This window comes from Lygodium microphyllum, chromosome 17 (genome assembly GCF_053477565.2).
Source record: "Lygodium microphyllum isolate KBCC chromosome 17, Lygodium_microphyllum_v1.1.10, whole genome shotgun sequence".
Classification (NCBI taxonomy): Eukaryota; Viridiplantae; Streptophyta; class Polypodiopsida; order Schizaeales; family Lygodiaceae; genus Lygodium; species Lygodium microphyllum.
In genome coordinates, this window is record NC_141151.1 from 81,107,875 (window position 1) to 81,179,963 (window position 72,089).

Consider the following 72,089-nt stretch of genomic DNA (forward strand, 5'->3'; position numbering starts at 1 on the left):
TGACATTCAATTAGGCATCTTGAATTAATGCACAAGATTACCAAATAGTGAAATAATAGCTTATTCAAGTGCACAAACCAAAGAGACAATCAATCATATGGCCCAATCCACAATGGACTCTTTGGATAAGCTAACAGCTCAAATCTCACAACTTATGATAGTGCAAATGTCTGATAAAGAGAGTAGGGATAAAATTGAAGCAAGATAGTCATTTCAGCCTTTAAATTTGAATTTTCAACCAAGTATGATGAGGGATAGTCATATCTTTAAATGTCACTAGAGATATTACTTATAGTGAGATTGGAGCTTCAACATAATACAAAATTAATCTAGCCTTTTTCTAGCTCTCACCTTGCTCTCCTTTCTTTTTTAGAAGCCATCTTCACTTTTTATTTATAGCAAGTTTTATTTTTTGTAACTACTACTTTTGGTAGTTATTATTTAACATTTAGATATGTGATTAGTTAAAGATTAAGATATATGGTTTTGAAAATTTTCTAGTTTAGACTTGACTGAGAGTGATGTTAAAAACAAATTGTAAGTATGAAAATGCATAGCCCAATTTGCTAGCACATTGACCTATTGATCCATGTTCAATTCATAGCTTTTATTGTCTTACATGATTATGTAGAGAGTAGGGGTTAAATGCTAGAGACCTTTTGGTCTTCATCTTTAATATCAATTATAATTCAAGTCATTCTCAAAATTTGATAAAAATCAACTATGTGACTCATGATGACATAGAAATGATTTAGAAAGGATATCATGACAAGTGCTATGATGGGTATTAGATGTCACTTGTAATTGAAGATTGACTTAAGAGCTAACATACATCCACATGCCATGCACTCGATAGGATTCCAAGCAATTTTCACAGAAAACACTAAGATGATATAAGTGTCATCAACATTAACAATATTCTAGTTATAAGTAAGCCCATAACTTAACATATAAAGCCTTCTCTCAAAATAATTCAATGTTGTTTTTCAACTTATAACAATTCTTATGACACTGAATCTCAATTTTTAGTGAACTCTAATTTCAAGGCACTCTTCCTAAAGAATCAAATTCCATCAATACAAGATGAGGTTGCCCTTTCCTTCATGGCCCATCCAAATTGTGCGCATACCATTTAAAGGTCATATAAGTTACATTGTAGGAACTAATAGCCAACAAGACATCATCTTTTCCTAATGGAAATTAGAATTCTATTCCCATCTTATCCCATGTATAAATTTGTAAAGCAATGGAAAAGTCTATTTCCTTGTACTTGATTTTTATTAAAGACTCTAACAAAGAGTCTAGAATTGAAGAGTCCATCTCAGATATGATTGAGGGAAGAATGAGTTTTTTAAAGGAGTATGAAGATTATTTTATAGACACTTTACGTGACAAGTTACCACTAGAGAGGAAAAAATATCATCACATTGATCTCATTCATAGGAGCTCACATCCAAATAGGACACCCTATCGTGTGAGTCCAACACAACAAGAGGAGATCATGAAGTAAGTGAATGAGCTCTAAGAGAAGGGTCTAATAAGACCCAGTTCCTCACCTTTTTGCTCGCCAGTCCTCTTAGTGCAGAAGAAAGATGGATCTTGGAACGTGTGTGGACTATAGCGCCCTTAACAAAATTACAATTCGGAATAGGTTTCCCATTCCAAGAATTGATGATATCTTAAATAGATTGGATGGATCCAAAGTATTCAGCCAGATTGACTTGAAGAGTGTCTACCATGAGATAAGGATTGCTTCTCAAGATATTCATAAAATAACATTCACGACAACTTTTGGTTTGTATGAGTTTCTTGTGCTACCATTTGGTCTCACTTATTCTCTTGCAACCTTTAATAGAATGATGGAAAGAATCTTTAGTGGACATCGGAAGTTTACAAGTACTTTCTTTGATGATATATTGGTCCATTCAAAAGGTGAAGAAGAGTATAAGAAGCACTTGAAAATAGTGTTTCAAAAACTCCGCAAACGCAGACTTTATGTTAATGGCAAAAAGAGTGAATTTTTCCTAGAAGAGATTTGCTACTTCGGCCATATTGTATCTAAAGATGGAATCCGAATGGATCCAAAAAAAGTCAAGGCTATTGTGGAATGGCCAAAATTGACTAGTATTCATGAAGTTCGAAGTTTCTTGGGATTATTCTTTTATTTCAGGAGATTCATTAAATGTTTTGTAGTGGTTGTTGGACCATTGCATGATTTAACCAAGAAATCTATAGCATTCCAATGGACCAAACTAGAGAAGAAAGCTTTTGAAGCTCTATAGTTCTATATCAGCAAAGGACCTATTTTGATTATACCTAATTTGTCAAGACCTTTCTTTTTGGAATGTGATGCTTCAGGAGACTACATTGGTGTAGTCTTAAACCAAGAAGGATATGCGGTTACTTATGCAAGCAGAAGGTTGCAAAATGCAGAAAGAAATGCTACTACTTATGAAAATGAATTAATGGCCATCATTCAAGCTTTAAAAGATTGGAGATACTATCTTTTACGTGGAGATATTCTCATCAAGACAGACCATGACGATTTGAGACATTTTCTCAACCAACCAAAGATTTGTGAAAAGCATATTTGATGGGCCAATTATTTAGCTCAATTTAACTTTCAAATACTGCATATTCCTGGAAAGCAAAACAAGGTAGCTGATGCCCTGTCAAGAAAACCTCAAATTCATCTAGTATCCATGATTCATCATAGAAATTTCACTAGTATGAGGAAAATGTATGCTTTTGATAAAGATTATAAAATCATCTGGAAGAATTTACAACTTGGTAAAAGGTTAAACTCTTATGTTATTCAAGATGGGTTTCTTATGATGGAGAATAAATTATATACTGAAGATTTCAGGCCTAAAGTAATGGAATAATGTCATGTAGCATCTTACATGGCTTATTGTGGTATTTTGGCCAGCCAAGTTACTTGAAATATATATTTTTTGGCCAAGTCTTCAAGGAGACATTGAGCAATTTATCAAAGAATGTCTTGTGTGCCAAACGATTAAGTTTGATCGCCAAAAGCTTGCAGGGCTTTTGCAATCATTACTAATTCTAAGCCAACCTTGGAAAAGCATTGCTATGGATTTTATTTTTGGCTTGCCAAAATCAATGAATGGCAATGATGGCATATGGACTATTATTGATGTGTCTAGAAAAACATGCTCATTTTGTTCCAGTCAAGAAGACTATCAAGTCTCAACATATGGCAAGAATATTTATTCAATAAATCTTGAAGTATCATGGGTTACCACATTTCATTGTGGATAATAGAGATCCACAAACTACTAGTCTCTTTTGGCAAGCTCTTTTTGAAAATTTGGGTTCAAAGCTCACATTTTCTTTTTCTTATCATCCTCAAATAGATAGTCAAAGTGAGATAGCCAATGTCACAATATTGGATATGTTGAACTGCTATTGCTATGAAGCCAACCAACAATGGAAAAAGTATTTGCCTTTGGTAGAATATGCATATAATAACACAGTTCGTACTTCTACAAGTAAATCACTATTTGAGATCATATATGGAAAACCACTCTTATTACCTATTCTCGAAACCAAGGAAGAGATATTTCATGCTGATGAGTTCTGCATGATATGGATACAACATTTGCCCAAGTTAGATAAAGTATCCAAAGATCTCAAATTTAAAAAAAACAGTAAATAAGTATCAAAGGCAATTGATTTTACAAAAAGGAGATTGGATATGGCATTTGACAAAGCTTGTTTGAAAAGCTCTAACAAGCCTTCATCCCAAGTTATTAAGCTCACAGTAAGAAATAATGGGCCATTTCAAATTACTAAAAATATTAATGATGTTTGTTACATGTTACAACTTCCAAAGCCTTATGAAGGGCCTCCACCACTGGAACCCGTAATAGAGGATTCATCTAAAGTAGATGAACAAGAGGAGATACTTCAACGAGAGCAAATAGTATTTCATATAATCAGAAAATGAGGAAGAAATATTTCTAGAAACTTTCTTTTGAAATTTAAAATTTTCTCTCATTTAGTTTCTAAATGGATACCAAAATATTATTTTAAAGACTATCCAAAAATACTTGCAGCGTATGAAGAAGCTGTAGGATCAAAAATACTTCAAGAAATGTATTGGGGACAAGACAGTTTTCAAGAGGGAGAGATGTAATAAACATTTTGTATATAGTTCAGGCACTTGGTGCATGGTTTTGTTTCAATAAATTCCTCAAAAGGGGGAGGTCTCAACGTCGTATCGACTCTTCTCTCTCTCTCTCTCTCTCTCTCTCATATATATATATATATATATATATAGTAATTTTTCATAATAATAATTGATCAAGGTGGCTAAGTTCAAAGTATTATCATTCTCATGTCCTTCCCTACACTTACAAATGTAATTTGTGCCACTAACTCACTATCTTGTGTTCTCTAATATCACTTTTATTTTTCTAAGATCACTTGTCAAAAGAACCTTTGAATCTTTTATTTACAAGTTTTTATCACTACTTTTTTTATTATTGGAATGCACACTCAATGATTTCATGCTATCAATGAATGGTGTGTTGGATTTAAAAATTACATTGGATGTATTGTCTTTAGCAATGGGAGTAATCAAACGTAAACTTAAAGAGTAGTGTATGCATGTTAATCCCTTTCTTCATGTTTCCTTTTAACTACGTGTTTGACTTAGAAATAGAATTCTTCTATAAAATTGTATTATGGCATGGATCTTTTATGATGTTGGATAATGACATGCACTTTGATCCCTTACATATGTTATTGGTAAATGAATTTGATTAATTATCACAAAATAAAACCATAAAATTCATGATATTGTACGTATATATTTCTCCCTTACATAAAGGGGAGGAATGCATTTGTGAGCTATGGAGGAAATGTCTTTATGCATGCTTTTCAATTAGAAACTTAGGCATGCATTCACAATGAATTAACACAATTGAATTGAATGTACTCTAGATCATTAGGTTGTTTGCATTCTAACTTTGATTTCATGTGTCATCAATAATTTTTAAGCCATATTAATTTAAACAACATATATCTTTCTTTTGCATAAAGCATCTAGAACAACCTACTAATACTTCATTGTATTGAATCAAGAAACATCTAGAACAACCTTATAAGCACTTCATAGTATTGAATCAAGGAAAAAACTTTTACCCACTCCCCAACTTGTGTACCAAATAGGCTTGAGAACAACCATTCCATTAGCAAACATGTTATTCATCATCTTATTCTATGTACATTTATTGGTTGTGAGCCTAAGTCTGAGGCAAATTAAGACATTGGAAACTCTATCACTATCATAGTCTATCGGTTTATCTGGTGTGTCAATCTTGTCCATTTTAAGCACATTAGGTGGAGATTAGTGTTTCTTCACCATTTCATTTAGCATGTTTACACTATACAACAATCACTTTAGTGGAGTGCATTTGTCAATTTTCTATGTAGATAGCTAGGTGGTCATTTTCAGTGGAGTGCCATTCTTTTTTTCATCACATTGGCCTTTTCATGGTCTTGTTCCTATTTATAGGTGGCCCTAATCCATGACTCCACACATCCATCACATAATCCATCCATCATCATTCTCACTCACCTACCTCAGTCAAATTCCCATATTTTGTCATCAATCTTGTGCCCTCACTAACGCACCTCCAAAGCTTGCAAGGGTTGATTGTGTCTAGTCTTGTATCATTCTTTGGATACGTGTCATTATTTATTTATTTTGTGTTTTCATCTGCTTATTTCCTAACATAGTGTCAAAATCCCATTTACTGCAGTGTACTCTCCAAGAATAATAGATCATTTTGATCCTTTATCATGTCTTTTCAACTTGCAAATTGTCATAGCATTCCTAGGAGAAACATTTCATCAATCTACCAAGTCTCATTTATCCAATAGGGAAAGCTAATATCAAAGCACAAATAGGGCACAAATATTGGAGCAGGAAACATGTCATTTTTACTCTCTAGAGGCAATTGACATGAAAACATAGTAATGGTTGGATACATTGCCATCCATTCCATGAGATAACACCCATAAAAAACGCATCACCTTCTTACTTTTTTGTAGGTTTTTTTATGGATACACATGGCCAAAGCCAATACAATTGGAAAGATCAAGTGGAAAAGGACTCTAACTAGGCCCATGAGATCATCCATATAATGATTGAAACAATGAAAAGCCTGGCTTTGCCTACCATGATTGTGAGGATCATCACAAAATAATTGCTAAGAAGGGAAGGATTTATGTAAGGACCATGTCATCTAGATCGTGAGGATCATTGTGAAGACCCAAAAGATCATGATGGGGATTGAGATATAGGCCACAATTAGCCTCCCTCTCATCTATCATCCCTTCATCTTTCCCATATCTCTTTATCATCTACATGCTACTCTACAAATAGTAATCATGTCACCACATATTCAAGTGCATGTCCTGCCCCAACTTCTACAATAAATTGGGCCCTATGGTCATGCAAGTTCAAGTGTATTTTAGATTTGTGGGATTACCCTCCCTACTCCATTTCCTTAGTGGATCTACGTAAATGAGACTATATTGGATTCAGCAACCTTATGGGATTTTCTGAACTCTTGAGCATTCATTTCTCTTCATGAGCTACCGTGATTTAGTTCTTGTTCACATGTGATGCATTTGTAATGCTTTAGAGATCTAAAACCAATTGTCCTCTCTTTATCAAGTCAAGACTTTGAGATGAAGTGGTTATCCTCTCTTTATCTAGTCAAGACCAACAAGCTAACCCTCAAGATGAAACTACAATAGATTTCTATTGAAAATTCCCTAACCATGAAGGACCACATCATAGAGGTGGAGGAGATTCAATATAATCTTGTACTCCTCAATAAGTATCTTGCATTGGATGGCATGGTTGTGACTCTTTTGTGAGATCTACCATCTCCAAAGTATGATATCCTTTACACCAATATTCTCATATCTTGCATTTAGGCACAGCATCACATGGAAGGAGTGAGCCCCTATGGTACTTTAGCAAGATGGCTGACATGAGGGAACGGGATCAATACCAATAGAGTACATTAGTTGTGTGTTTGTGGCTGGCACACCTTGAGAAAAGGACAAAAGAAGAAAGGGAAGAAAGCTAAATTGGAAGGCTTCTTTTGACTCTTATTTTTTTGACAAAGAGGATAAACACAAAGGATCTTTCAAGTATTCACACTAAGGGAAGACCTTGCATCCCTAGGAGAAGTGTTGTAAGTGTTAAGAAATGAGAAATGATGTATGCTCTAGGAAGAGCTGTCCTGAATCCCATATGCACAGTGAGTGTGGAACAACCCAACTTCTATAAAGCATTATACTTGACTATCACTTTCATAATGATGAATACAATATCATGATGCTTTCCTCTTTCAATTTGTGTCATTGTCATTGTCATTCCAATACACATGATTATCTTTATGAGTCCAAGCTTCCAACTTGGAACCTAATTCACTTGTGTAATAGTTGTCTACTCATTGTCCATGTCAACATGAATTTAGTCTTTACCTTCCAACCTCCATAGCTCCTGCCATACTCTAGATCTGACTTTTTCACATGGTATCAAAGCTCAGCTGGGCCCAGCTCAATCTAGCTCTCCTCTCTACTCTCTCAAGATTTCTTAACCTATGCCTAGCTCACATCCATCTCATGACTCCATTTTCAACTTCATCTTCATCTTGACCTTGCGTTTGCCATAGCTAGAACAGTACCTACCCTACTTTGAGCAACTAGATCTCTCTCTACATGCCATATCTTCCAGTGCTTCCTTCTGGGAAAGTGTTTCTTGACTCCCAAAGCTTCTCTATGGCACATCAAACACCAACATTATTGCATTACGTGTTTTGTCAGTCGCTGCCCAATCAATGCTTGCATCTGTTCATACAATCTGTACCATGCATACAGACCATGATGTTGACGATGATCATGAGACATTTGAAGACCCCAAGTGGGAAATCCTAGGTGAAAAGGGCTCCCCAAAATTCTCTCTCTATCTCTCACAATCTGTGAAACCCTAATTATCATCTCTATAGGCAGCCATAGACAAAGCTTCAAAGCTTGGCATTTTCACTGTTTCTTCTCACTAAAGCTATCAACAATTATTTTAATCACTGAGCTACACTCTCTAAAGTTCACTGCGAATTTGGAAGTGCCCGAGAAAGCTCAGAAGTCATCCACAAAGTTTGTGAGAGAAAGCAGATCAAGCACCCGACTAGTATCCATTAACACTCAACTGTTAATTTGACATTGATCTTCTTGTGTCTCTTGACACATTGAACTACAACTCTTTTGCTGGTTATTTGAAGCTTATCAACATGGAAGAACTTGAGAAAATGGCAAAGTTCAATGGAGACGGCTTCCATGCCTAGAAGGAAAAGACCATATACCACCTCATGAGGAAAGACCTCTAGGATCTCTTTGAAGATGATGAAGGTGATGCAGATGATGGGAAATAAGATTCAAAAAGCAGGATCCTTGCAGTAGCTCCACAAAAAACTAAAGCATGAAAGAATATGAATAGCAAGGCACTAGGAATCATTGCCTGGGGACTAAATGATGATGTGCTACATCATATCTCTAGCATCAAAGATACTAGAACTACTTGGGAGGAACTTGATAGGATATTTGATACCCAAACAAAGAATTCGAATGTAAAATTACTCATGCAAATTTATAAACTAGATATAAAAGATAGTGCTTCTATGACCATATACATTAACAAGTTCAAGAGCCTAAAAACCTAGCTTGTAACTCTTAAGAAGAATATTAATGAAGATGAAGCAATAGTCGTACTGCTTGCAAGTGTAAATAAGGATCCATATGAGAATCTTGTGTCCACCCTAAGTAATGTTCCAAGTCTCTCACTTAAAGATATTGAGCCCTCACTACTTGATGGAGAAAGCATAATTAAAAGCAAGGATGCAAAGGAACACACCACCAACAATAGTCTCTTGTACACCAAGGGCACTTATGGAGCAAGAGGCCGTGGTTGAGGACTTAGCATCAACAACAACAATGATTGGATTATATGTTATTATTATGGCAAGACTAGCCATATAGCCAGTGAATGTTTCCACAAGAAAAGAGCACAGTAGATGCATAGTGCTCACCACCAGAACTAGTTCATGAATGAAGAAGAAGAAGATGCTTCCACTGCCATCAACAACTTTGACAATTTGTTCTAAAGGAATTTTCATTGTATCTTTCATATGTCTTTCCCATAGTGTATTTCTATTTTTCCCTTAGTGGATTTACTTTGTAAAAACCCTTGTCAAAGATGTAACGTTTCAAGCTTTAACTTCACTAGGCTAACTTGACTAGGCTGCGTATGAGCTAGTCTCCTGGGCCATTCACCATGTGGGGGGGCAAAAGCCACAAGTGTAGGGACTCATCATTTGAGAGGGGGTGTTGAGAAATAACAAATGATGTATGCTCTTGAAAGGGCTGTCCTGAATCCCATATGCACAGTGAGGAGTGTGGAGCAACCCAACTTCTATAAAGCATTGTACTTCACTATCACTTTCATAATGATGAATACAATATCATGATGGTTTCCTCTTTCAGTTAGTGTCATTGTCATTGTTAGTCCAATACACAAGATTGTCTTTATGAGTCCAAGCTTTCATCTTGGAACCTAATTCACTTGTGTACTAGTTGTCTACTCATTGTCCATGTCAACATGAATTTAGTCTTCACCTTCCAACCTCCATAGCTCCTGCCATGCTCTAGATCTGACTTTTTCACAGTAAGAAGTACCCTCACCTTCATCCTAGTGCCAAGGATCCTACCACTCAATCCACATCTACTCTTGCATTACACATAGTTTCCTTCACATCTATTAGATGGAGGATTATCCTTTGGTTGTCTTGTCTTCAAAGAGGCCCTAGACTATGGATAGTGGTTGAGTCACATGACTTTTGAGTGTGATTGGCTACAAGATCTCCATTCCCAAGAGGGTACCGTCATTTTAGGTGGCATCTCATGAGTGCCTATCCATGGTGTTGGCATCATGTGAATTCTACCCAACCATCCTTCTTAGAGTTTCACAACAGAGGTCCTCGTGCTACTGTTATGGGCTTTCTTCTCCTCTTTGTCTATGGCCTTACTAGCTCCACTCCCCTTCTCTTGTGCAAGGTCCTCCTTGAGATCTCCTAATTGATGCATCCATTAAGCGCCATCCATTTATCTCATGCACTAACTTCTTTATCTCTTCCAATCTAGTCTTCCTTGTTATTGGCATATTCATTCTGCATCCTTTGGTCCATGATGCCTATCTTTAGTAATAGTTCTTTTTGGCACCTTCAATAACTCGAAGACTCAGCTCATCCATTCTCAACTAATAGATTTGTGTGACTCATTTGAGGCTTCTCAACACCCATTTGCATCTTCTTACCACCTATTTCAATGGGTTCTCATCTCAAGAGGGGTCATGTTACTCGCCTAGACATCTTAATTGACAAACTTTATCCACATGTACATGGTTCAATCTTCCATCAAACTTTTTGCTAATCTCACCTTTAGTAATAGCTAAGAGGGGATGTTGATAGACATGCTATTCATTGTCTTCTTTTCTATAATCGCTTGCTTATGAGCATCAATTTGAATTAGATAAGGACATTAGAAGCTTTTTCATTGTCCTAGTTTGCTAGTATATGTTGGGTGTCAATCTTCTCCATTTTAGGCACATTAGGCCAAGATTGGAGGTTTGTTTCAATTTCATCCACTTGTTCATTTAGCCTATTTACATTGCATTAAAATTACTTCTATAAAATGCATCATTTTTGTCATGTGGGCAAGTGGGTGGCCATTTTTAATAGGCAACATCCTTTTTGGCATCTATTTAGCTTGCCCTTGGTCATATGCCCATTAGAGGTAGCCCCAGTCCCTCAATGCCTCCACACATTCATCACTTCATTCCACCATCACCCTTCTCACTCATCTTCCTTAGTCTAATTATTACCTTTTGCCATCAGTACATTTCCCTCACTAAGGCACCTCTATAGCTTGAAGGGATTAATTGTGTGTAGCCTTGTATTAGTGTTCAAATTAGAGTTTGCCTTCTATTTCTTTGTATTGTCATTTGATCTCCTCTTTTCTTTGTGTTTTTTCTTGCATTGCATATGTTGTTACACCTTAACTCTTTCTTTTTGCCCTCCAACTTATGACTAAACTCACCCACATATCCCTCTTTAAGCAAAAGTCATTACACTAATACAAATTAATCTTCATATACTAACACAACACCACTCGATTGAATAGGAGGTAAAAACTAAGGATTGTGAAAACTTGCATTTTCTAAATCAACAATGTGGATATAAATTATCTTTTTACTTTTTTTGTTTTAAATCACTTATTTCATTTGGTGCTTGTCTTACATGTTGTTCTTTGTTTTATGTTTTGGAAGGACCTATTCAAAAGTGCATTTTCTCGTGTTTTTCTCATTTTACTTCCCTCTTTGTATAAAGGTATATTCACATATAGCTTTGAGTTTTTCTCCAATCATTTCTCCCTCCTCTATGGTGTAAGGTTAGCACCTAAGTAGGGGGTTATACTTAACCCTTGCCCTAACAACAAGATGTACTTAAAGACTCTTGATGGTCCTAATATTCTTACCAAATCCAACCCAAGTGCTAAGCCCATGGGAGGAATATCTATGTCAACGATCTTGGAAGTAGAGAATGTGATTCTAACAAACTTGCTTGCCGAAGTGCTTGCATGTTTGGCAAAGCTAAAGGAAAATTTGGCAACATAGGTAGTTATAGCTAATAAGACGATTGAAAATGAAGTCAAAGGAAATGATAGCCAAAGTGCAAGAGGAGGTACAAAAGGAAATCAAAACAAGGACAAAGACTAATAAGCAAGGTATGATAAAAACTATCATCTTAGTAGTTAATGAAGTTGTATTGCAATAGAAGATTGCAATCCATACATGCGTAGGAGACCTCCCTGGTAGATGGCATGAAAAAAAAAACCAAAAATTAGATTATGAAAACCACCAAACATGTTTAGAGCTATAAGCTACAGACTAAACTAAGTCTAATATTGGAAGAACAAGGGTTTGATTGCATAGTACTTTGGTGCATCAAAAAGTAAGAAAAGAATTAGGAAACCTTGGAGTTAGGAAACATATAAGATAAAGTTGTAATATTAAAGCTATCAAAATGTTCCATGGAAACCAAAGTGTGGATCACAAATGAACTTCCATGAGCACAACTCAAATCACAACCAAGTGAAATTGTCAAGATGAAGGCAATGAGAAAACATAGAAAATGGACAATTTATCGAGGCAACAAAGCCATCAAATAGCATTGAGGTGGTTTAAATTCAATATGACTTTAGTAACTTTTATAGCTTTAGTAGTTATTTTTTCTCTTTATGCCAATATCAGCACAAATTGTAACTAGATCCAATGTGTGTACCTCTTAATACATATGCTTTGGAGACATCTATTGTGTGTGTGTGTGTGTGTGTGTGTGTGTGTGTGTGTGTGTGTGTGTGTGTGTGTGTGTGTGTGTGTGTGTGTGTGTGTGTGTGTGTGTGTGTGTGTGTGTGTGTGTGTGTGTGTGTGTGTGTGTGTGTGATACTTTTGTGAGGGAGACCCAAGAGGCCTCATTACAACCACAATCCCAACCCATGCATGAGACCCCAACACAATCCACACTAAGACAAGGGGTATTGATTGATAGAGCAATCTAGCTTGGTCGACCCAGACATTCTAAGCCCCAACACAAACATAAAATGCATCTTCATAGGTGGATACAAGAGATTATCACTTGTGCTAGAGCTAGGCCTTCTATATCCAAATGATATTGTATAAGATTATATTACCTAGAGCCCCCTTTACTAGCTACAGTTCTTTGTTTCACATATTGCTTTGGTTTTCCTTCTAGTTCATCTACTTGTACTAGTGTTTATTTTTAGGTAGTTATATCATCATATACGTGATTATAAATTAGGGTCTCATAGGTTATTTTGGACTTTTTGCAAGTGTTAATATATCATTTCATTTCTTTTGTGTGTGTGTGTGTGTGTGTGTGTGTGTGTGTGTGTGTGTGTGTGTGTGTGTGTGTGTGTTCCATTAGTGTCAGTTCATCTCTCAATAAAATCATCACCTCATCTCTCAGACCCATCATATCTTAGCTATCTCATGTCTCAAGCACTTATTTCTCAATCAAGTAGCAAGCCAACTTAACTTCACCCACTTTTTTCTCCATTTGTCAATGTTTTCTCATTCTTAGTCAGTTTCCCTGTCTTATGCTCACTTGTTTACCAATAGCCTTTTCTAGACTTGTCAATTTGGATATGCGATCGGCCATATAATGTTTTTTTCCTTTGTCCATGGCCTCAAAAAAATCAAACTCAAGAAAAAGTAATAGCCATTTGGCAATTCTTCCGGTAGCACATGGCTTGTTCATAAGATAGAGCAATGCATGATGATCATGAAGAAAGTAAAGGAAGTGGTGAGTAAGTAATGGTGAAACTTCTTGTCTGCATAGACCATTCCTAAACCTTCACCCACAATTATAGAGATTTATCTCAATTTTGTGAGTTGGTCTGCTTACACAAGCTCACAGAAAGTCCAAGTTACATTTAGCATGATGGCACGTCTCCCTTATACACTAGCTAGTAGGTAGTAGACAACCATCCTCACATATCTATCCCCTTTTCTTGCTTTCTTCATTATGTTCTTTTTTTTATTTCCTTCTTTGCTTTTATTTATTTCCTTTCCTTCTTTTCTTTTTCTTCCCCATCTACCTATCCTTCACCTTTTTACATAAAGACTAGTTCATGTGAATAGGCTAACCATTTTTACTTTTTCCATTACCTTGCCCTAGGGTGCAAGAGCAACACCTAAGTGTGTGAGGGTTAGCCTTATGCTCTTGCTATAATAATGAAATAAACCCAAAGACTCATTTAACAATCCTAGTGTCACTGCTCAAGCCAAATAGAGAGCCAAGTTGATAGGAGGAGTATTTACATCAAGAAGTTCACAACTTGAAAGCAACGAATGTGGTTTTGGATGAATCAATTGCCAAAGTCCTTATATGCTTGGTAAAAAATTAGATGAAAAGTTGGCAACAACAGAAGTGGTGACAACCAATAAAAAGATCACAGACAAAGTCAAGGAATTAATGAACAATGTATAATCAGAAGTAAAAAGGAAATAGAAATAAGAAAGGAGGCAAATCAACAAGTACAAATGGAAATAAAAACAAGGAAGGAGTCGGATCAAGGTATGGTAAGCATTGTCTTTACATTAGTTAATAACACTCTATTGCAAAAGAAGATTGTATACCATGCATGTATGGGAGGCCTTCCTAAGGGATTACATGAAGAAACACAAGAGAAACTAATTGATGAAGAGTGCCAAGAATACTCAGGGCATACAAGCTAGAGACGATACTAGAAGAAAAAGGGTTCAAGTGGTGAGTCATCAAGAAGGAAAGAATCAAGAAACTTTCTAATCTAAAAATATGTAAGATATAGTTGACATATTAAAGCAATTAAATATTTCAAGAAAATCATACTACGGATTTGCATATGAACTTACACTAGCATAACTCAAGGCACGACCAAATGAGATTGGCAAGATGAAGGCAATTGGAAAGAAAAGCAAATGGGCACTTTATCAAGGAGGCAATGTCATCATGAAGGAGTTCAAAAAGCCTAAGCATCAAGTTACTCTTAGGTCATGGTGTACTAACTAACTTAATAGCTTTAGCATTTCTCCTAGAAATAGCACATTGTCATGGGTTTTTTTTTTGTGATGATGGCTCCCTAAAGTGGATTGTAACTTAAAACTTTAACTTGTATCTTGCTTCTATATGTCTTTAAGGCATCTGAAAGGATGTTCATACAACCTCTCTCTCTCTCTCTCTCTCTCTCTCTCTCTCTCCACACACACACGCACACACACATCTCACATGCTATCATGTCAGGATAAACTTATGCATATGTATTGTTGATCACTTTATATGCTCGTGCATGCACTAGACTCAGGGAGGGGGCCAATAAAAGAGCAACCCCCAATAATAGTACATTTGCTTAAACCATACAAGGCCTAATATAGTGTGATATTAAGGATGGCCTAACGACCTATGTTGCATGATGTGTGACCTTATTACTACCTAACGGCAATTCAAAACCCGTTGTTATTTTGGCTCAAATACATTTTTGTTCTCCATTCTTCAATGCACCATTTTTGTGGGCATTTTTTATGCACATGAACTCATTTGACTACATCTCTCTCTATCTCTCAATAATGAATGAATTTGAGAAAGAATTAATTTTTGAATGCAAATTGATAATGGAAAGCACCTTATATCTCCAACTTTCATCATGTCATGCTTAATCACAAACGAAGGGGGCCAAGTTATGTGTCACTACACTAGCCTCCTTACCCTACTAGTTAAGAATAGCCAACCTTTGACTCTTATTGTCAAAACTTCAAAAACAGTAAAATAGCCCAATTTTAGAAATATTAGATATTTTAATATCTATGCATGGTGGTTTGAAGTTGAAGTGAGCATGTTATCAAGATGTGCCCACCATGGATGAGCAACGTTGTATAAAATTCCATCTTTTGAAAAATTACAAATTGCAAGCCACAACATATATACTTCAACTCTTTAGCCTTATATTGGTTTGAAAAATATCTTTTGGAAGACAAGCTCTCATGCAATTCATTGAAGTTGATACTTTAAGTCATACCCATCCAATACAAAAGCAAAAGGATAGAGCCAAGTGACCATTTAGACAATTGTGGGGAAATCAAACCATGAAGGCATATAGAGATAAAAACTTCGCAAGTTGATAGGATCAAATTCAATGAAGCCAAAAAATTAACTTAGATATTATGATAATGTCCATGGTCCCTCTTTTTTTGTGAAATGAAGCTAACAAACAATGATTAAAATGCTTTTCACACTTTCCATAGATTTTGATCAATTTTAGCCAATGATTTGATTCCCTTCAAGAGATCAAGAAGAAAAAGCTAGTACAACTCCAAACCAAAAGCGTAGTGCTTATTGTGAAATTGCATAAAAGAGTACCAAGAGTTATCCCATCATACAAACTTCATTATAGTTGGAGTAATGGCACAAGTCTTTTAAAGGGGGCTCCACAAATCAATTCTACTAGGCAAATAATATGTGAAAGATGGTCCAATGGATGTGGAAAGCATATAATTCTCAAGACACATAAAGAGTATGTTCAAATATCCACACATTTAATACACAAGAACACATAATGAGAATATTCATAAGAAATAAATATTTATTTGATATTGTACAAGCTATACATAGAATCATCTCGTTGAATATTTATTAAAAGGGTGTTCCTTTAATGAAAGTTTTGAAGGTATTCTAAGAATGATACAAGGTATCCTAGAAGTCAAACCTATCCAATAAAATGCATTAAAGATATTGTTCATAAATCCTTACCCGATTCTCCTCCCACCAAAGCCTTGCTTGAATCTCTGAGAATTTCTCTCGACTGGAACAAAGAGCATGAATGATCTTATTAGCAAAGAAGATGCTTTTCAATACATTTGACAACAAGACAAGCATCATTGTTGCGAACAAAGTTCTTCTACTTTATAATGAAATGTATACAATTGTCCCTAGGCTATTCATAATGGTCCTTGCTTAGGGAAGATGCACTCAAGTTTAAACCATCTAAAATGCAAGGACAATACCATAAGGTGTAGATATCCTTATGCAACCAATCATATGTTAGGAAGATATGACTCACTCTAAGTACATGCCCCGAAGTGTATGAGCATTGGCCTACTCATGTCAATATCTTGCAAACAAAAGTAATACAACTATGAAGCTATATAATAAGAAGCCTTAATTTTGCTTATAGTGTAGGACAATCATACCAAGTGTTACACTATGCAAAGCAAGGGCACCATTTCATGAGCATGGATGTACTTAGGCCTTGCCAACCCATAATATGAACACTCATCATCCTACTAGAGCTAGTATTATTGTAGAGCTGTTCCTCTTAGTGGTATTGGGCAAAAGTACAAGTTGCATCATCATCTTGCGTGCCTTTCCTTGGAATCAAAGGTGGTCAAGTGAGTTGAACAATACCTATTCTTTATTATGTCCACTAGCTGGTATTTCGTCAAATTACAATATCGAGCATCCAGTAGGTTGGGTTAAAAAGTAATTACAAAGCAAGAGATAGCTTGATATTGCAACAATTCACATGGAAAGTAAGATACTTGAAGCTCCTTGTATAGCATTTGCATGTTAAACTCAGAATAGTGAGAACCATCATCATGGCATATGTGTGATTCCATCTCTCTCTCTCTCTCTCAATTTGGAGAAGATATTGCTACATTTTGTCTCAAATAATTTAATAAGGAGAGACATAAAATTGATGAAGGCTAAGATAATTTTATCACCAAGTGTACATGGAAGCTTTGACCTATAGATTTCACTCTCAAGCATTGGAAAGGCAAGCAAATTTGTTCTCTTCCTTTCTTTCCTCAAATCAATCTTGGTCACTCATGTTGATGATCTTCTATACTTAGAAAAACATCTAGACAATGTAGCCAAAATTAACATTAAACCTTGCCTTGTCTTTTATTCTTGATCAGGACTCCACTTATGTTTATAAGGCTTGATAGTATACATGTATGCAAATACATCTAAAATTTAACATATGTCTATGGCAGGCAATTGTAGTTTCATTACTTGGTCAGTTTCATGTTTTCTTGTAAACAAACCAAGTAGTCCCATAATCTGAAGAATTCCTACAAGATCCCCAGTTTCCCCCAAACCCAAAAACAAAAAACCTAGAAATAATTTTATCCTGCTTGAGGAACTATAGGTTGGGTGCAGAATGGGTACCTGAATCGTACTCGCTTCAGCTCCCTTGTACCTTGGAGTGAGGATCTGAGGGTGATGTACACACCAGGTTCATCTTCTTCCACCCACTCATTGCTGCTGTTGTTATTGCTGCAGCTGCTGTTCCCATGGCTTGCATCACCCTCATCCTCTTCCTCTTGCCCATCTTCCCCATTGCCACGCCTCCCCTCACGGCCTTCCCACTCTGATGCCAAGCAGCTTATCCCCTCATTGCCTCTTGTTGTGAGCTCCTGCCTTGCCTCCACTGTGCTCATTGACTCTTGCATTCCACTCAAATGATTATCACCATTCAACATTGACCTCGGCCTCCTGTGATGATGGTGACGATGGTGGTGGTGAAGGTGGTGATGACCATGGTGCTGATGATGATGATGCTGAGGTTCTGCGTGTTGCTCTTCATTAGAGTGATGATGATGCTGGTGGCGGTGCCTCTGACTTGACTGCTTCCTGTCCCCTTCTGAGCTTTGCACATTGTCACTCTGCACTCCTCCTAGTGCATCTTTTAGCTACAACAAATACCGGTAACCAGTCATGTTCACAAACATCACAATGCACGTAAATTTGTACTGTTGCATGGTACCTACACAAACTAACTCTTCTTTTTGGATAAACCCAGAAAATCAATTAATCTCGGTCTATCTGCTAAGCGCACACATGCACATGAGCATGCGTGCTCGCGCGCACATTCATAACTACATGTGCAGGTGCACAACATGTGGAGACACATAGATCACGCAGTAGATGGCATTGATATCAGCTACACCGAGCAAACATCACAATCAGGAACAAGGAGCCATAAGGCTGCTTAAACATCAAAGCAGGTAACTATGGAATCATGTCGCCCTTAAAAGTCAACCATTCCGAATACTGACTTCAATTACTTGAGGGATGATTTCTTCAGGGTAATTATGTCTCTTTCCCTGATGAACTTCTATCCTTGGGCTACTTCATCTTATCTGTAGAACTGGGGTCTCTATCACACACACAGGCATGCATTGCCAAAACAAATAGCTGCACACCTACCGTGAATTGGGATTCTACTTGGTGCTTCATGCAATACAAATGGATAGTGTTTCTGATTCATATGGACACAGGTTAGGCCATGATGTATAAATTGGAGAAACAATGCAGAGCATCAAACATGCATGAGAAAACCACAGGTGCAGCAAGCTTGTAAAGGTCCTGTCATATCGTGCAGACAGTACAGATACGATGCAGAAATAGCATGTAAAGGTAGCTTCCAAATTGAGACAACACCATCACCATTCTAGCTGTCATAGATATCCAGAGAAAAGCAGCTCAAGGCTACCATCCTCTAAAGATAAGGTTATTTTGGGTTCTATAATAAGAGAGAGGGCTTGGAGGTGGGCCAGACACAAATTATGATTACTTAATGTGAAGAACTCAGTAGCACAATATATCGCATACAGAAGCCCCCTTTGAGAAGAATGATGTAAGCAATACCTCCTCAGACTTTATAGATGTAGGCAATGACCCTGAAAGCTTGCTGAACTTGGGCACATTGAACAGCTCATGCACTTTGTCGCAGTTTTCTGCCCACCATTGCTGTGCCTGCCACTTGTTGAACATCTCTCGGCTGCAAAAAATGGTCACTGCTAGAATACATCAGTCTAAACAGTAGTGTTCATAAACAAGCAAATGTGTGGGCGCACAACCACCATTGGCTTGAACCTGAATTTTAAATTGCTAGCCTTCTTGTTATCAACGATGTTATCAATAACTTGCATGTTAACAGTCAGTTGGTGTTCAAGTTCCCACTCATCTGATTTCACAACACAAACACCCCCACCCCCCTTTTCTCTTTTTCTTTAACAGACTTGCACTACTATGCACATGATTGATTTTGCTTATGTATGCACATAACTCCCACCCACTTCCTTCAAGAGCACAGTATCAATGTGTTCGTAATACAACTGATTGGACAAGTGAACAGACTCTGCGTATCCTAAATAACTGTCACTCTCTAGAGGAAAAGGACTGAAGTTTACTGTAATAATCATAGAATTTCACCAATGATAAATGGACATTCTAACTCCTAGGTGCAGAAAGATGATAAGCTGTGCCATTGCTTGCACTAAAAGATGAACACATCTTGCCATAATCTTCACCTCATTGGATCAGTCTTATATAAAGCCTGATGAAATGTGCATAATCAGTCATAGTGATGCTTGCTTGAAATTAAGCAAAAAAATTGACGTAGCACACATCCCTTCTGAACTGCACACATTCATACCCAATGAAAACACGAAAAAATGATCTTAACTGACCTGAATCTTATTCTTTTGAGGTCGTTTCTACCATCAGACAAGGTGACAAAGGTGATCAAAACCCCAGGCTCTACTTGGGCAACCCACTCTTTCTCTGATTCATCCTCTGTTGTTCCACCTTCATACTCTGACTTGGAGCCGTTTTGAGAGCCAGAGTCCCCCACTCTGTCTGACTCTTGGACCTTGCATGAAGGTCCCCTGCCATTGACAGAGGTGGCACCATAGCCACTGTTACTTCGATTGGCATGTCTCCCAGGAGTCTGGAAATTCTGCGGAGGGGTTGAGAAGAAAGGCCCCAAGCTGTGTGTATTAGAGCTGGAAACTTCAGAAGATGCATCTGTAATATCCATGGAATCAATACAATGGCCTTGTTGAAAGTCTGCAGAGGCACATGGCTTGCAGTGTCGATATGCTCCAGCAGAGAACTTGATGGCCATTCCTTTGAGCTACAGAGGGGAAGCAAAAGATGAAAGTTTAGCTGAAATAGGGATTGTCCTGATGTTGACCCATCTACATGCTTAGCAGAAAGGGACTATGAGCAAACTGCAAGGGCTTAGACAATTTATCATCATGATGAACAGCAAAAGATGGATGTTTAGCTGAAATGGGAATTGTCCTGATGTTAACCCATCTATAGAATTAGCAGAAAAGGACTATGAGCAAACTTCAAAGGCTTAGACGATTTATCATCAGGATGAGCAGAAAGAGGGCTATGAAAAAATAGCAAGGCTTGTTTTATCATCGTTGCATCCCTGTGAAGCAACTGTTTGTTTGTTATGATTATTATAGCAGAAAAGGGCTATGAACTCATGAAAAAGCAGCAAGGGATTGTTTTGTCATCATTGCAATAGTGTGAGACAACGATTAGTCTGCCTGAATTAACACAAGTTTACAGAAATTCCCACTATAATAACCACATTGTGAATTATGACAACGTAAATTTGAGCTTCTATGAGGGAGGAACTGCATAACTAGCTAGGTGCGGCAGGGGGTTGCCCACCCCGGGTGGGGACTGGCAGTCCCCCTGCCACCAACTGCACCTAGCTAGGTATGTGTTTCCTCCTTTGCAGAAGCTCATGATGTTGAACACTATGGGGAAAAACAAGGGGAAAAGTCCTTTTCCTTTCCATGGCAAAAACTTCTTGCGATTATAAGCAGGATAAGGACTACGAAGTCTTAAATAACCAAGCGAAGGCTTGTTTTTATCCTGATTGCAACCTTCTAAGGCAAGCATTCGTTTGCCGTCATTATCAACAAAAGAAGGGCTATGAACAGAAAGCGAGGGCTTGTTTGATCATCATTGCATCAGTGACACAATTAGACAGCAAGGCCTCGTTTTATCATCATCGCAACAATCTGAGACCATGAATTCTTTGTAATCTATGATAGCATGACCTTCCAGGAGGGCTTGCTTTATCAATCATTGGCCACACCATTTAATTAAAATCTTGGGGGCGGGGGCAAGTGGCATTACCTGATTTGTAAGAGACCTTATGGTTTCTCTGGTTGCAGGGGACTTGGGGATATCATCCTCATCTATGGAACCTTCCACGGAGCCGCCATGCTTGGAGCGGGCAATACAGCCCAGCATACTCGCGAGTTACAATGGGACAGACAGGACACCACAGTCTCTCAGATAGAATTCCAGATATGAAAGACTCTTAAAAGCGTCAAGCTTGCGTGTAACAAGAAAATTGCATGCCAGTACCGTGTGTTCTTGGTAAAGGACAGAGACCATGGAGAAATTGTGGGGAAAAGAGGGGTATCTTACTGATGGGAGAGGGAAGACTATCTAATACTGGGTTCGCGCAAATCTAATGGAATGGAACACAAGTCATCATAAGACTTTGTTTACTAAGGATGGTTGTCTTATGTAGGTGGTACACAGATACTAATGTTACAAGAAGCTGTAGACAACTTCCCACAATAATTCCTTCATTGTGAAATTGGGTAAATAATATGGGATGGGATGGGACACAAGTCATTAGAAGGCTTTGTTACTAAGGTTCGGTAGGTCTTCTATAGCTGGTACACATAGGCTGCATGCATTGAAATAGGCTTGCATCCAATGGCTTTGGTTTGCAGCTTTGTACAATATAGGACAACAAGCTTTCTAGTCATTGTTCAAGTCTTATTCAGCTGTAAAATCCTATCTAGTCATTGGTCACTTAGCTTGTCCTAGTCATTGTTCAAGTCTTATTCAACTGTAAAATCCTATCTAGTCATTGGTCAAGTCTTATTCAACTGTCCAGATTTTACAGGCAAGTAGGTGGTTATGTCTAAGAGATATCTGGACAGGCAAGTAGGTGGTTATGTCTAAGAGATGTTGCTATCTAGAGGTTACACAAAAATAGGTGGTTGTGTGAGAGAAGTTGGTATCTTAGAGGTAGGGTCGTAGACTTCTAGCCTCAGTTTTCAGGAGCAAGGGTGCAAAGAGAGAAAGTTGGCAGCATCTCATTGTTTACCTTTGTTAGCATCTCATTGTTTACCCTTGGTTATGTGGGTAATGTGTTGAGCTTCGCAATGATTCACACCGCTCAAAACGCAATAGCAATCCTGGCCGGTCACACAAGATAGTGTGTACTAAAATTTAAGGTTTATTACCAAGAGAAGAATTTAGGGAATCTTCATCTCCTTAGGTTCTAAGATGGAGCTAGCTAATTATGAGATTAAGGACAATCCAATTTAGAAAAGCACAATGCAAACAAGCAATCGTTCATTGTGTGGACAGATGGTGAGTGGTCCCTCTTTAGCCTTAGTTAGTAACCCCAGCCTCTCCTTCATTTGGCATGTTTTCTTCTGTTTAATATGCAAATGGGCTTGCAGATTTTGACTAAACCACAGAAAGGCAACCTTGTCTGAACAATGTGTACCACAGAAATGAGCCCACACCATAGATTTATCATGTAGAGAACCAAATGACAGAGAAAAGGTTTTTGTTGTGTGTGTGTGTGTTTGCTTGCTCATTTTGTCCTTGCAGAGAAGCCAAATTGTGAGCATTTATGTGGCAAAATTCACAGATGGGTGGTTAGGTAAAGGACCCAAAATAGATACAAATGTCAAAATAGAAAGGGTAAAAAAGCATCTGATGGTGCGCTCTCTCTCTCTCTCTCTCTCTCTTCTGCAGAAACCAGAGGGAGGGCAGCTGGAAGCATTTGTTTCTGCTGTTCCTCCTCTGTTTTGTAAGGATGTGCTGCTGCGCAAGAGAACAAAGGGTGGAAGAGAGAGTGAGGCAAGACGAAGGAGAAGCGGCAAGAAGCAGAGCTCATCAGTCTGGAGTCTGGACCCTCATCGTCTTTTTCTTTCTTTTCCTTTTGTGGAGGAAGGAAAGCGGGTGGGGGTGGGGGCATTATACCTTGGTGGTAGATTGCAGAGAAGAGGCATTGCTTGTCGCATGTACAAAATGCCCCATGCGCTCTGATCCGTGTCAGACACCATGAGAGAGAGAGAGAGAGAGCTCAGAGGAGGAGAAATTTGGAAAGCAGAGAGAGATGAAAAGGAAAGAGGAGAGAAGAGAGAGAAGAGGGAGCTTGAAAGAAAAGAAGAGAGAGAGAGAGAGAGAGAGAGCGGAGAACTTAGAAGAGAGAAGACAGCGTGTGATCACAAGAGAGAAGAGAGCGTGTGCTCACATGCATTCCCATGCCCCAACTCCGAGAGCCAAGATTTAGGCTCCCATGGATTGCAAACCAGAAAAGAACCCCAGATTTTCAGTAAGGGGGTTTTCCCACGGTGCGTTAGCAAATGTATTAACTGCGACTTAGTTCCTTCACACACAAGTCTAGGTGTTACATCCTATAACTACCAGGGAGATGCATGCATTATGACTAGAGCAAAAGTTTAGTGATTGCCTCGTTCATTTGAAGAAATGAACATCGGAAGCAGCTCGCAGGAAGGTAACTCCGTCTATGGGATGTTCCACGTCAAGATGTCCCAACTTTTTGGCATGCTATTGTGAAATTCATGATGAGAAGTTGCTCTAATTCACATACTATTTTGGAGGTCCCAACACCTTTCACAGGGGAGTTTGGTCTTCATAAGAAGGGTAGAGATCAATTTACCCTTCAAAAATAAGTATATGCTAAGGATAAGGAGAGTATTGTACCCTTACTCCCAAAGAGATCGGGATCTTAGTATAGTCCTTCAAATTAAAAATTAGGCTATCCTTTGAATTCTAGCACTAATGAGGTTATCAATAAATATGAGTTCATTTTGTTGAGGAGGTTGGAAAAGTTGACAACTAATCTGAACCTTCAAAAAAGCCTACAAATATTTAACTTGAAGGTTCTTTTTAACTTCATGAACAAGTTAAAGAGTCGCCCATGTCTTTAAGCCTCAATCATGCTCCCCCTTACAACACTTCTTGCAATATAGAAGTCTGTTACTTGCAATGGAATAATATCATCATGAGCAACTGCAACCACATACCTAGTGTATTGTTGTTTTTGCTAGCTTGCGAAAACAAATAATGGGGAGGAGGCTAAAAGGGAGCAACCCACCTAACCTACTAGAATGGGGGTAGGTTCATGCACAAGCCACCAGGTATGTAGTGGGGGATGAAGATCACATGGGAGTAACATGGAGTTCTTTTTGTGTCTTTGTGAGCTAACATGATACACTTTTCTAAGAGTCAATGCAAACCCTTGAACTCCAAAAGCCACATGGTATATGACATTTTCATGGCATGTTGTCATTTTATATCTCAAATCGTCTTGAAATTTGAATATGTTTCAACTATTCACTATCACAATTGAAGGTTTTTCATTAGATTTGTGTTTTATCTCACACTTTATCCTTAGTTTCTCTATGACTACAAGTTTTCATACTTAGTTTCTCTATGACTACAGGTTTTCATACTCTTTGACTTTTAAGCTAGATTTACAAGCAGGAAAATGGGTGCCCCTTCTTCAAGGAAAAAGCATACAATATCAACGATTATTCAAAAGTGAAGAAACATTATGATTGTTAAAAGCTCATTTATGTATCAAAAGGTGTGCTAGATGAAAAAGGTGTATGGTTCATTGGTTCAAAACCTTGACGTTACAAAAGTCACACAATCTAGTATTTGGGCGAGGGCGTCATGGTGACCAAAATTTTATTCCCCCTAACACTTTTTGAATCTCCCTATACTTGACACATTAACTCAACACCCTTAGCTACTTTCCTCATTCAATTGAATGTAAATCTAGTCCAACACAAGCAGAAATGGAGCAAAGGGCTCTAGTTCCTTGCAATTGCACATAGTGGAAGGGTTGGCATTTTAACTGGAAAATATTTCCATTAATGCTAATAATAGGTATACTTTCCATGTGATCTATTACAAGGATGATAACTTATCCGACTAGTCAGAACCATTCTCCTCATCCATTGTTAGCCTCTGTTAGCACAATACTTTTCGCAAGGTTTTGTGGGCTTATGGATGGCTATCAAAAATCCCTTGCAAACACAAACGTAGTTTTTATGGGCAAGGGGGGCTACCCACCTCCCATTAAAGCTAGCTGCAACCCGGCTCTAAGTTCATCATGATCCACACACACAAATGGGCAAGCGTAGACACACACACAAAATATATTTACTTAAAGTGATGGCAATTTGTAAAGCACTCATTGAGGTCATATGTTCACAGTTTAGCACTGAGAACAAAAAACCATGACCATTAATTTAAATCTTAGCATTTAAGACAAATGTAAATAATCACTCCACTCAAATCACAAAACTTATTCATAGTTTATCAATGTCTTACAATGAATCCAACCTGTAATGAAGGTTGCCACTTCAATGGAAATTAACACAGGACTAACAAGAAATGTTGAATTAACAAGAAATGATGGAAACCATAGCTTGCCATTCCTTAATTCAAGATGTCTTACAACCAAGAATTACAAGAGATGTTGAAGCCATGGAAGCTTGAGAATCAATTGATGATGGCTGCTGCAAGGAACTCACCCCTTACAATGATGGGGAAGGAAATGCTTTCAAGCTCCAAGAAGTGGAGATGTGTAAAATGATTAAAAGATGATTTACATTGGCACCCTCTTGCCTTTTATACTCCAATACAAACTAGGCTAATTTCTTAATTAAAGCAACATAAAAATTGCTTTATTACAATCCATCCTTGCCCAAAAAGTTTTGTCCTCAAAACTTTGGAAGGGTGAAAGGACAAATGAATGGTAAGTGGTAAGAAGTGAGAGGCCAATGCTGAATATCTTTGTTGAAGTTGCCCATTATAATCTTCCATTGAAAAGAATCTCCAAAATAAGCTCAAAACAGTGGAAATCTGGAATGCTGTCCTGAACAAGGTAGTGATAATAAAGGACCCATAACTTTTGACTAAAATGGCAGATTGTCGCATTTGAGAGATAAAAATGAAGTATACTTCATGAGGTATCCATGTCCACCCTTGAGAGAAGCATAACGAGATTTAGGTACTTTCAAAAATACCTATTCTCCTTCTTCAAAAGCCACATGCCTTCTTTTATCATTCGCATATGATTTCATTGTCTCTTGTGCCTTTCTGATATTTTCTTTGCACTGCTTCATTAAGGCTTCCATCTTTTCCAACTCTTCTCGAGCAAGAGGATTCACTTCATCATGAAACAATGCTGAAGGTATTTGGATTTTATATCCATATAATGCCTCAAATGGTGACATACCAATACTCATATGATGATTATTATTGTAACAGAACTCTGCAAGATGAATCCAATGATCCCATGCATTCTGTGTATCATGGCAAAAGTGTCTAAGGTAGATTTCTAACCATTTATTGACCCTTTCAGTTTGGCCATCTGTTTGTGGATGATAGGCAGTACTTGGAGTTAGTTTTGTACCCATGGAAGTAAAAAAACTTTTCCAAAAATTCCCTATGAACTTGGAATCCCTATCAGAAACAACCTTCATAGGTAATCCATGAAGTTTGAAAATCTCTTCCATGAATTGATCCGCCACCTGTTTGGTTGAATATTGGACCTTGGTAGGTATTAAGTGGGCTGATTTCGTAAGACAATCAACCACAACAAAAATGCTATTCCAGCCCTGCTTAGTGGTAGGAAGTCTTGTAATAAAATCCATGTTGATATCATCGTGGAATAGGCATAGGCTGAAGTAAACCATTAGGCAATAGATTTGAGTCTTTATTCTGTTGGCATGGTAAGCACTACATCACATATTCCTTGACATCTTTCCAAAGTACCTTCCAATAGAAGAATTAATGGATCTTGTCAAAAGTTTTAAACAATCCAATATGTCCTGCCAAGGGAGAAGAATGCATCTCCTATAAGATTTGAGATCTAAATGATGACTGAGGGGTCAAATATACTCTCCCTTTAAACCAAAGAAGTTCATTTTACCACTTGAAATTGGGAAATTTCGATCCATCATCTTGCCATAATGTCTTCATAATATTGGCAGTGTGCTCATCTAAAAGATATTATTCTTGAATGTCCTAGATCCAATCCTTATGTATGGTAGAAATGCTAGAAATGGAACATGCCCACATCCTGGATAAAGCATTTGCCACTACATTATCCTTGCCTGCCATATAAGAAATCTCAAAATCATATCCCTAAAGTGTAGCTAACCATCGTCTTTGTTTGGGAGAAATATTTGGCTGAGAGAGGAAATATTTCAGCACACCATGATCGCTCTTCACCTTAAAATGGCTGCCATAAATGTAGTGATGCCACTTCTTGATCGCATGAAGAATGGCTAACATTTCCTACTCATAGACGTGGAGCTCTCTTTCTTTATCATCCAATTTCCTGCTTTCATAAGAAATAACACCATGGTCTTGGCATAAAACGGCCCCAATACCGCTGCCACTAGCATCAGTAAATATAGTGAACTCCTCGGAAAAGTCTGGGCACATTAAAATAGGTGCTAAAATGAGTAGACTTTTCAGCTCATTGAAACTCTTAGTGGCTGTAGCATCCCAAAAGAAAGCTTCCTTTTTCAATCTATCAGTAAGAGGAGCTGCTACATGGGCATAATTCTTGATGAATCTTCTATAGAAAGAAGATAGTCCAAGAAATCCTCGTAGTAATCCTAGCCATCTACTCCCATGCCTGGCGCCCACCCCACCCACACCTCCTTGCTCTTGCACAGAGAGAGAGAGAGAGAGAGAGAGAGAGAGAGAGAGAGAGAGAGAGAGAGAGAGAGAGAGAGAGAGAATGCAAATATGCATATTTGTGGGCAAGCCTCTGTAAGAAGTTGGGAATACTTAGAATGCTAATAATATGCCATGTCACATTGACACTGGTATATAAGGAGAGAAGTTGTAATTTTTCACATCTTTTGACAAATCAATACATTTTACAATCTTTCTCTCCCTTCTAGCTCTAAGCTTCCATGGCTTCTTCATCTTTCTTGTCTTTCTCTCTCCAATTCTAGTCTTTCTCTCTCCTTGTCACTCTATTTCTCTCTCTTCCTGCAGTCTTTCTCTCTCCTTGTTACTCTATTTCTCTCTCTTCCTGCAGTCTTTCTCTCTCCTCTGCAGTCTTTCTCTCTCCTCTTTCTCTCTCCCTAGTTCTCTCTCTGACAAGTGGTATCAGAGCTTCAGTCTTTGATCCATTATTTTCTTCCATTTTCACTCCTATTTTCCTATTTCAAAACCAATTTCAGACAAAAAAATGGTACAAGACAGTGACTAATGGAGTGCTGCAGGACAACTACAGTCAGCAATGACTACATCTGGAGATATTCAAGGTCAGATATGGCGGGTAAAGGCTTAAATGGCTGGACATCATCAAATTTTATGCAAAAATGGAGGTAACTAGGGTAAAGGATGGTTAACCGGGCTTAGTTTGAGAACAAACTGTGGTTACTTTGAAAAGAGGGGTTTCTCTTTCCCCTTTCCTGGAAATTCCTGCAGGTTCCATGGAGGTTCAGCCCCAAGATCTGCTCATATCTCTCTTATCTCTAATCTTCTTGACCAACAAACACCTGGATTAGAATCCATTCAGCATGAGCTTCAAGTTGAGCACCAGCTTGCTCAAGATTGAGCAAGCATTCAGGCCAAGAACAGCCCCGAAAATTGCGGCGCAATTTTTGGGCTGACTCCAGCCCTGCCCTTGCTCAGCCTGCCTTACCTCCAGCTCTTGACACTCTCCTTGGTCCTTGGTAAGAGAAATCTTCAGCAAACAAGGGAGGATTCAGCTCCATTCATGATTCCTCAGCATCTCTTGAACCCTAGGTGAACAGTCCATGGGTAGCCATGAAAGCTTCAGCCCAAGCTTCCATTTCTTGACAATTTCTTGAAGATTCTTCATCCTTTTGGCCCGTGGAATCATTTCAGCAAGGATTCTTCAACAAATTGCAAGGATTAAGCACGGGATGGCTAAAGATTGAAGTTCAAGAGCTTCTATGGAGCAAAAATTTGGGGGAAACGGGTTTAATGCTTCAATTTCAAGCATTTGAAGCTTCAAGATTGGTCTCAACCATCAGATAAGCAAGCCTTATGGATTATTTTGCTAACATTGGACAACCGGGAGCCCTATCAAGCATTTGGCAAGTTATTTTCAGCCATGTCAAGGTATTTCTCTTCAATTTTTAATCTCTCTCATTAATCCAATTGCTGAGCTTAAGCCATTTGACTGAGAGATTAAAGAATTGAACATTTTCATCAAATTCTCGGCCAACCTTTGCTTGAATTCATCTATTTAAGAATGCAATGCTTGCCTAATGCATATTAGCTTCAATCAGTGAATGAAAGGCCTCAATCTGAGATTTCAGCATAACATTTGAATCTTATTGACTCAATACATTGATTGATTCCTTTGTTTACTCTAATCCAATTGATTGGTTGATTCTCTTTTGCCTAAATTGGAAAATTGTAAAAGGGTAAGTACTAGCAATCAGTGGGTCACTGAATTGCATAGGTAAAACCCTTCTCCCATCTCAAGTTTTCTTATCTCAATCAATTGCATCTCATGAAAGGCTGAATGGATATTTTTCAATTGCATATCATGCTAATTGCTTAGCGCACTAGCCTCTGCCATGTTGATATTCCCACCGAGGAAAAATGTGGATGCCGGGGGAGATAGTGGGACAAAAGAGAGGTGACCCTCCCTCACTATCAAAGATCCTGAAGGGGTGCAACCAACCGACCCGGGGGGAACTTTGCCCACCTCCCGGTGATTCGGAGCCCGTGTAGGGAGCCCGTCCTGCCGTTTTATCCCTCACACAGGTACAGCGAGTGGAGAATTGAAGATTGAAGACTTTCCAACGACTCAAGTACCTACTGGATTAAAACAGGGTAAAACAGGACATTTTCAGGTTACCCACAAGGTATTTACAGGTGGATACAGGTACACCCTTTGATACTGAAGCACAGGTGCAGGTACTACAGGGTACCCACAGGTCCTATATACTCCTTTGCAGGGTTTGGTAGCCATTTGAGGTTACTTTCTTGCATTACAGGGTCAAAACAGGGCACTTACAGGTCTAAACAGGGTGCAGGACTGGACAGTTCAGACTCTGAAATTCAGTTACAGAATTTTCTGTCCTAAACCTGTTATAGCGTGCTATAGCTCATCTCGAAGAGGGCATTGTAAGCTTCGATTCGCACAAAAAAGTTTTGCAATCGGAGTTTTCTAGCCAAAGTTATAGCCGTTTTACTGACAGGGGGTACTGCAGGACTGCACTAGTATGGCAGGACATAAAGGCAAAAATAAGGTCCAGGAGGACTATGCACATCAAATCAGGGATTCCATGATGGAAAGCACACTTCAAGAGAACCCTGAAGAGCCTCAACAAGGAGAGATTAGTATACTCAATGACGCTTTGTGTGCCCATGAACTAAGACATAAGGAACGTCATGAGACTATTTTGTCAGCAATGGAGCATATGATTTTATCATTTGATCAAACGAAGTCTACTGTTGAGAAGATGATGGAATCAACTAACCGAACCAATGCTTCCATTGATAAGTTGGTAGAATCTAATGCTCAACTTATGGCACAATTTTCTCAACTCATGCAGTCACAAAAGGGATCAAAAGAAGCAAATGAGAAGGCTTGTTCAAACAGTGACCCCTCAGTCCCACTTCAGCCATCCAATCAAAATGGTTATGGAGATGGGATCATAGGAAGAAGAGGCATACTAAATAGTCAATATGAAGTGGGAGAAGCTTCACAAAGGCATGATGACTATTTGGGCAGTTTGAATGGAGCCAATACTCAAACTTTTGGACTGCATACTCAGAATTCTAGGGGTGCTTTACCAACAGGAAGATTACATGGTAATTCTCAGCCACCTGTTGGAAGATTTCAGTCTCATTTTGGGGGTTCTGTACTTAGAAATCCCGATCAGCCAGTTTTGGGACAGCAACCATTCCATGATAGAGAATTCAAGGACAAATTTGTTTTATCCAAATTCAATGGCCAGTCATCTTCACCATCAGAATTAGAGGAATGGACCTCTAAGATGGAGTCTTATTTCGACATATTTCCTAAAACTGATGATATGAAGATACATTTTGCCTCCCTCCACTTAGAAGGATTTGCTCACACTTGGTGGAGGTATATCAAGAAAGAGAATGTACTTATTGAGAATTGGGAAGCTTACATATTTCCTAAAACTGATGATATGAAGATACATTTTGCCTCCCTCCACTTAGAAGGATTTGCTCACACTTGGTGGAGGTATATCAAGAAAGAGAATGTACTTATTGAGAATTGGGAAGCTTTCAAGGCACTTATGGCTGAAGTCTTTGTTTCACCTCTTGAAAAAGAGAAGTTAGAACGAAGATGGTATGGCTTGGAACAAAGGAGCCTAAGTGTAAGAGAATATACAAACCAATTCCTCAACTTGACCATGTATGTGGAAAACATCAGTGATGAGTCCAAGTTACACAAGTTCATGTATGGTTTAGAACCATCCTTGTCAGCTGATGTTATGGCGCAGAATCCTACTTCACTTTTCAAGGCTATTGAGCTTGCAGAGCACTTTGGAAGGAAGTATAGGAAAGAGTCTTCATTTCAGCCAAGTTATGGACAGTCAAGGACTGTTTTAAAGCAAGGGCAAGTTGGTAACAATTATGGCAGCAATCATATGCCTAGTGGGAGCTTACGGATACCAACTTATCCTCCATTTAATGCTTCTAGGCTTCAAAGCAATTTCAGGACAGCAAACAGTCCAAAGGTTGAATTTAAGCAAGGTGACAATAAGCCTAAGTCTACTTCAGCCAATACAAATTCCAGAAATATTCCCATGGATCTTTACAAGGAAAGAAAGGACAAAGGCTTATGCTTCAAGTGTGGAGAAAAGTATACTCCTGACCATGCTTCAAAGTGTGTATACAAAAATGCCAAGCCAAAAATTCAGAGTATGCTAGTTCTTGAGGACCTTGAAAATGACATAGATGAAGTTAATGCAGTCACAATCAATGCTGAAAATGAAGATTTCGATGATGATGGTGGATAGGAGTACTTCTATGATCCATCTGACTCTTTTCCTTTTGACCCAGGCGGTGATATCCCATTTGATCCGGGTGGATTTTGTAATGAGTTGCCTGCTGCCACTAATTGTTCTATCTCTATGGATGCTTGGACGGGATCTAAGAACCCTAATACACTTCGTATGAAGGGAAGCATATGTGGAAAGCCAGTGTTCATCCTGATAGATAGTGGCAGTACCCACAGTTTTGTCAATAAATTCATTATGTACAAGTTGAATTGTGTTCCCACCGACTTACAGCAGCCCATTAGAGTACAAGTGGCTAATGGTGAAGAGGAAATCAGTACACAAATTTGCCCACAGGTTTCTTTGCAGATGGCTGAAAATTTTGAAGTCAAAGTAAACCTGATCACTTTGGAAATGGGGCCTATAGATATTGTACTTGGTTGTGATTGGTTGATGACCTTAGGCAGGATTACTATGGATTTCTCACAGTTATATATGGAGTTTTTCTCCAATGGACAGCTCATCCGTTTACAGGGAATCCCTAGTAGATCTGATTTTCAGCTTATCCCCATTCAACAACTCAAGAAAGAGTACAAGAAGCGCTCACATATATTTGTATTGCATTTGAACAAAGAAATACAGGATCAGTCCAATAATTCAGCAAACCATCTAGCCTTGACAGCTCTTCTTGAGGAGTATAGAGATTTATTTGAAATACCTACTTCATTGCCTCCTAAGAGAGCGGTGGATCACCCCATTGATTTGGAACCCAACTCAAAGACAATCAATAAGCCACCTTACAAACTATCAAAATGTGAACGAGAGGAAGTAGCCAAGCAAATCAAAGAGCTTCTTGAAATGGGATTCATTGAACCAAGTTCTTCACCGTATGCATCCCCAGTCCTGTTAGTCAAAAAGAAAGATGGATCTTTCAGAATGTGCATTGACTACAGGGATCTTAATAAGATAACAGTGAAGAATAGGTATCCTATACCCAGGATAGATGATTTGCTTGATGAGCTTAAGGGGGCTCGATTCTTCACGAAGATTGATTTGAGATCAGGGTATCATCACATTCGCATGAGAGAGGGTGATGAGGTCAAGACTGCTTTTAGGACTGATCGTGGGCTCTACCATTTCTTGGTGATGCCATTCGGCCTTACAAACGCTCCAGCTACCTTTCAAAGCCTGATGAATAAGATTCTACAACCTTTCCTCTTTCAGTTTGTCTTAATGTTCTTAGACGACATTTTGATCTACAGCAAGACTTTTCAGGATCATTTGTCGCATATGAGGAAGGTTTTTGATGTGTTGAGACATCATAGGCTTTTTGCTAAGGAGAAGAAGTGTTCTTTCATGCAGACTGAAGTGGAATAATTGGGACATATAGTCAGTGAAAAAGGAATATAGGCTGATCCCAAGAAGGTGCAATGCATAAAAGATTGGCCAACGCCTACTACTACTACCTCTCTTAGAGGATTTCTTGGTCTATCTTCATTCTATCGCAGATTTATAAAGCATTATGCGGCAATTGCAGCTCCTTTAACTGACAGGTTGAAGAAAGAGGCTTTCTTTTGGGATTCTCTTACAGATAGCAGCTTCAACTAGTTAAAGGAATTACTTACCTCTGCTCCTATTCTTGTATGCCCGGATTTCTCTAAAGCGTTTACTATACAGTGTGATGCTAGTGGCCGTGGCATTGGGGCTGTTTTGCTTTAGGAGCATGGAGTAATTGCATTTGAAAGCCGTAAGCTTACTGATAAGGAGATGGCCATGAATGTTTATGATCAGGAAATGTTGGCTATTCTGCATGCAATCAAGAAATGGCATCATTACTTATATGGCAGCCGATTCAGAGTACATAGTGATCATCGGGTACTCAAGTATTTCCTTACTCAGTCAAATCTTACTCCAAAGCAACGACGATGGATAGCAACAATACAAAATTATGACTTTGACATCACTCATACAAGGGGCAAAGATAACATAGTAGCTGATTCTCTCTCTCGTATGTGGGCCTGCAAAGTATCAGCCATGACAGAATTACATAGTGATTGGATTGAGGAGCTACAAGAGGCATATCTCTTAGATGAGGAATTCAGTCAAATCTTTCAGAAATTACAGCAAGGTCTTGTGGAAGAAAACTCACATTACCAGCTTAAAAATGGTCTTATTTGGTGGAAGGGCAAGATTGCTATTCCCTCTTCTTCTTATTTCAAGCGAAAAATTATGGAGGAGTTGCATTCTTCGCCTCTAGCTGGACACTTGGGAGTTTTCAAGACTTATGACAGGATCAACAAGAGCTTTTATTGGAAAGGACTGTGGAAAGATGTCAAGGACTTCGTTATGAAGTGTATGCCTTGTCAGCAAAATAAGGATAGCACCCATAAGCCAGGAGGTTTGTTGCAGCCATTGCCTATTCCTACGGGTAAATGGACTCATATTACTATGGACTTTATCACTGGCTTACCTACTACCAAGAAGGGGTGGAATAGTATTTATGTGGTGGTTGACAGACTCACCAAAGCAGCTCATTTTATCCCAACAAAAATTCAGTTTACTGCTTCTCAGGTGGCCAACCAGTTTATGGAGCATATTTTCAGATTACATGGATTACCGCAGGTGATTGTCCATGATAGGGACTCAAAGTTTATGAGTAACTTTTGGCAAGCGGTATTTACATCTATGGGTACGAAGTTGGCTCCATCTACGGCTTATCATCCCCAAACTGATGGACAGACAGAGAGAGTTAATAAATGGTTGGAGACTTATCTTCGCCATTTTTGCTATGATGTCCAAACCTCATGGGATTCTTGGTTACACCTGGCTGAGTTTGCTTATAATAATTCCACTCATGCGAGCATAGGAGTTTCACCCTTTGAGGCTTTGTATGGTTACAAGGTGCCCCTACCCACAGTCATTTTTAACGAAAAGATCAATCCTCATGGGAAGGAAGAGTTGGAAAGAATGCAGACCCTTCTTCAGCAATGCAAGGTGAATCTAAGGAAGGCTTAAGATCAGATGAAGATGTATGCTGATGAGAAGAGGAGGCCTTTAGAGTTCCAGGAAGGAGAGCTGGTTTTGTTGAAGGTGCCCAAATCCAAGTACTCTACATTGAAAGATGGATCCAGTAATAAGCTTGCCCACAGATTCTATGGCCCTTACAGGATCCTTAAGCGGATTGGAGATTTGGCATACAGACTAGAGCTTCCCTCTTCTACAAAGATTCATAACGTCTTCCATGTTAGTCAGCTCAAGCACTATTATGGTGATCCAGTGGATTTAGTTGATGAGCTGCCACCTATTGATGAAGATGGTATCGTTCAGTACATCCTAGAGGCTGTTATAGGTCAGCATGAAAAGAAGCTTCGATCACGTTCTATTGTAGAATATTTGATTAAATGGAGAGGTTTACCCTCTGAAGAGGCTTCTTGGAGACCTGATTCAATATTGAATGAGTATCCATACTTGAAGGATACATTGGTGGCTGAAGCCTATTGCTTATGGAGCTAGTATTGGTGCAGACTGGTTCAGGACAACACGCTGTTTTAGAACAGTTTTTGTCGTACTTCATTTTCATAATTGAGCTATCTACATGAGCTTAAAGTACTCTTCAAGAGCTTCGTTTTGATATGTGGTACATCTCATTTGGACACTTCTATCAAAAGTTATGGCAGATTTGGTCCAGCAGGGACTGTTATTTCAGCAAGCTGTCTACTTTCTTCTGGAACTATTTGTTGAAGATTCTATGGCTCCAATGGCTTCTAAAGTTCTTCAAATCATGTATATAGCGGGGTCCTCTTTCCGTTCTTCAAATTCAGTCATTGTAATGATAATTCTTCACTCATTCCCCATTTGTAAAGCTGTAAAACAGAGTAGTACTCTGTTCTATCCATCACTTCTTTAGTTCTTTCTAGGTTTGTTTTTGAGGACAAAAACTTTTGGGAAGGGATGGATTGTAAGAAGCTGGGAATACTTAGAATGCTAATAATATGCCATGTCACATTGACACTGGTATATAAGGAGAGAAGTTGTAATTTTTCACATCTTTTGACAAATCAATACATTTTACAATCTTTCTCTCCCTTCTAGCTCTAAGCTTCCATGGCTTCTTCATCTTTCTTGTCTTTCTCTCTCCAATTCTAGTCTTTATCTCTCCTCGTCACTCTATTTCTCTCTCTTCCTGCAGTCTTTCTCTCTCCTCTTTCTCTCTCCCTAGTTCTCTCTCTGACAGCCTCTGAATATAAGTGAGAGATGGCTGATTAGCAGCCTCCACTTCTACCCTCATGGTGATTGGGGAGGGGGGGGGGGGGGGGAGGGATGATAGAAAGGAAGTTTGGCCATTGCCATGCCACCGGGCTAATGATAGTAGTGCATTTCTATTGATGGTGGATGGGTGCTCGTATCGACGAGGCGTGATGCAAAATATTGGGAGATAAAGGAGTGGTCTTTATAGGGAGGGATACTCTTTTGAGAGAGAGAAAGAGAGAGAGAGAGAGAGAGAGTGTGTGTGTGTGTGTATGTGTGTGCGTGCACACGTATTTGTTTGCATGTGTTTTGGTTTTTGTTGGCAAGCTTTGGCGATCAGCTTCAAGTAAAGGAGCATGCATGTATTCGTTGCACATGGAGAGAAGAAAGGGTGCATCTCTCTATTGCATACTTGCTACAAGCTTGGGTAGTCCTTGCTAGCAGCATTCTTGGATGGCTTGAATGTGACATTGTGGGTGGTGATGCACTAGAGCAACACGACCAGCTACTGCGTATGGCTCGACATATCGTGCAACGACAACATCAAGCAAAGTGTATGTCTCGCCCATTTTATTCTCCTCTCTCTCTCTTTGTTTGTCGTTTGACACCTAATAAAGAATTCTTTATTCATATTTGATTTATCATTATTTTGATTGTTATAACTTGTATTAATTGTCTATATTTTTATTCTCTCTTGCTTTCCTGCTTTCAACTCTTTGTGTGTGTGTGCACATTACCTATAACATGATTCTATTTATCATTTGACACTTATCATAATATTTATTTTTTAATATTTGATTTATCATTATTTTTATTTTTATAACTTGTATTAGTTGTCTATATTTTATTCTCTCTAGGTTCTTCCCTTTCAATTTATATGTGTCTCATCCATTTTATTCTCTCTCTCTCTCTCTCTCTCTCTCTCTCTCTCTCTCTCTCTCTCTCTCTCATTTTCTATGCTCTTCATACTTATCAAAGGATCAGTAACTCATATTTGATTTATCATTAGATTAATTGTCTTAACTCATTGATTGTTTGTACTTTTTTCCATCTATAAAAATTTATTTAATTCATAATTTATTTATCATTAGTTAAATTATGTGTGTATACTTTGCGCGTGTGCTCTCTCTCTGTCTCTCAATCCACACTAACATAAACATGGATATATTTACTTATGCTATTTTACTTTATTTATTTAAATCTTTCTCTCTCTCTCTGTGTGCCGCCTATTGAGTGTAGCCACCGACAAGCCATTGCAAACCGCCCTAACTTGAGGGCTACCACCCAACTTTGCAAGTTGTGATTGCCTTGCCTATCCAAGCTTACGCTTTTGGGCTATTTGTGGAAAGAGGTTGCTACTTATGTGTTGCATTGCACAAGGGTGAGCAAGGTGAGGCAGAGAGAGAGAGAGAGAGAGAGAGAGAGAGAGAGAGAGAGAGAGAGAGATTTGATTCCTTGCCTATTGTCTGACCCTCTCTCTTCCTAGGCTATCCCACATGCTTGTGCCACAGAGAGAGAGAGAGAGAGAGAGAGAGAGAGAGAGAGAGAGAGTCTCCACTTACATGTAGCTTGGGAAACCTTCGCTTTTGCTACTCACCCCACTGTGACCTTCCACCTCCATACCTACCCACCCCACTGATGCCTTGTTGCTCTTGTTGAGAGAGAGAGAGAGAGAGAGAATATGCCATCGCCTTGTATTTACTGTGTACACCGTGACTGTACACCTACATGCTACAAGTGGTGGGCATCCATCACTATTACTTTATTCTTTATTCTTTCAGTGATTATTGAATAAGGGAAGGCCATTCATGCATTGTGTACTATTGGAGTTCCCACATGCACGCACACACACACACACACACACACACACACACACTCTCTCTCTCTCTCTCTCTCTCTCTCTCTCTCTCTCTCTCTCTCTCTCTCTCTCTCTCTCTCTCTCTCTCTCTCTCTCTCTCGTTCCATCTGCCATAGCTCTTGTTTTGTTCTCTTCTACTTACATGCTTCCACTTGGGCTGTATCTTTCAACTAGTATTGGTGTGGGTATTTGAGAAGCTTCTTCATCCTTTGCTTTAGCCTGGATTCAAAGCTTCAGCTCAAGGTTTCAGCCATTATTACTTCCTCCCAAGGTATGCATTGAGTCTTCCCTCCTCCCACCTTGTTCCACCTTGCTCTCAGCTTGTCAAGAAACTTCCCAAGGCTTAGCTTAGCATTTTTAAGTGCTTATTGAGCTAAGAATCAAGAATTCTATCCATTTTGAGTGAACACAGAGCATGATGTAAAAGTCTTGGACAAAATATAGCAACTTAACATCAGTTTCATATTTTGGCTTCAATGTTAGATTTAGTATTCTATAGTTAGAAATGAAGAGCACAATGAGAGCTACATATTTGATCACTCATAGAGTTGATTCTATGTAGTTTTTAGTTCTCTATTTCATAGAAGAGAATAGTTTTGGTTTGGACAGCAAATAGTAATTTCCATAATGTATGTTTGATGCTTTAGGGATGGTATTTTCGTACCCAGATGGTATGGTTATGCTTTGGGATGCTATTTAGATTTTTTAGAGCTTGGTTAGCTTAGTTTTGCAAATATTTATTGTTGCCATAACAATTTGGATAGTAAACATACAATAGTGAGCTTCATGTGCTTTGAATGCCTACATGGTATTTTGAGTATGCTACATGTCTACAGTGATGTCTAGCATTGATGTATAAGCCTTGATATGGTTATGATATGCTTTAGCACTTGGATTTGAGATATATTTGGGTTTGGTCAGTTGCTTTGAGATTTCATGCTTACTCACTCGCGGCGGATATTGAAGCTTCATTGGATACTTATGCTCCTGAATGTATTTGTGATGCACTTGGGCTTTTGAATGCTTTCATATATCAAGGTTTGCTTTCTCACTTTTCCTTCTAGATTTTCTTTCAATGGGAGAAGCTTACACTTGGCAAAGCTTGGTTCTTTGAGACAGTGGAACTCTTGGTTCATGTATATGCTCTCTTGTATGCTATTGGACACAATTATCTCCACTTGTGGATTGATTTGATTCCATATGCTTGGACACCAACAATTAACTCTGTCAGTAGTTTTCAATGATCTATATGCTTATGTGATGTATGGTTTATTGACACTTTGAGTTCATGGAAATCTTTGGTACCAGTGGTCTATGCTTAGTCACTACTCATTGAATTCTCTATATCCCAGTTGCTACTCGGATATCCTTGGCAATGGAAGCTTTCTTTCTTGGCTATTTGCTCATAGTTGGATTTCCATATACTGTTGTCTTTATTTTAGCATTGTTGTGATTATAGTTTTTCAAGATTGTCTTGGAGAATAGATATTGTGCTTTGGAAGTCTATTGGTTGTAGTTTTTGGTAGACAGCTCTATACTTTGGTATTCCCTCTTGTTTTGCCCTTGTTTTGGATGAGTTTTGGGGGATTGATTTGCAGTCTTTTATAGCATCCCGTTCTCTTGGATTTTGCATTGGTATATTGTTATTATGGTGGCTGTTTCTTCAAATGATAGTGCTCTTTTTAACATTGAAAAGCTTGATGGCACTATCCCCACATATTGGAAGACACAAATATGCCCAAAACTAGTTAAAAGAAATAGGTTAGGCCATTAAAAGTGCAAGATGGAAGGCATGGATCAAGATGACTAAGATGAGTTAGATGAGCTATGTAAATCCACCCTTATGCTGTCATTGTCTAAACATATTTGCTTCAGTATTGTTGCACCTAAGGATAATGCCTGGTAGTTATGGAAAAAGATATGCAATCTTTATGTCAAGCAAAATCGTGCATCACATATGTGTTGGTTGAAACAACTTATGGACCTTCACATGAAGAAAGGAACTAGTGTATCCTTGCATTTGAATGAATTTTATTTGATTTTTAATCACTTGACTTTGAAGGGCATTGAGTTCAAGGATAATATCTCTCTCTTGTACATCCTTGTGGCACTTTCCAAGTCATGGGACACTTTCCATACTATCATGTGTGCTAATATGCCTAAGGATGGCTTAAAAGTTGAGGATGTTGAGGGTGGTTTGCTCATAGAGGAGATAAACAAAAAGAATATGGATACAACATGTACTTCTCATTTATTGACTGTTAAGGGCAGACATGATGATAAGAGTAGTAATGACCATCGTGGTAGAGACTCATAGAGATCTCAGTCTCATAAGTAGTCTCGCAATGTCTTGTGGACATAAGTCCTCTCTAACATATTATTACTATGGGAAGTAGGGTCATATTTGGCTCTAGTGCCATAAGATGTGTGATAATAAGTACAAAGAGAGGTAAGGGCAAAATGCAAGAAAAATCTGAAGATCACAACATTGTCCCTAGTAAGTCTAGTGTGAAAAAAATATAGTCTAGCAAGAGTCAAATGATGAGTGTATCTTAGCAACTTCCTCTCTTGATGCTACTTAGTTGACCGATACTTCATCTACATATTCTCAATGTTGATTGCTTAATTATGGAGCTTCCTTTCTTGTTACCTCGTATAGGGATTGGTTTCAGTCCTATCAAAGCATGTCAAGTTCTATGAAACTAGGAAATGACTTGGTATTGGATATTATTTGGTATCAAGGATGTAAGGCTGCAGTTTTCTTCATGCAACTCTTTCATTCTGCATAATGTACGTCATGTATCGGCTTTGACCAAAAACCTTCTATTTGTTGGACAATTGGATGTTGCGGGCTATTATGTATCCATTAGTGATTTCGATGGAAGATTACCCGTAGGAATCTTATCTTTGTTCAAAATTATGGCTAGCAATCTCTATCCTTTATTTGTATCTAGGTTGCTCGACCATGTTTTGGCTATTGCTAATATACCACATGTATCTTTATCACATCATTACTTTGGGCACATGTCTTTAAAAGTAATAAAAATGCTTACTCATACCTCTTGATTACAAATATTTAATTCTTATGACCATTGTCTTTATGGTAGGTAGACATGCAATTCTCATAAGAAGTTTGGAATTATATGCATGGGTGAGCCTTTGGCTTATGGATATGATCCCATGCCTTGTTAGTCATTGGGTGGTGTGAAATGCTTTGTTATATTCATTGATGATTATTCTCATAAGGTCTAGGCATATCATACTAAGTAGAAATCAAATGCCTTATTCTATCTTTCAACATTGGCTTGCTCTTGTTGAGAATCAATCTGGGTATCGACTAAAATGCGTAAGGTCTGATTATGGGGGTGAGTACGTTTTTTAAGTATTTGAGAAGTTTTATTACAAGAGGGCTATTAAGCATAAGTTGACCAACCTATACATCCCACCCTAGAATAGTGTTGTCGAGCACATAAATAGAACCATCCAAGAACGAGTCCAAAGTATGCTTAGTCAGACATGCTTACTATAGCATTTTTTAGCTAAAGCAGCTACTATTACTATACATTTGATAAATAAATCCCAATGCACTACTATTAGTTGTCAAGTTGTAAGAGGAGATATGATCTAGAGAATCTTCCTCATATATAATCTTAGAGTCTTTGGATATGAGGCTTTCTGTCATGTACCTTAGGACAAATGTAATAAGCTAGATACTAAGTTAGTAAAATGCATCTTTCTTGGTTATGGAGATGCATGTGAGATGGGTTATCACATATGGTATCCATAGGCTCAAAAGATCCATCCTTAGCCATTTGTTGTTTTCCATAAGGAGAAGATGCATAAGCAACCTGAGCAGGTAGTTGAGGCACATAGGGTGATCTTTCATGATGCTACTATATAGCCTGCTAGATAGCCTACATGTGATGTTCTAGAGGCTTGTGATCACGATGTTAGAAAGGATGTACATGTCTTATAGCTTGTTTTGAGATTGTTTACTAGAGATAGATGCCAATATAATCGGTTTGAGCTCTCCATGGACTATGTTATGGTGATAGATTCTAGTGAGCCCTTTAGTTATGAGGAGATCATACACAAAGTTGATAATCACTCTTGGGAGAGGGCCATATAGTCTAAGTTTGGCCATTATAGAAAAATCATACATGGGATTTGGTTCCTTTGCCCAGTGGAAAACATGCATTGCTATACAAGTGGGTATACAAGTTTGAAGAGTACCCGTGGATGCTTGAAGCTAGCATATATGACCAAATTTTTTACTAAGGATTTTAAGCAAGAGCATGGTGTTGACTTGGACGAAGTCTTTTCTCCTATAGTCAAGATGAGTACCCTACAATTGGTTTTAGCCTTGGTTGTGCAGATAGATCTGGACTTTTATGAGATGGATGTAAAAACAAATTTTCTACATGGAGACTTGGATGAGAATATCTATATATAGCAACCTAAGGGCTTTATGAAAAAGGGTAGGGAATACCTAGTGTGCAAGTGGAGAAAGAGCCTTTATGACCTTAAGCAAGCACCTCATGAAGGGTATCATAAGTTTGATACTTTCATGCATTCATAGGGATATACTCATAGTGATATGGATTTGTTTTTATTCACGAAGAAGGCTTGTGATGAAAGTCTTATTATCTTGGTACTTTAGCCTATGATATGTTGATTATTGGGAGAGCTATTGATGAGCTAGATGCTTTGAAGACTCAACTCAAAAAGAGTTTTGAGATTAAGGACGTGTGTTAGGCCTCACATATTCTTGGCATGTCCACCATGCACGATCTCTCTAAGAGGTTTCTTCTTTAGCTGTCACAACATGCATACATATAGAAGGTGCTTGAGTGATTCAATATGCATACATATAGAAAGTGCTTGAGTGATTCAATATGCAAGATGTTAAGCCTATTGGATGTTCTTTAGCTTCCCATGCATACATATAGAAGGTGCTTGAGCGATTCAATATGCAAGATGTTAAGCCTATTAGATGTTCTTTACCTTCCCATGTGAAGGTCAATCATGTTAACTTTCAAATGATCAAAAGGCCAAGATGGCCAAGATCCCTTATGCATTCGTCGCGGGTAGTTTGATGTATGCCGTGATAACTACTCACCATGACATAGCATTTGTCATGGGAGTTATGGCACACTATATAGCTACACTTGGCCGGCAACATTGGGATACCATGAAGGATATTATATGGTACCTAAAAGACACTATAGACACATGTTTATGCTATGGTGGCCAGGATACTACAATCATGGGTTATACTAACTCTAACTATGAAAGACATGTTGTTTATTGGATGTTTAGAGTATAGAAATGCAAGGCCTTATCTACTACTGAGGCAAAGTACATTGTAACCACCATACTAAGGCTTATAAGGAGGCCCTATGGTTAGGCCGTTTGGTGGTAGATATTAGTATTATCGTTACTCCTACAATACATTCAGATTTTGAGTGCAATTCAATTGGCTAAGAAATTTGGTGTTTTATACGAAAACAAAGTGCATTGAGATGCGCTATCACTTCATTAGGGAGGTAGAAGAGGACAAGTTTGTTGAGCTTGTTGATTGACAAGAATCCTACAGATTTACTCACGAAAATTCTCTCAACAAAACATTTTGCCTTCCTTAGGAAAATGATGGGCATAGGATGAGATAATGTGTATTCTCATCCTATTGTATTGTATATACATTTGTACTTTGTCTTTTTTTTTCTTGTTCTCTCCTCACTCGAGGCACATTCGCCCTTAAGTAGGAGGTTGTTGGGTTTAAAGGCACATGAGCCTACTTTGCCTTGTATTTACTATATACACCATGACTACATACATGTACACTATAGGTGGCAGATGCCCATCACTATCACTTTATTCTTTATTCTCTCAATGACTATTGAATAAGTGAAGATTGATCTCACATTGTGAGTGCTAGAGTTTCCACATACAGTGTCTCTCTCTCTCTCTCTCTCTCTTGCTCTCTTACTCCATCTGCCATAGCTTTTTCTTTGCTCTTGCTTCTAGTTGGGTACTTCCACTTAGGCTCTATATTTCATGAGCCTTAGTAGCTTGCCCTTCTACCCTCATGGTGATTGGGATGAATGATGGAAAAGAAGGCTCATCATCACCACACCATTGTTGCTACGCCACTAGGCTAATGATTGTAGTGCATTTTTGTTGAGGTGGGATAGGTGGTGATATCGATGTGGTGTGATACTGAAGGTTGGGAGATAATAAAGCGAGATTTGTAGGGAGGGATACTCTTCTAAGAGAGAGAGTATGTGTGTGTGCATGCATGTATCTGTGTGTGTGTGTGTTTTTTTTTTGGTTTTGGTGGCAAGCTTTCATAATCAGCTTTAGGTGAAGGAACATGCACATATCAATCATAGATGGGGAGGAGGAAGAATGCATCTCTATTTTATGTGTGCTGGCTATGAGCTTGATGGTGGATGGACAGTCTCTACTCGCATTTTGGATGGCCTAGATGGATAATCCCTATTCGCATTTCGGACAATCTGGATGTAGCCTCATTGGTAGTGATGTGCAAGGATCTATGCGCCATCTAATGCCATCAGTGTGAACGTCAAATTTCTCAACTCTAACCTATACAACAACATTTGATGGGCACCTTGGCCCAGTTGCCTGTGCCATGCTAGGCACCCATACCTTGCTCTCCTTATATATATATATATATATATATATATATATATAGAGAGAGAGAGAGAGAGAGAGAGAGATGTGTACTACATCATGCTACCTTGCAAGCCCCATGTGCTGCATTTTGCGCTTGGCAGCTCAACCCCCTCCCCTCTAGCCTATGTAGCATCCCATACATGGCCTCTTACCCAGTCTTGCACCTAGGCTCCTATGTGCTGCTAGTACTACATGCAGGGGCAAGGTAGTTGGGGAGAGAGAGAGAGAGAGAGAGAGAGAGAGAGAGAGAGAGAGAGAGAGAGAGAGAGAGAGAGAGAGATGTGTACTACATCATGCTACCTTGCAAGCCCCATGTGTTGCATTTTGTGCTTGGCACTCAACCCCCTCCCCTCTAGCCTATGCGACATCCCGTGCATGGCCTCTTACATAGTCTTGCACCTGGGCTTCTATGTGCTGCTAGTGCTACAATAGGGGCAAGGTAGTTGGGGGGAGAGAGAGAGAGAGAGAGAGAGAGAGAGAGAGAGAGAGAGAGAGAGAGAGAGAGAGAGAGAGAGAGAGAGAGAGAGAGAGAGAGATAACTCCACATATGTCAAAGAGGGAAAGAGGGTGTAAGTTCAAAATTCTAATTTTTGTAGGTTCAAGATTTGTTGTAGGCTTGAGAGGCCCTATGAAGATTCGAGACCTCCCAACCCTACAATAAAATAATATAATAGGATAGATGATCTAGTAAAAGAGAGTACATGTAAGAGATCTAATAAAAGAATTTTCTCTCATATCTTAGGTCTTCTTATTATCCATAGTTCATAATGCATCCCTCCCTTTTATGTGTGCACATGTATACATGTGCATGTGTGCACACATGTGCATGTGCATGTACACTTTCACATAGATGTGTGTATGTGGGCATGCGTGGTATCAAAGTGCAAAATACCTCAACATATCAATTTACATTTGTTATAAAATAATTGCTACAATAAGCAATAGATATGATGGGTCATTATATACAACATAAAAGATGATACAAGTTGTTGTCTCCATTAAGAACATAAGTTTAACAACTATATACAAGAGGATAGCCTGATAATATGAAGGATTAATATTATTGTAAAAGGTGATCTATAATAAAAGTTTATTACAAATTGATTTTTATAACCATTTTATTAATATGTTATTAAATATTAGCCTTCAATGGCGTGTGAGTATAAAGTTGACATGGGCATACACCCCTTATTGTGCATGCACATGCATGCATGCATGTGCACACACATGTGTGCATGCACATTTAGGATTCAATGCATCCATTTCTATCTACTAGGCTAAATGTGCCAATATAGTGATGTTAACAATCTACCTAGGTTACTATATATTTAATTTGTGATGAATGATACTCAAATAGAAAATTGGGGACAATTTGATATTTTTATCAAATAGTCCTAATTATAAATGAAGGAATCACAAAAGAGTGACAATGAGAAGCCGATAGAGTTAAAGTCAAAGGTGCATTGCTTATAGGTTTTACAAAATCCAATTTTAAAGAATATCTATAGAACTAAATTGTTTGACTCACATTGAATCTATATTTGATATAGAAAAAATTGTGGTAAAGCTTTAATTGGCCAAAAACGATACATATTTTGTGCAAAATTGTCACTAAATTAGGGTGGGGTAAGTTTTTCTTTTGGAGGCATTTTTTTATTAGCCCCTTTAACTCTATGCCACACTACATGACGAGTAACAATGGGCTTCGAAACCTTTTGCTTCACACTAGATTTTCATGCATGCATGAATGTGTGTGTGTGTGTGTGTGTGTGTGTGTGTGTGTGTGTGTGTGTGTGTGTGTGTGTGCGTGCGTGCACATGTACACTTGCACATGCATACATCTATGTTTGCATGCATGTGATGTGAACATGTGTGCATGTGCCCACGCATGCACATGTGTGTGTATATTATTGTGGTCTAAGTAAGGAAAACTATAATGAAACCAAACTACCCCATCGAAAACTGCAATTTACTACTACTTGGTTATTTAGTAACAAATACTATACTACAAATGTGCTTGACTCCCAAAATTGGGATAAAACTACATGTGATTCCCTTGGACTCTCAATGTTGACATGATCCATGGGTTTATGCAATGAAAGGTTCATGACATCCACATATGATATGCCAATTAAAATGTCATGGTTAGAGTGGCCTTATAATTTCGTAAATTTGTAGTAAGAGGGCATTTTGTTTCCAAAAGGTAGCCGATTGTATTCCTAGGACATAAGATTATGGGCTTACATCAATGGGTTCAACAAAAATACAATAGTTTCTTCACATGAGGGAGGTCCTAAGACCTAAGGGCAAAGCCATAGGTTAGGCCATGGAGCTTGGATGAAGTGAATCCCACATTAAAATGGGTTTTTGACATTTACATTGTAATAGGTGGGAATGTGGTTTTAGACTTTTTATGCATTCTTTACTCCATTTCTCGCAAATGTATAGTTCATTTTATTGCTCAGACTTCCAAATCCTAACAATGATAAAAATAATAACAAATAATTATGGAAACAATGAATTTGTTGATTTAGTAGTGTTAGTTGTGGTAGTTGCGAGCTCGGTGGGCATATATTTCTATGACAACTTTTAAAACCCACAAGGCTATAGCTATGGAATATATAAATTACATGGAAGGTCAAGTGATGCTATTTTGATTAGATCTTGTTCTTTTCTCTTATTCTTTCTTATAAACTACTAACCTCTTATCTACATAATTTAAAACTAGCATTCTGTGCATGCTTCGCCGCTTCGCTACCTCAAAGTGGCAAGCGAAATTGTCGTGCTATTGCATGACAACTTTGCTCAACAATCCATTTCTCATCATTCTTTCTCTCTCTCTCTCTCTCTCTCTCTCTCTCTCTCGCTCTCTTTTAAATTTGATATTTTCTCTCTCTATTATTATCTCTCTCTTTCTCCGTTTATATTCTCTCTTCTTCTTTTTCTTCTTCTTCTTCCTCTCTCTCTCCTCTCTTTTCCTTTTGTCTCTCTCTTCAAAATTTATACTTCCTCTCTCTGTCTCTGTCTCTCTCCTTCTTTTTCTTCTTTCACTTTCTTTTTCCTCCTTAGTCTCTCTTAAAGTATGTAAATTTTGTCTTTTGCCTATATATAATTATCTCTCTTTATGTTTATATTCTCTCTCCTCCTCTCTCTCTCTACCCCCTTTTCTTCTCCTCCGCTTTCTCCTAATTTTCATTTTTTACTTCTCTCCCTCTCTATTTTAAATTTTATCTCTCTCTCTCTGTCTCTCTGTCTTTCTCTCCTTTTTCTTCTTTCACTTTCTTTTCCCTCCTTAGTCTCTCTTAAAGTATGTAAATTTTGTATTTTGCCTATATATAATTATCTCTCTTTATGTTCATATTCTCTCTCTCCTCCTCCTCCTCTCTCTCTCTATCCCCTTTTCTTCTCCTCCCCTTTCTCCTAATTTTTATTTTTTACTTCTCTCCCTCTCTATTTTAAATTTTATCTCTCTCCCTCTCTCTCTCTCTCTCTCCCTTCCCCTCGCTCTCAAAAAAGATTTTAATTTAAAAAATACTTTTCTCTTTCCTTTTTTCCCCCATCTCCCTTCCTCTTTCTTCTTCTTATTCTTCTTATTCTTATTCTTCTTCCTCTCTCTCTCTCTCTCTCTCTCTCTCTCTCTCTCTCTCTTCCCTCTCTCTCCTCTCTTTTTCTTTTCTCTTTCTCTCCTCTTTTTCCTTTTTTCTCTTCATTCTCTCTTTAATTGTTTTCTTTTATCTTTCTTTTAAATTTTATATTTCATCTCTCTATAATTCTCTCTCTTCTTCTTTTCTCTCTCTCCCCCTTTTCTTCTCCCTCCTCTTTTCCTTTTTTCTTTTCCTCTCTCTCTCTCTCTCTCTAATTTTATATTTCCTCTCTCTATAATTCTCTTTCTCTCTATTCCCCCCTCTCTCTATCCTCTTCTTTCTATTTTTCTCTCTTTGTATCTTTCTCTTGGTTTCTCTCTCTCTCTCTCTCTCTCTCTCTCTCTCTCTCTCTCTCTCCTTATTTTTCTTTTCCTCTCTCTCTTTCTCTTTCAAGTTTTTTTCTCTTGCTCTCTTTTCTCTCTATATTTTTTTTTCTCTCTCTCTCTCTCTCCATTTTTCTCTTTCCCTTTCTCTCCCCCTATTTTTTCTCTCTTTCAAATTATATTTTTCCTCTCTCTCTCTCTCTCTCTCTCTCTCTCTCTCTAAGTCAAAAACTATATCAAAAAAGGTTTAATTTAAAAAAGACTATTCTCTTTTCTCTTTCCCTCCCTATCTCCATCTTTTTCTCTTTCTTCTTGTTCTTATTCTTATCCTTCTTCTTCTATCTCCCTCTCAAAGTGTGTGAAAAACTATGTCCAAAAAAGAGTTAATTAAAAAGTTTAATTAAAAGTTTAATTTGAGAGAGAGAGAGAGAGAGAGAGAGAGAGAGAGAGAGAGAGAGAGAGAGAGAGAGAGAGAGAGAGAGAGAGAGAGAGAGAACCTAGGCCCTACACATGAGAGAAAGAAGGTGGAAGGGGGAGGAAGAAAAATGTTTAATTTAAAAAAGACTATTCTCTTTCCTCTTTCTTATTCTTTTTTTATCCTGGTTCTTCTTCTTCTTCTCTCTCTCTCTCTCTCTTCTTCTTTGAATTAAAAAAGATTTTAAAAATTTCTAATTAAAAGAAAAGTTTAAATTAAAAAGTTTAACCTAACACACACACACACACACACACAGAGAGAGAGAGAGAGAGAGAGAGAGAGAGAGAGAGAGAGAGAGAGAGAGAGAGCCTAGGCCCTACAATGAGAGAGAGAGAAGGGGGGAAGGAGAGGCTTTTAATTAAAAAGAGGAGGGGAAAGAGAAAAGGAGAGATTACACATGACAGAAAGGGGAGCGGAGGGGGTTTTAATTTAAAAATGGAGGTTTGGAAAAGGTTGTAGGTTTGAGAAGGCCTTTGGAGGTTCAGGGTTGTTTGAACCTACAAGTAAAATAATGTAGTAGTAAGATTTCTCTTATTCTTTCTTATAACTACTAACCTCTTATCTACATAATTCAAAATAGCAATTGCTTGTTTGTGTTTGTTGGCTTAAATAAAATGAGGTTTACTTGTTGACTTCAATAAAAGGAGGTTTAGGAATAGTGGTATCTTAGTTAGAGAGTAAGTGAGCAAGTTGGACATCTCATTATCATAGTTTGGAGTGTAGTCCTTGTTTAAGAATAAACACCTTTGCATATTGACCCTTCCCTTTCCTTCCAATGGGTAAGCTACAAGTTATTAACCTCAATGAGTTGCGTGAGAATTTGCCTTCTAGAAAATGATCCATACATGACTTTATAGTTGAGAATAAAGCTTTTAATGGCATCATTTTCAAGAACATAGATTTGATATGACCTTTATACCCAAAACCCTGTCACAATAAGAACATAGATTTGATATGACCATGCATAGCCATTCACCAATCTCTCAAATTCAAAATCTAGGTCTTCTTCTTGAATAGTGTAACTTGAAGTTTCAAATATGTGAAGCAAAGATTAGCTACTCATAGCATGCACACACAAACATATATATGCATATACTATCATGTGAACATGTCTTTTCAAAAAAAGAAAATTAACAAGCAAACAAGTAAAAAAACGTTGAGAACAAAAAAGCTAAAGAAGGCAAAGTAAGGACTACATATGTGTGAGAGAGAGAGGGGGGAGGGGGGGACTAGTACAATGCAAATAAATAAATAGAATACTTTAGAATGGGATTTACATACAAGAAATACTAATGTCAAAGTGTGCTACTTGCAAAAACCCAATGGATCACCAAACACAACTAAACATCTATGGATTATAGACAGTATACCGTGTACTTGATAAAAGACTTTTAGAAAGATTAATTGTCTTAGACAAGTTGACTTGTTGCATTAGAGCATTAAGTGTACTCAAAATATTAGCCAATAAGTTTGAATGTTTTTGAAGGAAAATAAGCTACGCAAAACACTAGTCTGCTTAATGCAAAGATGTTGCAAAGTGATGTGATTGAAGCGATGTTGCGATACCACTTTGCGGCTAATTTGCACTATTTTGTTGCAAAGTGGCATTTTCATCTTTCCCCATGTATTAAAGTTGAGGGACTTTAGGAGACACACACACACACACACACACACACTCTCTCTCTCTCTCTCTCTCTCTCTCTCTCTCTCTCTCTCTCTCTCTCTCTCTCTCTCTCTCTCTCTCACTCACTCTCTCTCTCTCTCTCTCTCTCTCTCATTTTGGAGTTGAGAGACATTATGGTTCTCTTTGTCATGTTTTTCCTCATCTAACTCTGAGAGTGTGCGCATTTGTATGTCCCTCACCCACTTTATTCCTCTCTTTCTCTCTCCCCCCCTCCATTCATTAAGAATTAGCTTATTATTATTAGATTTGTACTTCTTCTCTCTCTCTCTCTCATATTTATGTGTGTTTTTACACTTATCAAAGAATTTAACTCATATTTGACTTATCATTAGATTAATTGTTATAGCTCATATTAATTGTTTGAACTTTCTTCTCTTTTAAAAATTTGGGTATTCATATTTTCTATATCATTAGTTCAATTATTTGTATTATGTGTGCATGCGTTGCACACACACACACACACACACACACACACACACACACACACACATACACAAACATATGTTTTTAATTACTCTTTTATTAATTAATTATTTATTAAATGCACATATATATATATCGACCATCTATCAGTGTAACCACTAACTAGTCGTTGCCAACTACCCTAACTTAAGGGCTGCCATCTAGCTTTGCAATTCACAATTGCCTCACTCGCCCAAGCTTGCTCTCCCAAGTGTCTGTAGGAAGAGGTTGCTACTTAGTGCCACTATGTCGCATGGGGGTATGTAAGGTCAGGCACACACGCATACACACAAAGATCTTTGGTTCCTCACCTATTGTGCATTCCTCACTCTTCCTAGGTTGACCCGCATGCGCTTGCACCCTACAATTGACTTGCTCCATGTCTCGGGGAAGTTACTATATGTATATCCTGTACATCACGTGCATTCAAGGCGTATTTATAAATATCCTTATTTGTGAATTTTTCTTGAATGAAACATAACCTTTTTCTTTTCAATCTGTAAATAACTCCTTTATATTGTGCCCTTATGTATGTAAAAAATGTATAAAAATGGCATTTTAAAAATACATTATTTTGAACCCACATGATACACACATATTTATGAGTAACTTATTCGAGCTCCGTGTGTGTCACCGAGCTCTACACGTATTCACTGTTGCCCATGCTCTCGACTACATCTATGCATGGGTTCCTATCTCCTACATCATCCTAGTTGTAACGCTTGCATGTCACTTCAGTGTTTAGCCACCTATAGCCTCTACTTCTACTTGTCTACCCCACCTATGCCTCCTTGCTCCTACATGCACGAGAGAGAGAGAGAGAGAGAGAGAGAGAGAGAGAGAGAGAGAGAGAGAGAGAGAGAGAGAGAGAGAGAGAGAGAGAGAGAGAGAGAGAGAGAGAGAGAGAGAGAGAGAGAGAGAGAGAGAGAGAGAGAGAGAGAGAGAGAGAGAGAGAGAGTGTGTGTGTGTGTGTGTGTGTGCAAATATGCATACTTGTGAGCAAGTCTTCGAATCTAGGTGAGAGATGGCCGATCAGCAGCCTCCACTTCTGCCCTCATGGTGATTGGGGGGGGGGAGGGGATGATAGAAATGAAGTTTGGCCATCTCCATGCCACTGAGCTAATGATAGTAGTGCAATTATGTTTTGATGGTGGATGGGTGCTCGTATTGATGAGATGTGATGCAAAACATTGGGAGATAAAGGAGTGGTCTTTATATAGGGACGACTACTCTTTTGAGAGAGTGTATGTCTGTGTGTGCATGTGCGCGCACACAGGTGCATAGCTATTTACATGTGTTTTGGTTTTTGTTCGCAAGTTTTGGCGATCAGCTTCAAGTGAAGGAGCATGCATGTATAGTTTCACATGGAGGGGAGGAAGGATGCATCTCTCTATTGCATACTGGCTACGAGCTTGGGCAGTCCTGGTTGCTAGCAACATTCTTGGACGGCTTGAATACGACATTGTGGGTGGCGATGCACTAGAGCAACACGACCAGTTGCTGCATATGGCTTGGTATATCGTGTGTAATATTCTCGCCACAGTGCCTCATATCAAGAAACAAATTCGGGCTTGATGCGTTTTAAAAATTACTCGTCGAGCTATCACATAAGTGACCTCAGGTAATTTTCTTCATATTGAGAATCACATTAAATCAATTTTGCAATCCGACACGAGAAGATGCCTCAATGTTCCCAGCCATAAAAATCAAAGATGCATCATAAATAATATTACGACGGCTTGATCATAATTTTTTCCGCATTATATTTGATTTATCATTCTCGATTCCATTTAATGCGTCAAAGATCGTATTGATTTTGTAACTGTAAGACAAATCGCAAAAGCCTTAATCAGTAGGCAAAGAATGCACAAGAACGAGTATGATATTGAGTAAGTTAAGTATCAAAGAGTATGGCATGACTTTATAAACTAGATAAGTCATAAGGTAACTTGGCCAAAAAACACCGGATGAAATCGTTTTGAAGAAAAAAAGACGTTTTTGAAAAAATAGACAAAAAATCATGACTTTTTGATGTTTGGAGGGAGAGAAAGCATTTTAAAATCATCCCCATGCCACCATCCAACAGGTAGGCAATCAAAATGCATTTTTTATAAAGCTTAGTTAGCTCTTGACAAGTAGCCAAAAGAATGAGTCGACTGCATGCTCCCCTCTTATGGCTATAAATACACCCCCTCTCGTTCACAAAGAAAGCAAGAAGAAAGACCTCCTAATGATAGAAGATTTTATCTACTTCTCTTTTCCATTGTAGTTTTAAGCTTGAAGGAGGAAAATACCCCTCTTCTACCTCATTTCTATTTGCTACGTCATGTTACGCCTTCCTCCCATATAGCCATATCACTAAGCAAAACGTAGGTGAAATTTTTATGGATGACCATCAACTCTTCCTAAACTACCACGTCAATTTTGCCTAACATCCATGGCTCCACGAGGTTGTAGAAATTCAAAAATCCCATTTAAAGCAAGGGAAGCAAAGCATGTGGCCGATGGAGAAAATGATGTGGCAGGAATTAGCGAAACCCCTGTTATAGCAAACCTGAGAGAGGTAACATCTCGTTGGTTTGAAAAAAATAATGTTTTATAAGCTTATCGCTATATTTGGCTTTAAATGATTATAAACATATTTTTTTAAAAATGCATATGAGCTGTCACTTAGGAAAATAGCCTAAGTAATATAATAATTAACTATTTGATGAAAAAACTCTTTCACTTGAAAAAGGATTAAATGGCTGTCATTAAGAAAATATCTTAATTATGATTTATTTTATGATATTTATTGTTATTTCATTAATGACACATATGATCATAATATAAAAAAAGGTAGACGGTGTTAAGAAATGGAATATTTTATAAATTTTTCTTGAAAGTGACTATTTCTTTTTCTTTTTAAAATGATAAAAAATATATATGAGTTTTATAATAATTTATAAAAAATCATTTATATAACATCATGAAATAATCAATGTATTAAATCAACATAAAATTGCATAGAAAAATATATACTAGATGCGCATGAATTAGGTGCATGAAAATATAAATTGATGTATGAAAGTTTAAGGAAAAATTACACTTATGATTTTTGCATTGCTTAGAATAAAGTTTTCAGATAAACAATCAGCATTGCACTTAGGATATAGTAAAATGAAAATTGATCTTTCTAGATAACGTTGAAAGTTCAACAAATGGTCGGACATCATTGATTAAACCATGGAATATGACTAGAATAAATTAAAAAATATTTTCCTACTGAAAACACATACAATGTTAATATTAATGATTATATTAGCGAGAGCGTCAATATCATGAGTTGATCCAAGTATGAATCAACGAGAAAACCTAACCTAAAATATCGAGAATGTTGAAGCGAAAACAACTATGAAATACTTGACAACCCTAAAACTATCAATATAAAAAAATTAAAGAAATATTGTAAGTCTATAGGACTTTTTGGACATTTATAATAATTTGTCAATACAAATTCTAAAGTATAAATAAACTTGAAAAAGTATTTGAAATCCTACTAAGTGCGGGTTAGGGTAGGATAATGCATGAATTGCTTGCCATAGGTATAAATGTCCATATTATCTTTTAGGATGGAAATACCAAATTTTTCATATGGATAAATTAGACTTTAGATTCGTGAAATAAACTGTGGATCCCAAAAAAGAGTTGCAAGTAGGAAGTGAAACCCTAAGAATAAGATGAGACATTAAAAGAGAAACCCTAGATTTAGGCGGGGTTGCTTACTATGCTAAAAACACTTGATGTTGTTTCTTTGTTATTTGTGCATGCATTGATGGTTGCACAGGAAATATTTATTGTGCTTGTAGCAGTTCAATCTGATTGTAAATATATAATCAAGATAATAAGAGAAAAGATTACGCTATGCCTCCCCCACCACGGCTAGAAGTGGCCTGCTCCAAGGGGGGTTGTTTTGTACTGTCACGAGGAGCTTTGGACCAGCCCCGATGGTGAGAGGTCACTCAGTGAGGAATCTGTTAAGTAGGAGGAGGTGGAAGTGGTAGGGGGGCTCTGACCGTAAATCTCTCGATCACTCCTAGGACTTGACTGACCCTCATACAAATTAAAATGGGATCCTGGAGTCCCCAGTACTAGTGAAGGGATGAAATTCTTGGAGGGTTTGTTTTCTTCTGCATAGACAAAATGGATTTTTTGGTGAATGGAGGTTTATCTTCTGCGTAGGTAGAAGGGAAAAATCATTGTAAATAAATTTATGAAATAATAAATATATATATTTTTCCAAAAGACTATTTTTCTCTGTCTTTGTGTTGTGTCGTAAAATTATGCGAAGGAACTTGTGATAACAGATTAATTAACGAAGCTGCTTTCATATGTCATAAATTAATGTGATAGGCAATTAGAAAACTAAATAAAACCATTTGTGAAAAGTGGGTAGGCGAGATCCCTAACAGATCTGTCCTACAGATGGGTGGTCTCGGTAAGCTGGCAGCTTCTCTTAAGAGATTGAATGAAACATTAATTAGGAAAAATTAGGTAGAGCCGAGTGTTGACTTACCTAGGGCCATGTCTTATAACCTTGATCAGTAATCATCTTAGGGGAAAGGTGCGGCAGCTGTGCTAGAACTCTGTTAAGGTTCCCTAAATCCTAACCAGTTGCTAGAAAAAAGCATTGCACTCCATGAACCAAGGGTAACTATGATCACTCTAGTTGGATCAGAAGCCCTTGTGTGGGACACCTCCGATGGAGCTAGCTAATGCATTGAGACCTCAGTTGTCAAATTAGGCCCCCAAGCTTGCAGGTTAATCCTCGTGGGAACAACCGATACCTTTCGTTATGGGATGGACTTTGGGAAACCTAGACGATAGACCCCGTGTGTTCTCTCGAGTGATAGATGAAGTCACCTAGGATAGTTCCTCGAGATGGACCACTAAAACGTGCTGCCAGGGAATTGTTAGGTAGGCACGTGACACGTGGTATCACAATGTAATTGAAATTAAAAATATCTATGGTTTTTAATACCAAATATTCTAAGTTATAATCAGCCTACTAATTGTTAAGGGATAAACTTTGGCAGAATAATGAAGCCTGGAACTAGTTTCTTGTTTTTCGAGTAATGTACACATCTACATTGAACTCCACGGATGTCGAATGGAGACAAGAAATGAAGAGGATACTCGATTGCCTATATGATCCATCCCCTGTGAATCGTGAAAGAAGATGGTTTTGGGATGAGCGTTATTATTACATTGAGACTGATCGAAATCTTCAATATGCAGACTAATCTAAAACACCTTGAATGGATGGAAAATTTAAAAGTAGTTGAGGTCTTTAGTCCAGAAGGAATCCACTTATGATTACCAGTGGTCGACAGATATGTCTAGAGACCATTATGTCTATGACAAGGTACTGAAGGTAATCCCAGTCAACTGGATTATAATCCAAGGATGTCGCAAGTATCGAGATTACCGTATCCATGGTTTTCCAAATTTGCCATTTCCATAGTATAGGTTTTTAGACATAGATAGCAATTGGCCTACTTTCTTCTACATGAATGTAATTGATATCCATCCCTGAAAAAGAAAGATATAATGATATCCTATTTTGAAAATTGTATATAGTATCTAGCCTATCCTATCGATGTTGATATATCTCTACCTGTAAACATTTGCCATTTGTAAATATCCCTTGTAAAAAAAATCGTAGCATATGGTTATTGATAATAAAAGATAACATTGGCTAGATTTTGTAAAAATATTGTGCTCTTTGGCCCATCATTGTTTTCCAAAACTAGTAAGATATGATAATGTGAAAAAAAAGTTGAAAATTTTAATCACTAAACTAATTCATGAAACTTATGATAATCCAAGGTAATACAACTATGGAGAGAGCTTAGGCCCAACCGCCAAGACCCATGGACTGCTTATTGTTTCAAGCGTTTCAAGCAAAGCTCTAATGGCTATCTCTCATCTAGCTGATGCGCCTTTAAACCTACGAGTGTAGTGAGCTTACCTTGATGCCGAAATGAGTTGTTTCCTCCCTCGCATACACCGGTAGCTCCACGATCCTAGATGCTAGCTCAAGCATCCTCAAGCCTCCTCCATCGAGCTCCATCCACCATAGCCGTGCACGCGTGAGAAAAGAGAAGAGAAGGGAGATGGTGAAGAGCTTCACCGTCTTGATCCTTCACTCCCACACACTCCCTCCCTCACACTCTCACACTCCCTCCCTCAAGAGCACACACACAAGCAAGGTGAAGAGAGGAAAAGAAGAAGAGATGACTCTTATTATCCACATACCAAAGAATGAGCTTCCATTCACTTTTTGAACTTTATATACAAGTCCTAAAATCCCACGGGCACCCATCCCTTTTTACATGACCGACCATTGTGGCAAGGTCCTTTTTCCTATTTCCCTCTTTTTGCCTCATGCCTTAAGCCTACACCCGTCTATTCTTTTACAAATGGCACAGGAGGGTGCTTGGTACTCTTTTACAAGAGTTTTTAGAGGCGCCTTGCATTTAAAATTGTGCGTTTTGTCTCAGCTTAACTTTAGGGGCCGCCTCTGCGCTTTTGCTATTTTTCTGTCCTTTTTTCGCTCTTTGCTTCATATTTCTGCCATCTCGAATTGAGGTTACTATTGGCCCCCTCCGAGATGGGTGCCAGTCCCATGGCACTTCGAGCTCTTTGTTATGGAAGGGTGGGCTATGGGCAAGTGGCTGGTGGGGTGATGATTGGGCCACATGTGGACTCCGTTGATTGGGAAGCTTTGGTAATGATTTGGATGGAGAACCCAAGTTATGTTGAATGGATGATTGGGGCCTCCGAAGTTGGTGGTTTGCAGCATCTTGTTGTACCTGAAAGGAGAAAGTGCTCTACTTAAGGGGAGTGTCTACCTCACCATGCAGTGCTATGTGTTCATGCTAGTGGAACGGGGAGCTGGGTCTAACCATAGGAACGCCTGGGTGATCTCCTACACTTGAGAACCCTGTTCATGCGAAGGAAGGTGCGGTGTGTATAGCTTAGGGTGACAGGTCTAACCATAGGCGAGTGTTACCTCACTTGAGGTGCCCTAAGTGTGAAGTGGGAAGTCAAAAAGGGCTAGGGGGCTGACTGAGGCCATCGGACATGCCTAACTTGAGGACCCATAGGTGCAATGACTGTGAGCTATGCGCCGCAAATTGTGTTTGGGCGTGTTGTGTGCTCTGTTCATTGTTATTTGTTTGTTGTCTTTGTGTTTGGCCTTCTCTTTTCTTTTATTGCTTTTCTTTTTTCTTTTTTGCTTGTTGAGTTACGTGATTCAGACAGTAGCTAATTGCTAGTTATCATCATTAGAATGTGGTGGGGAAGTGGATTCAATGGAGTGACTCAAAAGTTTCCATCTCTGCATGTAACCCTTAAGGTTTAAGCAGATATGGAGAGAGGTGGTGGAGAGGAATGGGTGGTTATAGTGGGTGAATTGATTGTCACTCATATCCTCAAGAATAGCTAGGTAGAAGGAAGGTAGAAGGTTGGCTTGTATCATTAGGTGGGTCATTAAGCATCTATCTATGGCATTAGGATAAAAAAAGAGTGGGGTGAGATCATGTTCTACCGGGGTGGGATCCTGCTTAAGTAAGATTTTTAATAGCCTAAGGTAGTTGCATGTGGTAATGAAGTTATCAGAATGTAGTGGGGAAGGGGATTTAATGGAGTGACTCAAAAGTTTCCATCTATGCATGTAACCTTAAGGTTCAAGCAGACATGGAGACAGGTGGTGGAGAGGAAGGGTGGTTACAACAGGTGAATTGGTTGTCACTCATATCCTCAAGAATAGCTAGGCAGAAGGAAGGTAGAAGGCTGGCTCGCATCATTAGGTGGGTCATTGCATAGCTATCTATGGTGTTAGGGTAAAAAAAGAGTGGGGGGAGATCACATTCTGCCGGGGTGGGATACTGCTTAAGTAGGATTTTTAATAGCCTAAGGTAGTTGCATGTGGTAATGAAGGCGGGATCGGGACAGGAGGAGAAGTCAACAATGAAGTGGGTCATGGTAGCATCTAGGCTATCCGAGGTGAAAGTGAGAGCTTGTGCTAAGGTATTAGTACCGGGGTTATATATGATGGGGAAGTCATAGCAACTATGGATGTTTGTATCAAAATCTACTCCTACCCTACGAGGATACGCCATGAAGGTGGGGTTGTTTCTCTCAACAGAGGGGAGGGTATTATGAAAAGCCATCCAAGAGAACACATTGTCATCGCAAATGCATCTCGACACAGTGGTGAGACAGACCGAGGCACTTCAAAAACCTTATTTTGCCAATACTCTGCATCCTTGGTGCCCCAGAGTGGGATTCTTCTCTATTTCTTCCAGCCATTGTTGGCCTAGCTGGCTTCCAATGCCGATCACCTCTTCAACTACTTTAAGGGGAAGGACTCTTAGGAGGAGGAAGCTTAAGTTAAAAGGCCATTTCTCTTTTTCTTGTCTCTCCTAGACTATGAGTTTTGCATGGAAGCTAGCTGGTAGGTCACCTGGGCATGGTGGAAGAGCCAACGGTTGTGCCATAGGTTTGGCCCTCAATCTTTGTCTTTCTTCTTCCACCATTTTCTTTTTCTTTTCCCTCAGGGCGGGTTTTCTTTCCACGGATGTGTCTATTGACTGTTGACTGCTGCTGTTCTTTAGAGTGGGGTGAAGGGGGTTGTGGGATCACTTCTTCTTCGACTTTGCCCATGTCAAATTGCAGTTCAGCTTCACCCCTTTGGTGATCTTCTTTCTATACCTCCTCTACAAACCCCAGTGCATCAATCTCCTGGGGGGGTTAGGCCGGCCAACAACACGTACTTGTATTGTTCATCAAGGCTCAACCCAACTACAATGGATTGTGGTGGCATGTGTAGCCCTCCTTGCAGAGCTCTGCATGCTATGCTCAGCTTCTTCTTTACCACCTCAAGGGACTCCCTTTCCTTTGTTTGAGTGGCATCCATCAGAGTATTCAGGAAAGCTCGTTGTTGAGTAATGAAGCCCACTTGGACTGTTTTTGCTCTGCTTTTTGCTAGGAATTTCTATTTTTCCACGAGAGCCAAGTGGCGCGCCAAGGTCTTCAATCTTCATTCATTTTGGCATGCCCACTATTCGGCTCTCTTTTTCATCTCCTCCATACTTTCTCCTTGTCGTTGTACTAGGGCCATGAGTCTCTCCTCCTGGTCTTCCAATTCCCTGCTCATTCTCTCCTACTCTTTTCTTTCAAGGCTCAACTTTTCGGTCATGGTTTTCATCTCTCTGTGGTGTTGTTCCTTTTCTTGCTTCATTTCTTCTTCCCTTGCGGAAAACTCTTCCATGTCTCATTTGATCCCATATGTTTTTGATGCCAAATCGTCAAGTTGCATGATTAAAAGTTTATATTCTCTCTGTAGTTTCACTAGCTCTTGATTTTCATCTTCGAGCTATTGCCGCCAACTTTCCTCCTTGTCATCTTTGGCCTTTAGTTCCTGTTTTAGATCAAAGATCTCCTTTTGTTGCATAGCTATTTGCCTCGTCTTTTCAAGCTAGAAGGTTGCCACCAACTCCTTTTCTGCTTCCAACTCGCCCATTTCTATCTTTCTTTTCTCCTTTGCCTTCTCTAGCTGAGAGAGCAGTTCAACAACATATTCATCATAGTTTACTGGTGGCATCATAGTTGTAGGGATTGGAGTGGTCGAAGCTTTCACCTTTTGGCGTTTCGGGTCCTGTCTAGACTCGACATCTATGGTCGGTCTTTTTTGCCATGTGGCCGTAGTCTCCATACTCTTTCCTTTGGCGAGTTACTTATTAATGAAGTGCTGCATCTAGAGAGGGGTGGGATGGGATGGATGGGAGCCTTGCCCTTGCCCTCAATGATCACTGGTGGTATGACTTTGGGTACATGAGTGCTTGAGCCAGGCCCCTCATCCCTGGGCAGACTTAAAGCCCCTAGGTCATCAAGTCAGCTTGGCTGTTCTATGGACCGGTGAGTTGCTTTGGCCATGTCTTCCTCCTCCTTTCTCCTCAACTCCGCCTCCTTTTCTGCAGCTCTTCTCTCTCTCTTTTCCTCTATTTTCCTTGATTCTTCTGCCAGCCTTTCATCTTCTTCCTTCTCTTTCTTCTTCCTCTCTTTAGCCTCTTTTTTTGACTCCTTCTTGGCTTTTCTCTCTTCCTCTTTCAACTCCTCTGCCTCTTGCTTTTTCTTATTCTTCCTCTCTTCAACCTCTCTTAGGGATTCCCTTTTGACTCTCTCTAGATCTTTTTTTTCCTTCTTCCTACCCTCATCCTAATTCTTCTTCTGAGATGTCTTTTTAGTGGGCTTCTTTACTTTTTTCCTTTTGGATTGAGCCTCTTGATCCTCCTTCTTTGTCTTAGTTTCTGTCCTGTCGCTCGATGACTCTTTCTCCTAGTGGATCGATGACCTATCTCAAGTCTCATCCTCTCCTTCTTCTCCTTGCTAAGCTTCTAGCCTCTTGGATGATGGATGTCACACACTTCCATATTCGATGAAAGAGGCTTTCGAGGAAGGTTTCTTTCTCTTGGTACTTTTAGAGACTGGGGACTCTCTGCCTGCCGATTAGGGCTAGTGCTTTGGCTGCTTGGTCTATAGTCTTGTGCACGTAGCTGTTTCAGTATACCTCATCCAAGATGTGGGTTGCCACATTCTCCAACATAGGCACATTGATTCGGTGCATGAGGGAGTTATAGTGCTAGTTGGAGAAGAGTGAGTGCACCAATTTTGTCTGCATGTGGGCCTCAGTATCGGGGATATCCTGTATGCTGATGATGTCGTTTTTCAAAACATCCTCCCTCTTCATCTTTACCATAGCATACACATCTCTCTTATGTTTCTTCTCCACTTTAGATTCCAATCCTAGTGCCTTCTCCACCAAGGCCTGGTTCAATGGCACCTGCACTTGTTTAGCATTCTCCCCTCTTCCCACAGTCACTGCTCCATATTTTTTATCAGGGTTGTATGTTCTTACAAATTCCACACACTTTGTGTGGTTAGGCTCTTGCACAAACTTCTCTAGGTACTTTGAGAGGTTACACTGTTCCACCACTCTCCTTGCAGTCTCCTCCTTGGCTACCACCTCCTCAAGGTTGTGGATATTGCAGAATTTCAGTTGATTATAAGCACAATTTTCTAAGCTGATGTCATACTGCGTCCTCTTCTCCTCCGTGAAAGGGATTCACTGCAACATCTTTCATTCCTGTCATGAACCATGATTCCCATTAGTGCTTTCAAAACAATTATTTGTTGAAAAGAAAGACTTCATGTTTGTTGAATGAAAACATTTACACTCCAAAATAGACTTTCCTTTTAGACTTTTCACCTTTTATTTCAAAATTTTTGTGACATTTTTTCTCAATCAGAAGTTAACATGTTTCTTTCCTTTCTGGGTTTAAGTGTAGACTGAGGTTTTCATGGTGGTTTGTTTTTTCTTATGTGTTTATGCGTTTGCTTGATTTTAATTGGTTCTGATTTGACTCACCATACCCCCTCCCCTTTCGGATTTGAGAAGAATCCTCCCTAGGATTAAAGGTTAGCGGGCCAAGGGCATTCTAGATTGTACTCCAACTGAGCTTTGCGGTCCAGATCAAAGGGTCGGCTACCTATGTGTGTGATGTAAGTAAGGACATCTGTTAGGAAGTCACCAAAATCGATAGGACTAGCAATATGTAACTCTTCCTCAGTCAGGAGGCGATCAAGGTAATGGTGTCCTTTGATGTGCTCTTCCATAGGTCAGCCACAAATAGTTGTTAACACCCTATACACGATTGGAGTGACATAAAAGTTGGGTCATACTTCGATGTCTTGATTGTGTGTCCCTGCTCAACATTGGCCATTATTTGGCATCCTTCGAGTTTCCATTGCAATCGAAGAGCATACCAATTCTGTAAGAACAGGGATTCAGTTTCAACAAGTTGTTTCAACTACTCGATTTCTTGGTAAGTGATAGCAGAAGTAGCTCACTTATCGTATGACATAATGAGACACTGTTTGATGACTTGCTCTCTAGATATCTCAGTGCTAAGCAACTCTGCAACTGAGTGGGGTGCTTTGACGAATGCGAATTCGAATGTGTCCCATGAACAAGGTGCACGCAAGGCACTCAAGAGTGGCACCTCCTCATAGCTCGAACACTACAAGATATAGACCTTATAGCGACGTTTAAAGCGACGAAAATACAAACAACAAAATTTACCCCCGTCGTCGCAAAAAGCGTCGTTATTGACGACGCCATAGAATCGTCGCTATATGCATTGCTATTTACGTCGCAAATGCGACGCATATAGCGACGCACATAACGACGCATATAGCGACAGTTACAGACAATTTGCGACGCTGATAGCGACGACAATAGCGACGTGTGCAGTAAATTTGCGACGCAAATAGCGACGGTAACAGAGAAAAAAAAAAATTTGAGAGCCATACAAAATAGTTTCTGCACTGCTGCATACAAAGCGTTTGCAAACAAAAAGAATGTATACTGAAATCATAAGACTGATAGATGAAATAAATACATGATATCGCATAAAATGCGATTGGTACAATCATAAAACAATATCACTAATACATAGAAAATGTCTACATAGATCGGGCGACTAAAAACTAAAGGTATGTGAGTGCTAAGGATCCAAGGGCGAGCTACAAATCGTCGTCCCCCGAAAGCTCTTCCCGCTGTAAAGGAGCATCAAACGGATTCTGCAGAAAAAGAAACAACATATCAATCCACCATACAATAATGCATTCAAATATCTCATGGTAACTACGGACATGAAAGATGAGTGACTTACTGGGCCGCCGCGTCTGTACAATCGGTCGATCAATGATCTGAGACCGTGCCTCTCTGCATATCGAGTCTCAAGGCCTTGCGGATCGCGATTTGTAATGGAGTGCTGCAAAGAAAACAAAATGCTAACTGTTAGAAACATGATTGTCAGTACAAATAATATCTCAAAAAAACAAATAAGCAAAACAAAAGAGAAACTTACAAAGTCCTCCAAATATGTCCTGCGGCCGCCACTCCCAAGATGATGTACCGATCCGGCCTCGATTCGTGCCCTCGCCGCCTCCCGCTGCTGACTCCAACGTCCTGGCGAATTTGTAGCCTCCTCCCTCAGTCGGCGTCAGTCATCTGCATCTAACCACTCGGGCTTTGGAGCCCCACTCTTGATTGCCTTGCGTGCGTCGGATCGTCTATGTGACATGTATGCACGCATGCAATCCATCATCCAGCCCGTAGAGAATCTATCCACTGCGGCTGGCACCGGGAACTCCTCGTGCAAGGATGCTACTATGTACTCCTTGCTCCCCTCCGGTATGTTCCTCCAATGATCCAGGACGTTGTGCCGAAAAACTTATTGGCACAACTCCCTCATGCGAGCCATCACCCTCCTCCCCTCGTCATTCATGATGATGGCTCCTGACTTGCCATCCACTAGGTATCCATAATCCCTAGGAGTGTGCCTCGTATGGGCCCTCTCCCATCTCCGTCCACGCTCCTGGGCATATCCAGGAGACCCCTGAACATCCGGTGTACCGACGGGGGTACCCTCTCCCGGAGTGCCACTCAAAGGGGTGCCACCAGAGGGGGTGCCACCAAAAGGAGTGCCACCAAAAGGCGTGCCACCAAAAGGAGTGCCACCAAAAGGCGTGACATCTGCCGACGGCTGCGCAAAAGCCGGAGTAACTGGAGTGGACGTCCCCATAGGTGTGACAAATCCTGGAGGTGACCGAGCTCCAGCTGAATGACGAGACGGAGACACCGCGTCCGTGTCTCCACAGCAGCACCCCCCTGATCCTCCTGCAGTCGCAGTCCCTCCCTCTGGCCCAAGTCGCGAGTGTCGAGATCGTCTGCTCGAAGCTGAAGCATCTGATCGCACTGAAGCTGATCTAGTAGAGCGCCCTGACGAAGAACGAGACAGCTCCTGATTTGCTATCTCTCTGAATCTCGCGAGCTGATCTGGAGACATACGTGCCATCATCTCCTGAAACTCCTCATCGCTCATTCCTCGACTCATCCTGAAAATGTCGATACCTGCACAGATAAAAAATAATGTTAGAATAATCAATTTAAACTATACAAAGCACATTAATATAAATCATTTTTGAAAAATCCCTCTTAAAATGCATATCTTATCTACCTTTATGGAAGATCTAAACAACGAATTGAGTAATACAATTCTCCAAGAATGAAGTATTCTATGGTCCATTGCACCAAAGTCGATAGCTTGTAAATGGCCCCGCGAATTTCTGGAGTTAGGCATCCCGCGATCGCGATCGGTAGGACAAACTGCCACAAATGAGAAAGCATTAAGAATAATGGTCACTTTTCAAATTTCAAAATGTCCACGCTAATTAAAATCCATTCTGTTCACAAACCTGACATATCTTATGCCAATCATGGGATTTTAGCCCAGACATTTGGTCATCTTTAGAAAATGCGGACCTGAGAGAACGCATCATACCCGTCGGAGTGCGGATAGACTTGATTACTTGCTTCACAATGCGCTCTTCTTTGGTAGACAAAACCCAGGGAGCACGAGGAAGCTGCACTCCCCCTTCAGCACTCGACTGCGGCCAAAGCGCCTCCATCTTACCTACCTCCTTTAAATCCATTCGTGACCCTATAGTGTCTCTCTTTCCTGTGATGTGGTCCCATAGCAAGCTGCCCATATTTTTGAAAATATGCATGGGATCCAACAAGTGGTTGACCTGTAAGTGGGTCCAATATGGCAACTCGTAGAAAACTGAGAACCGTCGCATTCCATTTGGATGTGATTCCGGGTTTACCATTTTCAGCTTGTACCAGCTTGCAGCGTTCATACGTGCTGGAGGTCGTCCAAGAAAACCTTCCCTGAGTTCATGATCCTTCGGCAAGAAAGCGGCGTGTCCTTGATATACCATCTTCTTCATGGTTCGTGACCTTCGGGAGTCTAACTGTGGCCCACACAATGGACATGCATGATAACCTGAAGTAACGAGACCTGCAAGGCGATCCACAACCTAGTGAATACTTGATTGAATGAAATAAAATATAGATATTACCGGCGTGAACAAAGGTCTGCTCACTTGAGCACTCTCCCAATCCCGGAAAGTCATGCATCGTCCACACGAGAATGGCTCGAATGTTGGCTGACCGCCGACCATCGCGCCTGCTCATATCTTGCACCGTGACCCCCTCCTCCCACAAAATCTTAAGCTCATCGACTAATGGACGAAGATACACGTCCATATTTTTTACTTTGTAGCGGCCCGGGACGAGCAAGCTAAGGATGAGATGTCATTTCTTCGTAGAAAGCCATGGAGGAATGTTGTAGTTGACAAGCACTATAGGCCACACACTGTAAGAAGTCGAGCGCAGACCGAATGGGTTCACACCATCCATGGCGAGACCGAGCCGAAGATTCCTTGGCTCTCGCGCAAAGCCTGGGAAGGTAGAGTCAATGTGGCTCCATGCGTGCGAATCTGCTGATATTCATTGCACTCCATCCGTAGACCTATTCTGCACATGCCACGTTGTCAAGCTTGCCATGGCAGACGTGCGAAACATGTGGTTTATGCGGGGGATGAGCGGAAAGTGTCTGAGGACTTTTTGAGGAATGGTCTGCCCTTGCAAGTCCTGTCGATACCTATGAGCACCACACTTTGGACATGTCTTCATAGTCTCGTATTCATCTCGAAACAATATGCAGTCGTTGATACATGCATGGATGTTATTGTAGTCCATGCCAAGCTTCCGTAAAACATGTCATGCATCATCACGAGACTCAGGCATGGTGTTTGCAGGTGGCAATATATGATATTTCAATAACCTGAAAAAATCATAAAACACCTTGAAAAATCCATCCATGTTTGCAATAATACTGTTTTAAAAAAAAACAATGAAGTCTGTGTGCAAGGTACCTGAATAACTCAGTCACACTCGTATCGCTCCAACCGTATTTTGCTTGCACACTTAAGAGTGCAAGCAATGTCTTCAACCGAGATACTCGGCACCCATCATATAATGGTATGGATGCTTCCTCTCTAAGCGGGTCAGATGTCTCAACATCCATGGGAATCAATGCATCGATCATTGCCTCCATCTTAGGCTCCAAGATTGTAGGCAAGTTGGGAAGGTTGTCTGTCTCCTCTGGCATTGACGATATAGATGGGCCTTGCGAGTGGTCGATTGGCTCCTGCCATCCATCCATCGCACGTCCACGAACTCTTCTAATTGGCCGCAAAGGGTGCACTCCCCCTTGGGTCGAGACATCACCCCCCTGGATACAAAATTTGCCAACAAGACCCAATCTTATTGTGTATGGTTTTCAATTAGCTTGAGAGTACAATGCATAAAAAATGCTAACTTCAAATTACCGTTTGCTGAAAATCTGCAATCGCCTGATCAATGATCTCAGATTGAAACTCGCCAAATCGTCGTACGTGTTCTATAGACAATCGGCGTTTTCGTCTAATTGCCAACTTGCATTGAGAGCAAGGACATGGGACACGCTGATTAAGATACGACTCGCGGTCTTGAACAATAGGACCTTCTTCGTTTGCCATCTTATCTACATTACAGCAAACGAGGCTTAAATGGATAGCTTTATGGAGATGTACGTCAAGTTGCAAGTTGACCATAAACCTTGCATTGTATATAGTAGTCGAGAGATTTTCCGATGTTATATCTCGGCCTTGTATCATGCTCAACGATTTGTTTGTCCCGGTAGATAATTTTTTGTTATATCTCGGCTTTGAGTATAAGTAATCCATTTTAAAATTAATGCGCGCATCTATGAAATTTTATAACTATAGTAATAAAATTTATTTCAATCAATTCTACTCATAGTCATAAGACCTGAGAGAAATTATCCTATACTCAATTTAAGGGTTTCTTCTTCTATAACAATAATTTTGGGTTAATTTTGATGAAGTACGTGGCCGTATGCAAAGCACATTGCATACCATTATCAATACGTATATTATCTTAAATTTCCTTCCCTTCCCTCTCCCTCTCTTTCTCTCCCTCTCCCTCTCTTCCTCTCTTTCTCTCACCCTCTCCCTCACCCTCTCGTTCTCTTTCTCTCCCTCTCTCATTTCCTCCCTCCTCCTCCCTCTCCCTCTCCCTCCCTCTTTCTCCCTCTTTCTCCCTCTCCCTCTCCCTCTCCCTCTCCCTCTCCCTCTCCCTCGCTCCCTCTCCCTCCCCCTCCCTCTTTCTCTCCCTCTCTCATTTCCTTCCCCTCCCCCTCCCTCTCCCTCTCCCTCTCCCTCTCCCTCTCTTTCTCTTTTTCTCCCTCTTCCTCTCTATCTCTCTTTCTCTCTCATTTCCTAAACAAGCAAAAAATAAAGTGATTTAAACATCCTCCAAGCAAAAGGGAGAGGGAGAGATACAATGCACTCTCCCTCTCTTTCTCTTTCTATCCCTCTCTCATTTCCTTCCCCTTCCTCTCCCTCTCACTCTTTTTCTCTCTCATTTCCTCTCCTAAACAAGCAAAAAATAAAGTGATTCAAACATTAAACAAGCAAAAGGGAGAGGGAGGGAGAGAGAGAATGCACTCTCCCTCCTTCTCCCTCTCTTTCTCTTTCTCTCCCTCTCCTATTTCCTCCCCCTCCCTCTCCCTCTCCCTCTATTTCTCTTTCTCTTTCTTTCTCTTTCTTTCCCTCTCCCTCTCTTTCTCTCTTACTCTCTCGTTTCCTCTCCTAAACAAGCAAAGAAGAAAGTAATTTAAACATTAAACAAGCAAAAGGGAGAGAGAGAGAGAGAATGCACTCTCACTCTCTTTCTCTCCCTCTCCCTCTCTTTCTCTCCCTCTCTCTCCCTCTCCCTCTCCTTCTCTTTCTTTTCCTCTCCTAAACAAACAAAAGAGAACGATTTAAACCTTCAACAAGTAAAAGAAAGAGAGAGGGAGACTCGCCAATGAGATATGGCGAGCGTGGGCGGCTTCTCTTTGCAACGAGGGCTCCTCCTCTCCTTCGCGAACAACGACGGTGGCGGCGGCGGCGGTGGAGGCGGTAGCAAGTCTCTTCCTCCTCTTCTCTCACAAAGCCTTGGCTCTCTCCCTCGCTCTCGCTCTCAAAAGGCGAAGAAAAGAAAATGAAAACGGCGCTCTGGTTTCGGCCGCGCTTTTTTTCCCTGCGGCGTCACAATTGGTATCGCTATATGCGTCGCTATTTGCGTCGCAAATGCGACGCAAATAGCGATGCCAATTGCGACGCCAGTTGCGACGCCAATAGCGATGCCTATAGCGACGCTGATATCCGCCGTCGCTAATCGGCGTCGCTATTGCCCCATTCCCTTGTAGTGGAATAGCTAGACGTAGATGACTAGCAAAGATTCAAGGAGGAGGCTATAGATTCTCCAGGACTTTGGTGACAATAGCGGTAGGAGGTAGCGAGGGCAGGATTGGAGGCAGGGGTGGTCGTCCATCATCTTAAGAATGGCAGCCATAGGATTTATCTAGATTTGCAATATCACTTGTACCAAGAATCGTGTTTCTAATAGTTGTATTCTATTTTCTTTGCAGCACTTCATGAAAAACTACGATCCCATCGACCTGGAGACTCGATATGTAGAGAGACATGATCTCACTACATTGATCGATAGACTGTATGCAAGCAACAGCCTAGTAAGTCAATCATATTTCTTGTTCGTAGTTACTATTTTTATTAAAATGCATTATGTATGGTGGAGTGATGTGTAGTTGTTCATTTTGCAGAGTTCGTTTGATGCTCCATTGTGTCAAAACAAGCTTTCAGATGGTGAGGATCTATAGCTCACGCTTGGATTTGTGGAGCATATATCCTCTTCTTTTTTGGTCTTGTGATTTATGTAGGCATCTTTTATGTACTATGTTGTTATCATCCTTTATATCAAAGAGGACCTCGTTTTCACGTTATCGGACATATATGATTCAATAGTATGCTTCATCGACAAATTCTCTTCTTGTGCCGATCCCGCCTTCATCACAACTTGTAATTATCTTAGACTGCTTAGGATACTACTTAGACAGGATTCTGCGCCACAAGAACATCGCCTTCCACCTCTCTTTTTTGATCCCAATGGAATAGACAGCGATGCCATGGCTAGATTGATGATGCGAGCTGCTCTACTTCCTTCATTTTGCTTAGCCCTCTTGGAAGATATGAATGATAGCCGCTTCACCCACTGTAATCATCCATTTCTTTCCACCATCACTCTCCAAGTATGCCTGCACCTCGAAGGGTACATGAAAAGCTGGAAAATCCTTAGTAAATCTCGTAAGCCCCCAACTCCACGCGGATGGTGAAGATTAGCTCTCGTCATGATTATGTAACTCAAAGAGAAAGAAAAGAAAAGAAAAACAAAGAAAAGAAGAAAAGAAGAAAAAAACCAAAAACCAAAAGAAAACAAAAAACAAGAGAAAAAAAAAAGAAAGAAGAGAATAAAAATGAAAAGAGAAGGAAATCATAAGAAAAAGCAGTTAGCTCCACATTGGCTAGAGTCACTACACTAGGGGTTCTCAAGTTAGGCGTGTCCATGGCCTCGGTTGGCCAGCTACGTATATACTAACCCCCTAGCCCCTCTTTTGATTCCCCAAGTCACACTTGGGGCATATCAAGGGTAGGACATACCTAGGGAGGTCACACTCACCTATGGTTAGACCTGTCACCCTAAGCTACACCCACCACACCTTCCTTATGCACAAACTGGGTCCTCAAGTGTGGGATAACACCCAGGCTTTGTTAGAATATCAAGCGTCTTTATCTGTGTGTGTGTTTGATCGGCATTAGTTGGAGACAGTTGTGTGTGACATTAATAATTTGGGACCTAACCATAGCTAGATGATGGTTACTGAAACCTAGTGTAATACTCTCTCTTTCAATTAGTAGTCAAGTAATGAATAATGAGAAGATAATGAAGATGAGCTCAAGCTCATGGTTCCGCTCCACTCTTTGTCTCTCCCTCTCTTTCAATATGGTATTAGAGCCATGTTAGGTGGGCTCTCTGGAGCACGAGGCAGTGAAGAAGACCTGGAGAAAGTGAAGATCTAGGTTCTCTAAAGACTGGCAGGCTGCCATTGTTCCTAACAAAGATATGCATTGAAGGGTATGTGCTCGTTCTAATGAATCATTGTTTCTGACCTATTTGGGGGCTTACCAAGGCTC

General features: G+C 39.4%; 1 protein-coding gene across 2 annotated transcripts; it reads right to left on the bottom strand.

Annotated features, from left to right (window-relative positions):
• Positions 1–16,273: 16,273 nt before the first annotated feature.
• LOC148022092 (protein Brevis radix-like 1) lies at positions 16,274–23,675 on the bottom strand. Of its 2 annotated transcripts, none has more exons than XM_087697718.1 (5): positions 23,544–23,675; positions 20,189–20,634; positions 19,365–19,497; positions 17,883–18,406; positions 16,274–16,515 (listed from the first exon to the last, which is right to left on the bottom strand). In XM_087697718.1, exons 1-5 carry the CDS (start codon positions 23,598–23,600, stop codon positions 16,437–16,439), a joined length of 1,239 nt encoding a protein of 412 aa, XP_087553844.1. In that variant the 5' UTR covers positions 23,601–23,675; the 3' UTR covers positions 16,274–16,436. The 2 variants fall into 2 exon arrangements, with proteins under 2 accessions (XP_087553844.1, XP_087553843.1); XM_087697717.1 differs by lacking the exon at positions 23,544–23,675 and adding an exon at positions 21,663–22,208.
• Between the last annotated feature and the right edge of the window lie 48,414 nt (positions 23,676–72,089).

Excerpts from the sequence above, each read along its gene's own strand:
- LOC148022092 (XM_087697717.1), bottom strand. The coding sequence starts at position 21,779 with ATGCTGGGCTGTATTGCCCGCTCCAAGCATGGCGGCTCCGTGGAAGGT. Across the intron at positions 18,407-19,364 it reads CATCTATAAAGTCTGAGGAG|CTAAAAGATGCACTAGGAGG; the intron begins GTATTGCTTACA and ends TATTTGTTGTAG. Across the intron at positions 16,516-17,882 it reads CTGAAGCGAGTACGATTCAG|TCGAGAGAAATTCTCAGAGA; the intron begins GTACCCATTCTG and ends TCTTTGTTCCAG.